General features: G+C 45.6%; 1 protein-coding gene across 2 annotated transcripts; it reads right to left on the minus strand.

Moving 5' to 3' along the window:
* Nucleotides 1–11,509: 11,509 nt before the first annotated feature.
* LOC137439409 (adenosine receptor A2b-like) lies at nucleotides 11,510–31,227 on the minus strand. Of its 2 annotated transcripts, XR_010986921.2 has the most exons (3): nucleotides 30,148–31,227; nucleotides 13,973–14,855; nucleotides 13,557–13,868 (listed from the first exon to the last, which is right to left on the minus strand). XR_010986921.2 is itself a non-coding variant. In XM_068135137.2 (2 exons), exons 1-2 carry the CDS (start codon nucleotides 30,513–30,515, stop codon nucleotides 14,138–14,140), a joined length of 1,086 nt encoding a protein of 361 aa, XP_067991238.1. In that variant the 5' UTR covers nucleotides 30,516–31,227; the 3' UTR covers nucleotides 11,510–14,137. The 2 variants fall into 2 exon arrangements, 1 of the variants encoding a protein (XP_067991238.1); XM_068135137.2 differs by having other exon boundaries at nucleotides 11,510–14,855.
* Nucleotides 31,228–72,089: the final 40,862 nt, after the last annotated feature.

Below are 72,089 nucleotides of genomic sequence, written 5' to 3' on the forward strand. Positions count from 1 at the left end.
TTGAAACTTGCCAGGTATATTGCTGGGGACCCGAGGATGTGCCTTTTCAAGGTTTTAAATTAATCGGACAAGTAGTTACCGAGCTATGGCGATTTCTTTACCAAACTCCGCAAGCCGTTCGCTTTGGACCAAACCATTGCATGTAAATAGAGGGGGGGGATTGTCACCGTACTCGCAAGCCGTTCGCTTTGGACCAAACCATTCCATGTAAATAGAGGGGGGGGGGGGGGGGATTGTCACCGTACTCGCAAGCCGTTCGCTTTGGACCAAACCATTTCATGTAAATAGAGGGGGGGGATTGTCACCGTACTCGCAAGCCGTTTGCTTTGGACCAAACCATTTCATGTAAATAGAGGGGGGGGATATAATTTTAGATATATATATAGTACGGGCATGCCCTAGTATCTTACAAACAGACGATCAGCCATTCCTTATCAACTGTTTCGTTGGAGTGCTTGCTTGAGTGCTTACGCCACTTGGTGAGCACTCTGCAAGCTGCTTCATAATGGCTGCCTTCTCCTCTGATCTCCCAAGGTTAATCGCCATGAAACTTCATAGATCACATTTTTTTTACCACTATACACCTTAATAGATCATTTTTAGAAACAGTAATTTTCTCAAAATTCATAACTTACAAACACACGAGCCTCCACCTGTCGCAGGGAAAGGACGGGAGTCCGGAGGGGGTGGTAGGATGGGAGGAGGCAGGGGAAGGGATGGGAGGAGGGCGAGGGAGAGGAAGGAGTGGGAGGAAGGTGTGGAGGGGAAGGTGTGGTGTGGGAGTGGAGGAAGGATGGGAAGGGGTGGTGTGGGAGAGGAGGAAGGAGGAGAAGGGGTGGTGTGGTAGTCTGGATGTAGGGGAAGGTGTGGGAGTCCGGAGGGATTGGGGTGGGTGGTGGAGGTAGGGAGTGGGATGGGAGGAGGTAAAGGGTGTGGTGGGAGTCTGGAAGGGGTGTGGGTGGGGTAGAAGGCTGGAGGGAGGGAGTGGGATGGGAGGAAGGAGGGGAAAGGGTAAGGTGAGAGTAGGGAGAGAACGGATGGAAGTAGGGAGGGAATGGGTGGGATGAGGGAGGGTAACGGGTGGGATGAGGGAGGGTAACGGGTGGGGTTGCAGTCCGGAGAGAGGGAGAGGGAGTGGGATGGGAAGGAGTGGGAGTAGGGAGGAGAAGGGGTGGGGTGGGATGAGGCAGGGAAAGGGGTGAGAGGGGGGACCTGGCATTGCCGTTGCTAGTAAGATATTGTTACGTTTGTGGGGGTAGGTAATGAAATACCTTAGTCCAGGTAGAATTGTATAGAGTAGTGTGTTCCGAATGTCGCGAAGAAGAAGAAACCTTCCTGTAATTAAGTCAGGCCTGGATGTCTGCGTAAGCATTATGTATCTCCATGGCGAGGAGTGGAGCTAAGCTAATTAGTGAGGGTATAAGGGTAGATTCCCTGTGTGTAGTCCCCTCTATTTTTTCCCTTTGTTCCTTATGACACTTACAAAACCAACCATGCGATCAGCACCTACATTAAATAACAATCGCCGACGATGCCCAGACACCACTAACACCACATAGTCAAATCTTCTCGATGGGTGCCAAGGATGGTCGTGAGGCCATGCCCCGAAGAACGATTGAGAAAAGAACAATGGGGTGAGCAGTGGCGCTCGTTGATTGGTGAGAGTGTGACATCAGAAAGAACATTCTAGTGCCAGGAGTAAAAGGGCGAAGCGCCACCATTTTCTCTCTTTCTGTGCTGGCTTTCATGAGGAGCGGTCACAGTTATACTCTCTCTCTCTCTCTCTCTCTCTCTCTCTCTCTCTCTCTCTCTCTCTCTCTCTCTCGCCCTCGCCCCCTGCCGGCTGTTACGATTTGGGTGTGGCGTCATGGCGGCTGTGTGCGCTGAGCTGTGAGTACTGTGCTGTGTTGGCATCTTTCCTATCCCCATTTCACTCCCTTTGTGTCTTGTACGTGTTTGTGGAGTTTTCCCCGTGTTTTCCTCTCTTTGTCGAGACAAGAGAGAGAGAGAGCAGCTATTTGGAGGCATTGGCGGTAGGCCTTTCCCTGTTCTGGGCGTTGGTTATCGCGATAAAATTTTGGTTTCGTTTTTTTCTCTTTGTCGTTAATCCGGCATCTTGCCGGAGTATTGACGTTTCCACTTTAAATCATATTTATTTTCTTTCGTTTGGTTTAATTATTACTCCCTTTTCCTTTTTTCTTTTTAATCTCCTCAACCCGAGTTGTTCGGGTAAAACGGAGTTCCTTTGTTTTAGTCATGGCGACGACTCGTTTGCGGCAAGACGCTGCGTCTGAACCGTTAACCCGCAAACATGCTCTGGTTTGTGTCGCTCCTGAAGGGATTCCGACCGAAGAGATCGTCTTGGTGGTTGGAGAGGTTATCGGAATCGAACATGTACGTGCTGCATCACGTATGAACCAGAAGGTTGTGGTCTTCGTTGCGGATGAGCATCTAGTTCACGATGTCGTGAGTTCTGGGTTAACCACAGAGAGTGGTCACTTTGTTATGGCCTCCCCGATGGATGTCCCGGCAATGAAAATAATCGTTTCAAATTGTCCTCCCTTCGTGTCCAATGAAAAACTCGTGTCTGTTTTGTCTCGATATGGTACAATCGTTTCGAGAATCTCGATGATCCCCCTCGGGTGCCGCCATGAAAAAGCGAAGCACGTGATGAGCTTTCGACGGCAGCTTCACATGGTTCTTCCAGACCGTGGGGATGATACGGGTTTAAAGATTTCATTCAAGATTAAAATTGATGACCGTGATTATCAAATATACGCTTCATCAGCGACCTTGACATGTTTTCTCTGTGGGGCGTTTGGGCATTTAACGAGATTTTGTCCGAAAGCTGCTTGTTCAAAGTGTGGGGAATCAGGCCACGTTGATCAAGATTGTAAAACGGCTAACAACCCACTACCTCGTGTGGTGGAGGAGGTGACACCCAGTGTCTCAAATGTTTCCGCTGACACTGTGTCCTTACAGAGTGAGGAGGGTTTTGTGACTGTGGCAAAAAAACGTAGAGCCTCCGCTCCTCGTGGCCCCACTGGTGCCCCCAAAGTAGTTGTACTGGATACGAGTGGTGCAGTAGCTGAGGAACCTCAAGGTAGTGAGAAAAAAGATAGATTACCTTCGAATGATGGAATTTTAATCCAAAGTGCACAAGGTGGTACGGTTCCATCAAATAGTTGTACAAATGAAGGGTCTATTATTATTGATGAGATGTTGGTTGAATGTCAGGAGATATCACCATCATCATCATCACCACCACTCCCTGAGCCTCAACAAAATAGTGCGTTGATCCTTCCCAATGTTCCCACTGCAACAAATGATCAGAATACAGTTTGTGTGGCCCCGACGGAGGTGCCCGTCGTAGTTGTACAAGATGGTGGTGCAACAGCCCCATCTCATGTCGAAGTAGACCTCCCCAGCCCCCCCCCCCCCCCAGACCCACGACCAGTCTATAAACGAGTTGGTAAAGGTACAAACTGAAATTTACGAACCTGGTGGAATGCTATCTTAGCTGGGCGGCTTAGCTAAAAAATTCGGATGGATTGTGCCTTTTCCCTTAAAGGCATGAAACTTGGCACATGGCTAGAATACCCGAAAAGAAAGATTTTTAGTCTAGGGGGCATCCCCAATTTCACCCCATATGGCGGCCATCTTGAAATCCAAGATGGCCGTCATACAAGACCTATTTTGATGAATATCTCCATAATTAGAACAGATATCAAAATGGTATCAAGGGAGATGGAGGAGCTGTGGGTCTGCTGGACAATGCCCATGCTCTGCAAAGATGGATGGTTGCAGGTCCAGAGGTCTCAAGGGTGATTGATGAGTTTGAGACTGCACAGGAGCAACATGAAAGCAAAGCGCCATCACTGCATCATGATCAGAATAAAAGCACCCAGATGACCTTTGACAAACATGTCAGATCACTTGTATCAGTTATCGAGGAGCTAGGTAATCCATTTCTTGAAGAAACCGCTGACCTTTTGGTCCTTGACACAAAGGATATAGCAAGTGCATCAGTCGTACAAAGTGTGAAAGACGTGCAGAAAGTGGGAAAGGAGGCTCTGGAGTCATTTGTGCAAGAGAGGCTGATTGAACGCTCAAAGCCTTTGAATGATGTCGTCCCGTGCAAAACGTTACCTCTGTTTGGCAGCTCATCAGTAACAGACCAGCTGACAGATAAACACAAGGTAGCCTCATTGAAGAGTGATGTTCAACTGTTTTCTCGCCTCTATATTGCCTGTCAAACCCGCGAGGGAAACCTGGATGAATTTTTCCGTCATGAAAATCAATCTTTCCCTCCATCTCTGTCCAAGGATGGGAAGCTTCGACCTGGTACAAAGAGCGACCTTTTGGACTGCTTAGAGGAACTTTCACCATCAAGCACACAGATGCCAGAGGTGACGTGTCATACTTGACGGGGCAGTAATTGTTCAAAAGCTAAAGCCCGATGTTGGCACAGTCAAAACATTTGGCGAATATGCTGAAAAGGTCTTCATCCCATTTGTTTTCTCACAGTACAAATCTGCAACCCGACTTGATCTGGTGTGGGACCGTTACCTACCCGACAGCCTTAAGAGCATGACCCGTGAAAAGCGTGGCAAGGGGGTTCGCCGACGAGTAGATACCTCAGTTGCAATTCCTGGACAGTGGCAGAACTTTCTTCGAGTTGATGAAAACAAGCGTGAACTCTTCATCTTCCTTTCCAATGAAACAATTAAATCATTTGAAGACCAGCGCAAGGAGCTAGTTGTCACACTTGATACAGAGGTTTTTACTGCTCCACCACGCATTGATCTAGAATCACTCTCCCCGTGCACTCAGGAAGAGGCAGATGGTCGGATGTTCCTACATGCTGCTGATGCAACACAGAGAGGGCATAGTAAGGTCCTCATACAAACTGTGGACACAGATGTTGTCGTGCTTGCAGTTACAGCATCCCAGAAGCTTTCAGTGATGATATGGTTACAATTTGGGACAGGCAAGAACATGCGATTTATCTCTGCACATGATATAGCCACAGCTCTTGGCCCTGAGAAATCTAAAGCCCTCCCCATGTTTCATGCACTAACAGGGTGTGACACTTCTTCAGCGTTTAATGGGCGTGGAAAGGTAACTGCATGGAATGTGTGGGAATCATTCCCTGAGCTCACAGAGGTACTAGCAGAAATTTGCCACCAGAGCACAGAGATAACTGAAACCTGCATGAACGTCATTGAGAGATTTGTTATTCTGTTGTATGATCGCACAAGTACTGCTACTGACATTAACATTGTACGAAAGAAACTGTTTGCAAAGAAGGGCAGACCAGTGGAATCAATTCCACCGACACATGATGCCCTTGTGCAGCACGTAAAGCGGGCAGTATACCAAGGCGCACTATGCTGGGGACAAGCATTGCATGCTAAGCCTGATCTACCAAGCCCCACTGAATGGGGTTGGCAAAAAACGTCTGCTGGCCAGTTCAAACCAATATGGACAACACTTCCAGAGGCCGCAAAGATCTGCAATGAACTTGTTAAGTGTGGGTGCAAAAAAGGATGTACTGGTCGTTGCCGGTGTAAGAAAGCTGCACTTCCCTGTACTCCTCTCTGCGCATGTGATGGAGAATGCAGCAAAGACTAGAAAACCACAAGATGGCACAGTTACAGTCTGCGATGTCATAGACACTTTTAATCACTGAAGAATGCCAACCTGTTAAGAGTATTTATATGCATTCCCAGTATGCATGATACTATGCAAAATTAATATTTTCATATGACTGCTTAATATTTTATGTTACCATTGGATTCCTAGACCCTAAAAATGTAGGTGTAGGCACTGCAACCATTTAGATATCTGTTCTAATTATGGAGATATTCATCAAAACAGGTCTTGTATGACGGCCATCTTGAATTTCAAGATGGCCGCCATATGGGGTGAAATTGGAGATGCCCCCTGGACTAAAAATCTTTCTTTTGGGGTATTCTAGCCATGTGCCAAGTTTCATGCTTTTAAGGGAAAAGGCACAATTCATCAGTTAAGCAGCCCCACTATCTGGGCTGTCTGCTTCAGATGATGACATGGAGGTGATTGAGCCGTCACAGTCGTCATCTGAGCAGTTACAAATACCCCCCGAGGTTATTGTGACATTTCTAAACGAGACATTTAGGCAGCGAAATGTCATGATTCAAAAACATTTTCCTGACCTGCTTTCCTTCATGCAGACTGCAAAGTGTATAGTTAGAAATTCTAAAGATTTTGAAGTAACAAAGGCACAAATTCATCGACTGAGGAAATTCATTACAAAAGCAAGGCTGGAACTGTCTCAACAGCAGCTAAACCCCCCCTTGATAAGGCATGAAAAGGAAGGAAGTGCTGTTTGGCACCTTAAACATGAATGGCGGTGGTGCTAACCATTTACGTCAGCTCGAAGTTAAAAACTTATTGTTTCAGAAACATATCGATATATGTTTATTGCAGGAAACACACATAACAGAGACTTCACAGCCTGACTGGCTTCGCCTTAATACTGGGCAGTGCTTCTTTAGCAATCTGTCCTCTGTTTCTGCGGGAATTGCTTTCTTGCTTCGTCCGGGGTTTGTTCCTGACTCTTGTAATTTTAATGAAATAGTTATAGGACACTTAGCATCCTTAGAGATGGTCTATCAAGGGTTTCACCTCACCCTACTCAATGTATATGCTCCTAGTAGCAGCTTAGCTCGTAAAGATTTTTTCACAGGTCTGGCCAATTACCTTCACACAGCAGCCTTTGATCATTGTATCTGTATAGGAGGAGATTTCAATGGCACCTTTGAACCGAGTTTAGATATAAATACACCAGAACCACATCCAGAATCTCATAAAGATTTATTGAATTGTTTTTCATCACTTGGTCTACTTGACGCATGGCGCACACAGCACCCTACAACATCTCGGTACACCTGGTGCCGTTGTGCTAGTGGGTTAATAACACTTGCAAGGCTTGATAGATGGTATATTAATTCCACTTTTAGAAACATACTCGTGTGTTGTAATCATTTCCCTTCTACTTTCTCTGATCATCACCTGGTTGTACTTGGTCTATCCTTTTCTCAGTCAATTCGTAAAAGTGCGTGTTGGACTTTCAATACCAGCCTGTTGGAGGATTGCTGTTTTAAGGATGCTTTTCGTACTTTTTGGGAAACACTCATCCAAAGAAAACCTTGTTACTCTTCTGTTCAGTTATGGTGGGATAACGTGAAAGCCCAGATTCGCATCTTTTGACAATATTTTAAGTCCTTTTCCACAAGCAAGAGTAAGATTGCTGTTTCTCTCTTAGAAACTGAAATTTTGCACTTAGAGGAAGACTTGGCTAAGTCTCAAAATGGCAGGAAACTTCAGTTGTTATTGGAGAAAAAAGCTTATTTAAGAGAACTGATTCATGAAAAAGTAATGGGGATGTCAGTTAGACTCAGAATCCAAAATGTGAAGTTCTCTGACACCCCAAACAAAAGTTTTTTCCAGTTAGAAGGGGTTAAGAAGTCCCAAAGGCAAATGTTTTCCTTGTTAGATGCTAAGGGGAATATTACACAAAATGAAAGTGATGTTAAGATGCTTGTGAAAAGGTTTTTTTCTGGCTTATTTGCGGAGAAAGCTGTGTGTAAAGATATGGTTGATGATATGACGAATTACCTGCCTTCGTTGAGTTGTGACCAGTGTCAAGGTCTTGAAGAGCCGTTTACTTTGGAGGAGCTAAGCACAGCTCTGCGTAGCTTTGAACACGGAAAAGCCCCTGGGATCGACGGCCTTCCAGTGGAATTTTTTGCAGCGTTTTGGGACATTTTAGGTCCAGAAGTACTGCTGGTGCTACAAGAAAGCCTACACTCTGGCATACTACCCCTCAGCTGTAGAAGAGCAGTTGTATGCCTTCTCCCAAAAGGTGGTGATCTCCATCGGATAGAGAACTGGCGCCCCATCTCATTACTGTGTTCTGACTACAAACTTTTTTCCAAATTGTTGGCCAATCGGCTAAAGGTTCTCATTGGCACTATTGTCCATCCTGATCAGAGTTACAGCATTCCAGGAAGATCAATCTCTGATAATGTCTTTTTAATTACAGACTTGATTGACTGTGGCCTTAAGGAGGAAGAGGGGCTTGGGTTGATTTTCCTAGACATTGAAAAGGCTTTTGATAGCAATGACCACACTTACATGTTCCATGTTCTGCAAAAGTTTGGTTTTGGTGAAAAGTTTATAGGCTTTGTGAAATTGTTATACCACAACATATTTAGTTTGTGCAAAGTAAATAATCGTCTTTGTTCACCCATTCTGGTTCAGAGGGGTGTTCGGCAAGGCTGTTCTTTGTCAGGGTTGCTGTTTAGCCTTTCTCTTGAGCCACTACTCATAAGTCTGAGAGCCTCTCTTTCCGGCTTTGTGCCTTCTGCAGAAGTGAACCACATCATGGTATCAGCACATGCTGATGATGTCTGTGTAATCATTAAGAATGATAAGGACCTAACCATTCTTGTTGAGTCCTTACACAGGTTTTACCTTGCTTCACGTTTGCGGTGCAATTGGCAAAAGAGCAAAGCCCTGTGGGTCTCCTCAGCTCACGGTACATCCGGTAGGCTTCCCGTCACCCCCCCCCCCCTCAGTCTCTTCCAAAAGACATAAGTTGGACAAGAGAAGGGGTTAAATACCTAGGTGTTTATCTTGGACCCAATCAGTACTCCCATATTAACTGGGAAGGAGTGGTAGAACAGGCAACCAAGCAGCTCAACAAATGGAAAAGGTTCCTTCCACAAATGTCCTTTCGAGACCGAATACTGATTATTAACACCCTGGTCGCCTCTGCCCTGTGGCATAAATGTATTCGTTTGCAGCCACCAGAGGGCTTGCTTAAAGCTATTCAACAGGCACTGGTAAATTTCTTTTGGGGAGGTTACCACTGGTTGCGGATGGACGTACTTTGCCGCCCCGTGTCTCTTGGTGGCCAAGGGCTCATTGACCTAAAGTGTCGGCTGATGGCGTTTCGGCTGAAGTCAATACAACGTCTGCTCAATGCTGAAAAACTGCCCTGGCGCCCTGTGGCACAACGAATACTGAGGCAAGCTGGAATGCTCAGCTACGGCCTTGAGACTTTTTTGATCGAATCCCAAAAAGTTGATGTGTCCCACCTTCCTCTGTTCTACAAGAGCTTGTTGAATGCTTGGCAAGTCGTAGTGGTAAGCCGACAAAAGGAGTCCTATGAGGTTAAAATGTTTGCCGGAGAACCTCTATTCCTCAACCCACTCTTTCCCCAGGTTCCCAAGAGCCGTTGTTTTGCCCAAAACTTCATTTCAGGTGGCATCAGAATTGTCTGGCATCTTTGTGACTCAGCAAATTGTGGTTGGAGATCTGCCAAGGAATTCACTGAGATTACTGGTACCAGACCAATGAGAGCTGCAGGTCAGGTACTTGTAGAAGTCATTCGTACATCCTTTAGACTTGGGTTGCAGTGGAGTACTGGGGTTAAATGGGCATCCCATAATCCTTTGCTTCCTAACTTACTTGTTGCTTTCACGGGTTCTACTTTTTCCCCAGTCAGTACTGGCTCTTGTTTATTTAGTAGTCTTGAGAGTAAATCTATTTACCAGTTCTGTCTTTCTTTGATTAATGTAAACACCTCTGCAGCAGGAGTTATGAGATGGAAAGCTCTTTTACCTAATGGCCCCCCTTCTGAACCTGAATGGAAATCAATGTATGGTACACCCGTATCAAAAAGGTCGGGTGATTTACAATGGAGACTGGCTCACGGGGTATTGCCAACAAACACTTTTCTAAACCATTTGGATGCCATGGTATCGGTGATCTGTCCCTTTTGTAATAATATTGAAGATTTGTTTCATGGGTATGTTGATTGCATATGATTGTGTCCTCTTTTTCTTTTACTGAACAATGTGTTTGGTCAAGTTAATGTTCCTTTTTCTCTCCGGTTGTTTATTTTTGGCCTTGGGGTCACTTCAGCAAAGGAAAAATTGTTAATGTTTCTGAATTATTTATTGTCAGAGGCTAAACTGGCCATTTATTTGTCGCGAAAAGCGAAAATTAAGGGCAAGCCACCCGAGCAATGTAATGTGATCCTGCACTTCCAATCCCTGGTCACAACGCGGTTAAAACTGGAATTTAAGTATTATGAAATGCAAACATTAAGTAGAAATGCAAACATTAAGGATTTTGTTGAGACATGGTGTGTGGGAAAAATATGCGGGGTAAATGAAAATGTATTAGAGATTTACATGTCGGTATTTCTTTGTCCTTGCAATCTCTTGTACATTGATTGTTTCTCCTTTTATTTGACTTTCTATGACTGGTTGTATTCTCTTGAAAACTGTTTTTTGGTTTATTCTTGTTGACGCTTGTTTTTGTAGTTTTATAATAAAAGGACTTAAAAGTCAAAATAAAAAGTCTCTCTCTCTCTCTCTCTCTCTCTCTCTCTCTCTCTCTCTCTTTCGCTCTCTCTCCTCTCTCCTCTCTCTCCTCTCTCCCCTCTCTCCCCTCTCTCTCCTCTCTCTCCTCTCTCTCCTCTCTCTCCTCTCTCTCTCTCTCTCTCTCCATGACAAGCAGTCGATTTGCATTACCTGGGGCTCTTTTGTTTGGGGCTTGGCGGTCGCGTTCGCGTGCTCTCCCGGCGCGGGGCTTCAAGCGAGCAGGCGGATATCTTCCGCTCATTGGTGCTGGCTTTGTGATGGCTGCACTTTGTACTGGGTGAGAAACAGCGGAGCTTTGTGGAGCATGGAACGGCGGAGGAGAGATTTTTGGCTGCCTCGTGCGGGCAGCTGGCTGCGGCACGAGTTCACACCATTGTGCGTTTCCCATGCATGGACTCGGGGACCCGTTCGACGACCGCCAGGGTTCAATGGCTGCTCGAGGAGACCAGAGCTGAGTATCAGCTAACACTACACACCACATTTTTACTTTCATTTATTTCTCCCTGTGTCTGCATATGAGTCTGTATGGAGAGGCCTCAATATAGGATTTATTTTACCTCAGCATTCTTTTTATCGTGTTGCATTTATTTTTATTAAACCTATTACTTGTTACATTTTCAATTCCTTGTATTGTACGTTTATTTGTCTGTGAGAATCGGATAACCCCCGTCGCGGCTGTCCATACAGGTACGGACCTTGCGGTCCTCCATTACCCCCCGCACATGTCAATACCTCCATAGTTGGGTAAACACCTCGGAGTTAAAGCTCGGTCGGCCATCCGTTGCCCTGCGGTGTTCACTACAGGGTAGACACGCGACAATATATTACTGAGATCACCATTCGTGTGTGTGTGTGTGTATGTGTGTGTGTCGGAAACCTCCGGCAATCGATCAGGCAGCTCTTCATTAGCCACTTCTTCAGCCCTGCTCCCTCCACCTCAAGACCATCAGCAACCTCTCCTGTCGCCCTCTCAGTGTTCTCACCAACACCCTTAACTGCGCCCTCTCCTGCCTCTCCCTCAGTGCACGACGTTGAAGCACCATCATTTGGGTCATCCACAGAGTTGGAGGAATTCATGGGATTTTAATTCATCACCATCATCATCATCACCACCATCATCACAATCATCATCATCATTTGAAAGTTGCATGTGTTTGTAAAATTAAAAATTTTTACGGTACATGATGGTGTTGTGTTTTTTCTACATTCACGGTACGGTATGGTTAAGCACTTTTAATAAACTGTAAACGCACATTCCTTCAATAAATTGGAAATTGTGCCTGGTGTTGTCGTTTTTTTAAAATTTGCATGCATTTTAAATGAAAATCTCAACATGTGCATTTGCGGTCAAAAACATTTTAAACTTTCAAAATTTTCCTCCATGAATTAGGAACCGCCAGGAACCTATAATGTATCTATCCCCCTTTTCCCCCATTGAAACAATGCCGCAGCATACATTCGTGGGATTTTCATCGACCTTTGTTGATTTTAATCGACCTTCGCGGATTATCGTAGACTTTCATCGACATTCGTGGATTATCGTGGACATTCGCGGGACTTTCATCGACATTCGCGGATTATTGTGGATATTCGCGGGATTTGCCTCGCCATTTATGGGACTTTCATCGACCTTTGCGGATTATCGTCGACATTCTCTGGATTTGGCTCACCATTCGCGGATTTTGCCTCGCCAATTCACGGTTTGGTCCTCTCTATTCACTGATTTTCGTGATTCAGGAACCTATCCCCCTTTTTCCATTTAAACAATGCCCCACTATTTGCAGGTTTTGCTATTCGCAGATTTTCCAGGAACGTATCCCCCACGAATAGTGGAGTCCCACAGTACTTCTAAAAAATGTAATATGTTATTTACTAACTGGTATCCCCACCCAGATCATACTATCCTATTGAACTAAAGTATCAAACAAGCCCCGCTGCGCCATTGTTAGACTTTCTGTCTTATTAAGTTACACCTGCATGGCTGGCGAGGCACGGAGAAGGAGCAACTCGTGAGACAGTCAAGACACGGCTGAAGGAACAATTTGAAAACTACTTTCCTGACATCGACACTTTTCAAGGATAAATGGGGCAAGTGCACAAAAGTCAAGGAATATTCTTTAAACACAAAAATACTCTCTGCATGCAGATCTTGGACTATCATAAGTATCTGGTTCATAAAACTTTCTGAATGACCCTCATAATCCCTTGGTCCTAAACCATTTCCATTACGTAGTAGTGACAAACCGATGATGAACTTAACAGTAGGATGAAAAATAGGGGCAATACCCTTGGGCGCTCACCTGGTAGAATACAGCAGTAGACGACACCGACTAAATGCAGTAACGGTATTTTAAATAGTATCACGGTATTTTAAACCAATTTCAATGGTTGCTAGGAGACAGGGCGGAATGTAGAATCACACAAACGTAATCATAACACTTTAAACAAACAAACAAAAAATACCTATTTTGAGGGGCAACAACATTACATTGAAATCGTATGTGTCGTTTCGGACAACAGAGCAAATACTTACTTTGGAGTGCTCAAAAGCCCCATAGACTTCCTTAGACCTCGATTTTTTTTAATGCCGTGAACAAACTTTGGTACATAATGGGTGAAGGTTGTGGTTAAGTTTCATTAAAATTGTATGTGTAGTTTCTGATAAGAAAGAAAATACCTATTTTGGGGGTACAACCCCCTTACAACACAACAGCAAGTATTGCGTTTGAGCCACCGTAAACCCCCATAGGGCCCGATTTTTCCAATGCCGTGAACAAACTTTGGTACAATGTGGGTGATGAAGGTTGTGGTCGGCTTTCATCAAAATAGTGTGTGTAGTTTCAGAGGAAAAAGCAAAGACCTATTTTGGGAGGTCAAACCTGGATCCATTTTGACTCCCGGAGATCCCCTTAGACCCGGATTTTTAAAAATGCTTTGAACAAACTTGAGTTGCCACATGACAGATATGATTTGTGCAAAGTTCGGTCACAATCCCATCAGCAGTTTCGGAGAAGAAATTGCAAGTGTTTTCGAACTGACGGCTGGACGAAGTGCCATCCCATAACCGGAACCGCGTTCCAGGTGAGCTAAAAATGAACGAAAGCATTTAAAGCATGTTGCTCAATAAAGTAGCAGCTTTCTTTGTTTCAAAAAACCTATTTATTCACAGGCATTTGGGTTTATACAATTCACCATTGTAGGTTCAACCATCTTTTCAGCAAGGATGGCAATGGGCCCTGCAATTGCGCACGATTCATAACAATCAGAATAAGACATCCAAAGTCTGTTAAAGGTCCACGTGGGAGATGCCAGGCCCACGGTAATTGTCCAAAAGGCTTACACTGCTCACAAGTGTCTTGGGAACCTGTATACATATATGCCTCAACTTGTAAACGTGCCATCCAGTACGCCACCTGCCCTCCACCTTTCCTGTTTTGGAAGGATATTTGTGTGATTGAGCAGTCGGATGACATCACAACATGGTCACTCATTTCATCACAGCATAATCAACACAAACAAGGCCGAACACTCACATCATGCTCTAGACATAGAAGTTACCGCACTCCGCTCGTGTCATTGCCGTGCTCATCGTCACAACGCTGCCAACATCGCCCAACCCATGGGGTGGCACTCGAAGAATGCGACAGCATGCAAAGGTCACTGCGACTTCACCCAAAGGATAAGCGTGACCACCTCCATTACAAGGTGGACCCGTTGTCCGGATATGCGCTCACGACCGCAAGCACTGCGTTTGTGCCATCCTGCGGAGGTCTTCGCTCGCCCGCTTGCAGCACCAGCTGCTGCTTTAGGATCCGCCGGAACGTGTGCCGGAACTCCCGAAGGCGGTACGCGTAGACGATTGGGTTCATGGCTGAGTTGGCATGTGACAGCAAGATGCTCGAGTACATGAGCAATTTTGAGCGAGAACAGCTTTGGCAGTAATAGCCAATGCAGTTGGCAATGTGCAGGGGCAACCACGATATGGTGAAGATGATGACGATGATGGACAGGGACCTGGCAGCGTGCATTTCTTTCTGCCAGAATGTTCGAGAGCGTTCCACACTGGGTATTCCGGTGCCCTTGTGCTTGATAGCGCGCAGCTGCCGTCTTGCTATCATAAATATCTTCAGGTATATCACCATCATCACAACAAGTGGCCCCAGGACGCACCCAAAGAAATTGAAAGAGACCATGTAGTGCAGGGTGATGACCTTCTCAAAGCCACACTCGATGGTGCTGCAGTGGCAGTCGATGACGCACAGTTTGCTGCCATTTTGGAATCCTTTGGAGCAATTTTCCTGCAATTCATTCAAGTTGTTCCAGCCCAGCATCGGAAGGAGGCCGATAGCGAACGATAATATCCAGCAAACTGCCACAATTCCCTTGGCACGATTCTCTGTAACCAACTCGTTGTACCTGGAGGCATCGGAGCAGTGGAAGATGGAAGGAGGAGCGAGAGTGGGGGCAGGTGGGTCATGGTGGATAAGGTTGAGATAAATGGATTTGGAAGAATAAGAGGAAATGAGAAAGACCAAGAAGAGGGATAACAAAGTCAGATCTCAATGTGCTGGTTCATATATTATTTGACACTTTTGCCTCCCTGCTCCCCCATCCCGAACCCTCCATCCTCTCCATGCACTTTCACACTCAGGTCAGAGACATATTTAACTTAAGAGTTCTCTGCATTACCTGAAAGCACCTGTGCATCTCCATCGCCACATTGAGAAATTGGCTAAAACTTGTTCGGGCCTCGGGGTCATCCTGGAATTTCAATGTTGCTGTATTTATTGGAGTAATAATCATTTTGATTGTAATTACAATTCATGAGCATTTATAAATAATCGACTTTCCAATATGGTGCTCCAAAGTATATAATATATAATATATATATATATATATATATACAGGGTGATTGAAAAGTAACTCCCTATTTTAAAATATTTAGAAATTATTTATTTATTGTAATATATTTCTCAAATTTTCAGTGTTTGTTCCTTAATGTATGAGAATTTAATCTGTGTTGGTTTTTTTCAGATTATGTTTTGTTTGAAATTCGGAAGCCCTACAAACATGGCTGGACGTCTTACCCTGCAGGAGCGTGCCTAGCTAGCGGCACGTTACGAAGTTTGGAAATCCGTTGTTCAAGTGCAAAGATGGTGGAGGACCATTAAAGGAGCACATGCTAAAGTTGAGGCAAAGACGATCAAGAATTGTCATGCAAAACTCATGGCTATAGGATCTGTATCTGATACTCGAAGAAGCGGTCGCCCTTCCAAGTCCAGTGACCCGGAGACAGTGCAAGCAGTTCAAGAAATGTTTACACATAGCCCAAGAAAGTCAATTCGACAAGCAGCAAGGGAAAGTGGGCTCTCCTTTCACACAGTACGAACTGTGCTCAAAAAGGAGCTTAAATGGCATGCTTGGAAGCCATACTACTGTCAAGCACTCTCTGCTGAAGACTGCGACATTCGCATGGAGTTTGGGGAGGTGATGCTGGCTTGGTATGAAGATTGGTCTGATCTCTTTTAAAATATCCTCTGGTCTGATGAAGCGGTATTTCACATCGGTGGGTTTGTGAACCGTCACAACTGCTATTACTGGGCAGGAGAAGATCCTCGTGTTATTTCTGAAAAAACGCAATATCGGTCCAAGGTAACGGTGTGGTGTGGAATGACCACACCGTGTTTGTAGGGCTTCCGAATTTCAAACAAAACATAATCTGAAAAAAATCCAACAAAGATTACATTCTCATACATGAAGGAACAAACACTAAAACTTTGAGAAACATATTGTAACGATTTTGAGAAGTGTAACGGGTTTTGAGAAGTGTAACGGGTTTTGAGAAGTGTAACGGGTTTTGAGGAGTGTAACAATTTTGGAGGAAGGGTAACGGATGTGAAGAGTATGGTTTTGGTATGGTAGCATCCTGGTAATGTAAATAATGGTCGCAGCCGTCCTCCTAATTAATTGCATGGAATATACACGCAGGTCACGATATATCTTTTAAATAGTGTATTTCCTTATTCCATGTAGGCTAAGTATGTGTTTTCCCACTAGATTGACTTTGCATTGTATCAAACAAAATAAGCATAGGCCCTTCCAGTTTCCCCAAAACCTCCCTTCCAATTGCCTTCTGCATTTTGGCTGGTTTTCTTCAAACCACCATTGGCCACGAGGTAAGGTTGGGGAAGAAAGGCGTGTCTCCACCTCGTCGTAAGAGGGAAGGAGTGAACCAGCCCTAACAGCCAATCAACACCCGCGGTGAGTGACCCGGTAGGCGGGCCCTCGGAGTCGGCGGCTTGATTTCGCTGGAGGTGATAAAAGCGACTGCAGGGGACTGCTTTACCGGTTGACTGGAGAGGAGTCCAGATGAGAGATGAGAGAGAAGTCCAGATGAGATGAGCTGGAGAGGAGCAACGAGGCTGCACCAAAGAGAGGCGGTGAGATGCGAAACGCTCCAAGCCAAAGAGGAGAGGTACTCGGCAAGGAGACCAGCTTTGGAGAGACGCGCTGAAAGGAGGGAGACGGCCCCGCCCCAAGAAGAGGAGCAGGTGTGCCGAACCAGCGCGTGGCGTCTCCCGCAGTGGATACGCGACGGAGGGTTTCCCGCCAAAACCGCGAGGAATTGCGACCGGCGGCCTCCCGACCTTGCCTCCATCTCAAGCCTTACCTGCCTGAACCACCCCTGTGTAAGTGTGAACGTCCTGTCCTGCTCGTTGTCTTGGGGCTAAGTAAAAACGAATAGTGTAAGTTAAGGATTCGCTGTGTCACTGTTTCTTCCATCCTTTGCTTGTGTGTGTATAATAAATCTGTTCTTCCTCCGTATTCTTCTTCTTCTTTTTCATTCTCTTGCGATCGCTTTAGAGATTTCCCGATTGAATATCCGTGGGGCGATCTGGTCAACGTCGGGTGAAATCGGGTTTTAATCGGGGAGTAACTGTTCGGACGCGGTTAAATACACCACCGCTCGGTCAATATAACATCTAAAAGCCGCGTCTGTAACAATTGGTGTCAGGAGTGGGATTCGGACCTGGGACTAAATTTGTTAGGCCCAAATTTTGGAACACCAATTGTGTTATTACCGTAACAATTGGTGTCTGGGAGTGGAATTCGGGTCCCGAACCAAATTTTTAAAAACATCTAGAAAAAAAAATTTTTGGTCAAAATTACGAGCTGCCGAAATTTATTTTGTTTTATAAAGCAAAACCCGAATTTTGAGATCGCGCCATGGACAATCAAGGCGATCGGATGTCGGTGGGAGAGATAGACAGGGTGGAATCGACCCAGGACCTCGGGGAAATGTATGTGGAGGAAAGGGAGGAGGAGAAAAATGGCAATGTGGTTGCGGAGGTTTCAGACGCACAAAATGGCGCCCTCGCGCACGTGGTTGAGGAGGCCACGGTCGCGGAACCAATGAGCGCGACCCAAATGCAAGCCTTCATGACCCAATTCATGGTGGAAATGCAGAAAAAAAACGACAGTATGGAACAAATGGAAAGCAGAATTATGGGGCAAATGGGGGTAATGAGGGACGAAGCGAGGGGTACCGGTGGGAAGTTAGACAATAATTTTGAGGGATTAGACAAGAAATTTGAGGGATTAGACAAGAAATTTGAGGGGTTAGACAATGGGATAGAAGGGGTGAAAAATGGGTTAATGGGGTTAGAAAATAGGATGGAGGACAAATTGCGGGAAATAGGGGAACAATCCGCCCGGGAAATCGAACAGATGGGGAACCAGATGGAGGAAATACGACGAGGGGTGAGTGAGGAGGTCTCGGGGCTACGCGAGGAGGTAAAGCGAGGCGAAAAGCGTATAGAGAAAGAGGTGAGAAATAATACGGCTAAGTTACAAGGGGGAATAGAAGATCTGACGGAGGAGGTGGAACAGCTGACAGAGGGACAAACGAAATTAGTGGAGCAGGTTCAAAGGAACACTGCAGTACTCGGAGGGTTAAAGGCGACACAAAAAGAAATTAAAAACGAATTAATAGCGACGCAGAGGCAATGTCAGATGGTACGGGAGGAACTGACAATGAGGGTGGAGGAGGTGACAGAGATAATGGAGACAAAGGACCGGCAGGTGAGAACGCACATCGAAACGGTTAAGGTAGCCTTAGAGGACGAACTTGAGGAGACGCACCGAGAAATAAAAGAGGTTAAACAAAAAGTAGAGGAAGTGGAAGAAGGGGTGAGTGAAATTAAGAAGAGACGGAGGGAAACTAAGAGGGAGATAAAGGAGGAAGTCATGGAATATGTACAAGGTCTGTGTTCAAATCATGATGCGGTGCTCACTAACCAAATAAAAAGTTTGCAGGTGGCAGAGGAGGTGCGACGAGGTACGGAGGTGAGTGGCAATGTACATGATGTGAGGGGAGATTCAGTCGGCTTGGGGATTGGTTTGGATCCGGGTGTTCGTGAAAGGCCGTTGGTGAGGTGTGTGACAGGACAGGTGTGCGAAAAAAGGGGTGTGCGAGAATGTCCGACCATGGGGTGTGTGAGGAAAAAGTGCACGCCGAGGAGTGAGTGTGCCGTCAAGAGTGAATTGGTCAAAGCGCGTGTGCGAGGGAGCACAGGGAAGCGCGGTGTGGTGAGTGTTACGGAGGAAGTAACGAAAAAGTGTGCGCGGGAGGACGCGCGAGAAAGGTGTGTAACGGACGGGTGCATGGGGAAAGCGCATGCTGTCAAGAGTAAGGGAGAATGCATGCCTGTGGTGAGTGTTACGGAGGAAGTAACGAAGAAGTGTGCGCGGGAGGAGGCGCGAGAAAGGTGTGTAACGGACGGGTGCATGGGGAAAGCGCATGCTGTCAAGAGTAAGGGTGAGTGCGCGACTGAGAGTGGAGGTGAGAGTAGTGAGAGTGAAACGGAGCGTGAGCTGGTTGTGATAGGTGAGCGAGGATGTACACCTGGGATGGAAGGATGCACACCTGGAATGGTAGAGCGTGAGTGGGAATGCACGCTGGAATTGGTAGTGAGACACGTGGTTGGGTGTGCGGGTGAGAGCACACCTGTGATTGTCACAAAGGAGGTGACCGAGGAGGGGGCGCGAAGCGGTGTATTGGTGAGGTGTGCGAGCAACGAATGTGTGCCAAAGTGTTCGGTGGTCAGGTGTGTGACCAAGTCGGTGAGCGGAGTGAGTGTACCGAGGTGTGAAAGAAAAGGTACGAGGAGAATGGGAACGGCTGCATGTATGAGCAAGAAAGAGGTAGCGTATGCATGTAAGCCTGCAGGTGAAGCGTCGACGGTAACCGGGTTAAAGGTTAGGTCGACTTTTAGCCGGATCGGGCCCTCGGTGCGTGCCGGGCTTCGCGTGCCGCGAGAACCAGCGGAGATCCGAGCCACGGCGGGTTCGAAAGGACCGCCGTGCGCGATCCACGCTGGGCCTCGCGTGGAGCGGCCGCGTCCGGGCTCCACAAGGCGGAGCGGGCAGCTCGATAGGAAGGGTCGTCATGGCGACCACTTTCTATTGAGACGTGCCGGCAGGTCGAGATCGGGACATTGGATGGCTCCACGCCGAGGTGATGCGTGGGATCTCGGCCCGGGTAAGCCCCCGCCCCGACCCCGAATGCGGGACGCATCCAGCCGCCAGCACAAAAGAATCCGCGTTCAGTGCTCGGCTGTACGAAGCCGGGCTGTAGATGTGAATTGGCGCACCGAGAGGATGTAATAAGTAGACGGGTGATGGTGATAGTGATAGTGATTTAAAACGAAATTTAGAAAAGTGAATAGAATTGGCAGTAAATGGAAAATTTTTGAATTGTTGGATTTGGACGAGCGAAATTGGTAGTGAGAGACCCCCGATGTGGTGGGATGGCAAATCCACCATCCCTCACAGGTGGGGGCAAATGCGCAATAGTTTATGGGGTGGCTATGACAACCGAGCCAGAGAGGGCTTGGATAATTGTAGGGATCTAGCGAAGATGACATTAGGTAACGTTAAGGTTAGTTAGTGACTGATACCTGTAGTGGGGACGCAGGTAGATTAGTGTGGATTATAATGACGTGGGAGCGCAATAGTTTAAAGGGACGACTGAGAAGCGCAAGTTGCAGAGGGGAGGAGTTAGCTGAGATGATGCCGTGTGTGGGAGTGATTGAACAGGTGTGATTGCACAGGTGTGCAACTGAACAGGTGGATGGAGCAGTGTATGAGTGAGTGATGGTGATTGTGTATTGTGATGACCAAGTGGTCCAGGAAGAAAGGAGGGTGCAGGTGGCACCAGGTGAGATTGCACAGGTGTGCAACGACAGGTGAATGGAGGGCAGGTGTATGGAATAAATGGTATGGAGTATTGGAATGGATGGTCGTGGAGTGAGTATGGTGGAAATTGTGGAGTGGAGTGGATGGTGCGAAGGTGTGAATGGGGGAAGAGTGGACCCCCATCACGGATACCCGGGGCGGGTAGTGTAAGTGTTAGGTAGAGGGTATAGGTAAATTGTAGTTGGATATTGGCATCTGTGGTGCGGGTGACAGAATGGTATGTGGATGGGTGCGTTGGTGTTGTGGAAATGGCTGGGCGTGTAGCCTGTTAGTGTGTGTAGTTGGTTTGGGCACTCCACCACTGTAAGGATGTCGGCCAGGTGAGGCCGCAGGTGGGCTCTGGGAGCCGGTAGTAGTTGTGTGGATGGGGCCCGAGGATCCGGAGGACGGACCCGGGTAGCCCAGTGCCAAAGGGCACCAAGGGGTGACAGAGCCAGGAGAGGGGCTGCCCCCAGTTAGATAGGTTAGGGTGAGGAGCTAGGTAAGCTCGGGTGGCAACTACAGTGGTGGAGGTGTGCAGGTGGGTAGACCTGTTGGGAGAGGTACACGTCGCAGCCCAGAAATTGTGCTAGAGCACCGGGAGATGAATCGGGGGAGTGAGACCCCAAAAATTGAGGAGCACCACAGTTTGGCCAATGGGAATTGGTTATTAGAACCCATAGTGTAAGTTGGCCAATGAATTGGCAGGGAAAGACCCCGGGTAGTGTAAAGTGTGTTAAAATCATTTAGAGGATAGTTAGGATGAAGGATCTCCTCACACCATCTGCATCCACTCACCTGAGGTGACAGGTACTCCACACCATGCCATGTTTTGATTATTTTTTATGATGCAAATGTTTGGATTGTGAGACGCATCATGACGTGGGTGTGACATTGTGCGTAATTCCATCTCTCCCTCCTTATGAGGATTGATGATGAATTGGTGATGGCAAATTTTGAAGTAACGGGATTGTGGAGACGAATTTGGTATAAGGGAAATATGGGGAAGACGTGACAGTAGTGCCGAATTTGTAAATGTGTAGATTTTTGTACATATGGGGTGGGAACAAGGGTAGGGTAGGTGACAGGGGGGTGACGTACGGTAGGGACGAGCTTTCTCACTTCGGCCTCCGTACGCATTTCACCTTGCATTGCCTTATTGACGTGTACCCTTGTGACCTTACCCCTCGCTCAATTGTCTTTCTTTTGTCTCCCACATGACCTGTGCGCCATTGGGTGCCGAGGGGAGCGTGCGTGAGGTGGCCATTGTGCGCCCGAGATTCCCAGAACCAGCACGCATTGCGTTGATGTACCACTTTATGGACCGCTGTTCGGTGGCCAAGTACCACTTGATGGACCCCAGGTTCTGGGGCAGAGCACCTCTGTTGGAGACCGGCCATAGTGGCCAGGGAATCTTGCTTGCGGACCTCGGTAAGGTGGCACCTATGCCAAACAGGTGGACCACCCTTAGTTGGCCCCTGAGGCCCTAAATAATAATAAAAAACGAACACAAGTTGTGCTTTTTATTATGTCCAAATAGGCCGCATGAAGCCTGAAGACGTCGGGAAGAACATCGGCCCAGCAGAGAAAGAGAAGACCACCACCAGTTGTTTTGTTGCGTTTATTATGAACCATGGTAACCGCACCGGATGGTGTTTTTGGGTGCTTTGTGGTGTTTGGGTGCTTTTGGGTGCTTTGGTGGTATTGGTACTGGTGCATCGATGCAATGCGTGCTGTCTCCTCCCTCCCAACAGGAATTTCTTTCTCTTGTTCCCTAAAAAGAAAAAAAAAAAAAACACACAGGTCCTGGGTTGCGTTGTAAATAAGAAATCACGTCATTGTAAATAATGCTCCCCACCGTAAATGTATAGTTTCAGAATAATTCCGTAATTCGGTTAGCTGTGGGCTTGAGTCTGTTAGACAGGATGCAATGCAATAGGGGGACATACTTATTTGTGTTTTAAAATTGTCACACTCAGGGTCAGGTTAATTGTAGAGGGAATTACACCTACATGTCACACTCAGTTAAGTCTAGTAGGCCCGAGGACGTGCCTGAAGAAAGGAGGGTGCAGTGTAACGATTTTGAGAAGTGTAACGGGTTTTGAGAAGTGTAACGGGTTTTGAGAAGTGTAACGGGTTTTGAGGAGTGTAACAATTTTGGAGGAAGGGTAACGGATGTGAAGAGTATGGTTTTGGTATGGTAGCATCCTGGTAATGTAAATAATGGTCGCAGCCGTCCTCCTAATTAATTGCATGGAATATACACGCAGGTCACGATATATCTTTTAAATAGTGTATTTCCTTATTCCATGTAGGCTAAGTATGTGTTTTCCCACTAGATTGACTTTGCATTGTATCAAACAAAATAAGCATAGGCCCTTCCAGTTTCCCCAAAACCTCCCTTCCAATTGCCTTCTGCATTTTGGCTGGTTTTCTTCAAACCACCATTGGCCACGAGGTAAGGTTGGGGAAGAAAGGCGTGTCTCCACCTCGTCGTAAGAGGGAAGGAGTGAACCAGCCCTAACAGCCAATCAACACCCGCGGTGAGTGACCCGGTAGGCGGGCCCTCGGAGTCGGCGGCTTGATTTCGCTGGAGGTGATAAAAGCGACTGCAGGGGACTGCTTTACCGGTTGACTGGAGAGGAGTCCAGATGAGAGATGAGAGAGAAGTCCAGATGAGATGAGCTGGAGAGGAGCAACGAGGCTGCACCAAAGAGAGGCGGTGAGATGCGAAACGCTCCAAGCCAAAGAGGAGAGGTACTCGGCAAGGAGACCAGCTTTGGAGAGACGCGCTGAAAGGAGGGAGACGGCCCCGCCCCAAGAAGAGGAGCAGGTGTGCCGAACCAGCGCGTGGCGTCTCCCGCAGTGGATACGCGACGGAGGGTTTCCCGCCAAAACCGCGAGGAATTGCGACCGGCGGCCTCCCGACCTTGCCTCCATCTCAAGCCTTACCTGCCTGAACCACCCCTGTGTAAGTGTGAACGTCCTGTCCTGCTCGTTGTCTTGGGGCTAAGTAAAAACGAATAGTGTAAGTTAAGGATTCGCTGTGTCACTGTTTCTTCCATCCTTTGCTTGTGTGTGTATAATAAATCTGTTCTTCCTCCGTATTCTTCTTCTTCTTTTTCATTCTCTTGCGATCGCTTTAGAGATTTCCCGATTGAATATCCGTGGGGCGATCTGGTCAACGTCGGGTGAAATCGGGTTTTAATCGGGGAGTAACTGTTCGGACGCGGTTAAATACACCACCGCTCGGTCAATATAACATCTAAAAGCCGCGTCTGTAACAATATTACAATAAATAAATAATTTCTAAATATTTTAAAATAGGTAGTTACTTTACAATCACCCTGGTGCTCCAAAGTATATATATATATATGTGGAAAGTAATGTCGTTTTTCAAGCTGTGTTCACGATATATATATATATATATATATATATATATATATATATATGGATTTTATGTACATATACACATGGCTGGTCTCCCCAGCCTGGCGTTAAATGGCGTCTACTTCAGTAGAATGTCTCTTTCGCTTTCATAAAAAAGTAATATACGGTATATATATATATATATATATTTATTTATATATGGAGTCTATGTACATATACAGTGTCGATAAAAAGTCTACACCCCCTTTCAAAATTTTCACCTTTTGTTACCTTATAGCCAGGAATTTAATTCGACTTTTTCCACCTTTATTTACACATCGTAACCCACAACTTCCAAACGAAAAACAAATTCTACAAATTTCAGAAAATTTAATTGTAGTGATTTCGATCATTTCAGAATAAAACTAGAACGGCACTCGATGGAGAGCATACCTCCACCTGGCTGAACAGTTTATGTTTTGTATCCCACTGATAGGTTGCATCTGGATTCGGACCACAACTTTTTGAGATATCCTGCTATGCTTCGTTTTTGGCGCTATCTCCCAATGGTGAAGAATCCCTTGTAAAGTTAAATAACTCTCGTATCTGAATCCATATTCAGATCTTCACCAAAATCGAATCGATTCGTCCCCGTCACACACACAATATCTCCCCCAAGTTTTGTTCAAATCCGTCCATAACTTTTTGAGATGTATTTTTCACAGACAGACAAAGAAACAGACAGGGGTGAAAACATAACCTCCATCCACCTTTGGTGGCGGATGTAATTAACTGTTCCTATAGGTTTCCTCTGCTGGGACGTGCATTTCACAGCAAACACTCAACCGTGAGCACCAATGAGCTTTCAAAAGACCCTCGGGATAAGGTTGTGGAAATGTACAGATCAGGAGATTGGTATAAAATATTTGAATGGCTTTGAATATCCTTTGGAGCATAGTCAAGACAATCATTAAGAAGTGGAAGGCGTATCGTATCACCAAGACCCTGCCTAGATCTTGCCGTCCCTCCAAATTGGAGGATAAAGCAAGGAGGAGACTAATCAGAAAGGCCACCAAGAGGCCAATGGCAACTTTGAAAGAGCTACAGGCCTTTATGTCAAAGACTGGTCACTGTGTGAATGTGACAACAATATCCCAAGCATTCCGCAAGTCTCGCCTGTATGGTAGGGTGGCAAGAAGGAAGCCATTACTCAAAAAAGCCCACCTTGAATACCGTTTCAGGTATGCATAAAAACACTCTGAAGCCATGTGCCAAAAATGTTTTGTGGTCTGACGAAACCAAGATGGAACTTTTTGGCATAAATACAAAACGTTACATTTGGCGCAAGCGCAACACAACGTATTACCCAATGAACACCATCCCTACTATGAAGCATGGTGGTGGCAGCATCATGTTATGGGGATGTTTCTCATCAGCAGGGACTGGGGCACTTGTCAAGATAGAAGGGAAAACGGATGGAGCAAAATACAGAAAAATCCTAGAGGAAAACCTGCTGCCCTCTGTAAAAAAAGCTGAGATTGCGACAGAAGTTCACCTTTCAGCATAACAACGACCCGAAGCACACACCCAATGTTACACTGGAGTGGCTACGGAACAAAAAGATAAATGTCCTTGAGAGTCCCAATCAGAGCCCCGATCTAAATCCAATTGAAAATCTGTTGCAAGACTTGAAGATTGCTGTCCGTCCATCAACGCTCCCCACGCAACTTGACTGAGTTTGAACAGATTTGTACAGAATAAATGAGCAAATATTGCCCAATCAAGGTGTGCAAAGTTAGTAGAGACCCAACAGACTCACTGGTGTAATTGCTGTCAAGGTGCTTCCACCAAGTATTAACAGGTGTGGACACTTATCCAACCAAGAAATGCTAGTTTTGCATTTTTAATTCATTTTCTGAAATTGTAGAATTTGTTTTCCACTTGGAGGTTGTGGGTTACGGTGTAAATAAAGGTGGGAAAAGTCTGATTTAATGCATTTTAATTCCAGGCTATCACGCAAAAAGGTGAAAATTCTGAAAGGGGTGTAGACTTTCAATAGGCCCTGTATATATTTTGTAACACACACATATTATATATATATATATATATATATATATATATATATATATATATATATATATATATATATACATATATAAATATATATATATGTGTATGTGTATGTGTGTGTGTGTGTGTGTGTGTGTGTGTGTGTGTGTGTGTGTGTGTGTGTGTGTGTGTGTGTGTGTGTGTGTGTGTATAATTATATACAGCAGAATTATCTAGAACTATACAAGGAAACATTCACCTTCCATGTCTTCTATCCTTTATCTCAACTTTATCTATTTATTTACTCTATAAATTTCCTCTTTTCCTCTATAAATGAGAAAATATGCAGAAATAAGTTTTCTCCTCCATATCATTTCTCTCTTCCACCTGTATTTTGTCCTCTGAATGTTGGAAAGAAAGAAATCTGACCTACCTTTCTGTCCTCAATTTGCTCGTTGATCGTCTTTAAGAGCGCTTCCCCCTTCCCCATCCCGTCCCCCATTTCTGTCCTTTCACTCCTCCGACTACTTTTCCTTTCACTGCATTTTGCCCTCATTTAAAACTTTTTCCATGCTTTTTAAGTTTTTGTTTGTAATTTAACTCGATTGCGTTTTCACCTTTTTCTCTTTTTTTTTGGATGTCCTCATTTAGTCACACAGGTTGGTGCAGAGGAGTCGTGCACGCTTAACTTCAACCTTGATGGTCTGGGTTCGATTCCCAACCCGAGCATAAACCGTCAAATTTATGCTCCGCGTCACAAAACGCGGCGTCCCTCGGATGGACGTTAAGCTGGCCGTCCTATGTGCTATCGTACGTTGGTGGACGTTAAAGCTCCTATGGTGTATTTCAAGAAGATTGGACGATGGTCACCAGCACCCTGAACAAATTACAAATTCCTGCCCAAATCACCTTCAGCTGCAGTCACGTCGGTCCTTGCCAGCCGGTTCGTGAAAGACTTGGGCCAACAACGTGAAAGACTAGGGCCCCTGGTCGATCCCACAAGATGGTTTAATTGTGGCCGTTAAATGACGTAGTAGTAGTAGTAGTAGTAGTAGTCGTAGTAGTACTAGTGGTAATAGTTGTCGTAGTCGTCCCTTTGTCTTCAATTTGTCCCCTTGTCTCGACAACCTGCCTTTTCTTCGCCCTACCTGTAGCTTCCAATCTATTTTCTGTAATTCTTCCCTTGTATTTTACCTTTTTCTTTTATTTATCGTTTTAGAATTTTATTTATGTTATTCTGTCCTCCTTTTGTCTTTATACTTCCATTGCCTTTCCGTTCCCATTCCTATCTCCTTCTCTTTCCTTTCCTTCCACAGCTTTCCTGTGCGTTGCTTTTGGGAATGATTCTGTGCCAGCAACTACTTATTAAAGGTTTTGCTGTTTGGTGGTTCTGGCCAAACAAAACAACCTTACGAGGTAAAGCTTCATTCACGAATGAGGACCTTATAAAAGATAGGGTCACCGCATGATGACAGTCACCTGAGTTTATTTATCAACTCGAATGGGAAGAGCACACCACTGTGACAATCAACATTTATTATATGTTTGGCTACTTTGAACTTCATGCACTAAATTAATATCCTCCCACACCCGACCCAACCACACCCATCCACATCCACACACACAACCACGATCGCCTCCCATAATGAAAACCCCATGCTCAGATAAATCCTACAGTTTGTCAAAACAAGTGTAAAGATGTGCTAAGCACCGTAGGAAGCAAAAACCACAGTGGAAGCAAAAAACAACGTGTGAAGCAATCACCACCATGGAAAGCAATAACCACCGTGGGAAGCAAAAACCACTGTGAAAGCAAAAACCAACGTGGGAAGCAATAACCACACTGGGAAGCAAAAATCACTATGGGAAGCAATAACCACCATGGGAAGCAAAAACCATCGTGGGAAGCACTAACCACCCTGGGAAGCAAAAACCACAGTGGGATGCAATAACTACCGTGGGATGCAATAACCACCGTGGGATGCAATTACCACCGTGAGAAGCAAAAACCTCCGTGGGATGCAAAAACACCGTGAGAAGCAAAAACCACCGTAGAATGCAAAAACCACTGCGGGAAGCAAAACCCACCGTGGGAAGCAAAAACCACTGTGGGAAGCAATAACCACTGTGGGAAGCAAAAACCACCGTGGGAAGCAATAACCACTGTGGGAGGCAAAAACCACCGTGGGATGCAAAAACCACCGTGGGATGCAAAAACCACCGTGAGAAGCAAAAACCACAGTGGGATGCAATAACTACCGTGGGATGCAATAACCACCGTGGGATGCAATTACCACCGTGAGAAGCAAAAACCTCCGTGGGATGCAAAAACCACCGTGAGAAGCAATAACCACTGTGGGAAGCAAAAACCACCGTGGGAAGCAATAACCACTGTGGGAAGCAAAAACCACCGTGGGATGCAAAAACCACCGTGGGATGCAAAAACCACCGTGAGAAGCAAAAACCACCGTGGGAAGCAAAACCACTGCGGGAAGCAAAAACCACTGCGGAAAGCAAAAACCACTGTGGGAAGCAAAAACCACCGTGGGAAGCAAAAACCACTGCGTGAAGCAAAAACCACAGTGGGATGCCATAACCACCATGGGAAGCAAAAACCACTGCAGGAAGCAATAGCCACAGTGGGAAGCAAAATACCCCGTGGCAAGCAATAACCACCGTGGGAAGGAATAATCACCGTGGGAAGCAAAAACCTCCGTGGGAAGCAAAAATCACTGCAGGAAGCAAAAAGCACTGGGGTAAAGCAAAAACCACTGTGGAAAGCAAAAATCACTGCGGGAAACAAAAACCACTGCAGGAAGCAAAAACCACCGTGGGAAGCAAAAACCCTCCGTGGGAAGCAAAAACCACCGTGGGAAGCAATAAGCACCGTGGGATGCAATAACCACCGTGGGATGCAAGAACCACCGTGGGATCCAAAAACCTCCATGGGAAGCAAAAATCACCATGGGAAGCAATAACTACCGTGGAATGGAATAACCACCGTGGGAAGCAAAAACCACCATGGGATGCAATAACCACCGTCGGAAGCAAAAACCACTGCAGGAAGCAAAAAGCACTGCGGGAAGCAAAAAAACACTGTGGGAAGCAAAAATCACTGCGGGAAGCAAAAAAACACTGCGGGAAGCAAAAACCACCGTGGGAAGCAAAAACCTCCGTGGGAAGCACAAACCACCGTGGGATGCAATAACCACTGTGGGATGCAAAAACCGCCGTGGGATCCAAAAACCACCGTGGGAAGCAAAAACCACTGTGGGATGCAATAACCACAGTGGGAAGCAAAAACCGCCGTGGGATCCAAAAACCCCCGTGGGATCCAAAAATCACTGCGGGAAGCAAAAAAACACTGCGGGAAGCAAAAACCACCGTGGGAAGCAAAAACCTCCGTGGGAAGCACAAACCACCGTGGGAAGCAATACGCACCGTGGGATGCAATAACCACCGTGGGATGCAAAACCGCCGTGGGATACAAAAACCACCGTGGGAAGCAAGAACCACTGTAGGATGCAATAACCACAGTGGGAAGCAAAAACCACTGCAAGAAGCAAAAAACCACTGCTAGAAGCAAAAAACGTAAGTGGGAAGCAATAACCACCATGGAAAGCAATAACCACCGTGGGAAGCAATAACCACTGTGGGAAGCAAAAAACACCGTGGGAAGAAAAATCCACCGTGGGAAGCAATAACCACAGTGGGAAGCAAAAACCACCGTGGGAAGCAAAAACCACCGTGGGAAGCAAAGTAAGGCAGACGTTTCAGAAGTTATCTCTTCGTTTGAGCAAGGAGAGGCGGTTGTGAAAGAGGGTTAACGGTTAACATAAGAAAGGTCGGTGTTAGCAAAGTTCTCACGACGGTTAGAGAGTCCGTTGGTGATGGCGACCCTCGGGTCCATCAAAGGGATGGTTTGAACGGACGCATGACGGTAAACATGTCACACTCGGGTAACACCGCTCGGTGTAGACACACATGGGAGCGTCGACAAACGCCTTGTATTGCAGAACACGGTCCACGGAAAATGCGACATTCAGGGTCTTACCGGAGGTGGATGCTCACGGCCAGGTACCGATCTATGGCGACAGCGAGCATGCTGAAGATGGAGCTCTGAGTGAGCACGAGCACGAAGCACGCGAGGAACAAACACCCGTAGAAGTTAGTGCTCAGACGGACACTCAGGACGATGGCGAAGGGTATTCCGAGGACCCCGACTGCGATGTCCGCCACGGCGAGCGACACCAGCAGGTAGTTGGTCACGTTGTGCAGGTTGCTGTTGACGAGGACGGCCCAACACACGAGCACGTTTCCCGCGATCGCCAAAAGGGCTATGACGACCTCGACCGTCAGGTAGAGCAGATCGTGACGATCCAGGTGACCGTGCGCTACCTGGTCGACGCTCGTGTTCGGCATGTCGCCCCTAGCGAGGGGTCGCCCGGAGCGAGTCGTGGCTCACGGTGCTCCCGTCCGAAGGAACAGGAAATATGGCCCAAGGCATCACAACCACAAACCACAAACCACAAAGCGCAAAGCTCAAGCTCCCTCGGTGAGGCTCCGTGCAACGGACAAAAAGTTGCTGCTGCTGCTGCTGCTGTTGTTGTTATTGTTGTTGTTACAGCATCTTGGCAGCGATGTCACATCTCTCCCCGATGGACGCAACGCACCTGACGTAATCGGGGGAGGCTGCAGGTAGCCGAGGGTCCGCAGCACCTGAGACTAACGAGTTGAAGTCCTCGAGACGGCGATGACGACCTCCCTCGCGCGCAACAAATCCTTCATTGTTTGGAAGACGAACATGACAACGAGAACAACAACGATTCCGACATTGTACAAATACACCAACAACAACAACAACAACAACTCCCTTAATCTTGCTCTGGAGCCCGAAGAGAAGTTTTATCGCCAGGTGGTGAATCGCAGGTGAAATACCTGTTAGATTACCGGCGATGATCAATGAGAAAAGCAGGTGCTCATAGACCCTGCACCTGCACTGGGTGTTCGCGGCGCTTTCTTTTGCTCAACACTTTGCGACCAACAAGCGCCAGAGGGAGAGAAACGTCGGAGGAAACGACGGGGCTGGGAGTACGTGGAGCACGTGCAGCGGATCATGAACTGAACCCCGAGTGGGGCGGAGGAGGAGGGAGGAGGAGGAAGGAGGGAGGGAGGGCGGAGGAGAGCGAGCTGGTGGCTGAACGGCCCCTCCCCCTTTCCCATTTAGATGGACATTTGGGGAGAGGAGGTCGCGGAGCGCTCGTTGGGGGCTGACCGATACCCCCTCCCCCTTCTCCATCTATATAGACAGATGTGCAGACTTTCATGGTGGCCGAGGGCCCTGGGCGGACGCGTGGTTACCTGCGAGTTACCTGATGTGTTTAGTTACGATGGTTTTGAATACACAATCAATTTGTTCCGTTCAATTTGTTCCGTTTTTAAAATGACGTCCTCACGTGACCCTTGGTTACAGACTACTTACATCACGTGACCCTTGGTTACAGACTACTTACATCACGTGACCCTTGGTTACAGACTACTTACATCACGTGACCCTTGGTTACAGACTACTTACATCACGTGACCCTTGGTTACAGACTACTTACATCACGTGACCCTTGGTTACAGACTACTTACATCATGTGACACTTGGTTACAGACTACTTACATCACGTGACCCTTGGTTACAGACTACTTACATCACGTGACACTTGGTTACAGACTACTTACATCACGTGACCTTTGGTTACAGACTACTTACATCACGTGACACTTGGTTACAGACTACTTACATCACGTGACCTTTGGTTACAGATTACTTACATCACGTGACACTTGGTTACAGACTACTTACATCACGTGACACTTGGTTACAGACTACTTACATCACGTGACACTTGGTTACAGACTACTTACATCACGTGACCCTTGGTTACAGACTACTTACATCACGTGACCCTTGGTTACACGCTACTTACATCACGTGACCCTTGGTTACAGCCTACTTACATCACGTGACCCTTGGTTACAGACTACTTACATCACGTGACCCTTGGTTACAGACTACTTACATCACGTGACCTTTGGTTACAGACTACTTACATCACGTGACCCTTGGTTACAGACTACTTACATCACGTGACCCTTGGTTACACGCTACTTACATCACGTGACCCTTGGTTACAGCCTACTTACATCACGTGACCCTTGGTTACAGACTACTTACATCACGTGACCCTTGGTTACAGACTACTTACATCACGTGACCCTTGGTTACAGACTACTTACATCACGTGACCCTTGGTTACAGACTACTTACATCACGTGACCCATGGTTACAGCCTACTTACATCACGTGACCCTTGGTTACAGACTACTTATATCACGTGACCTTTGGTTACAGAATACTTACATCACGTGACCCTTGGTTACAGACTACTTACATCACATGACACTTGGTTACAGACTACTTACATCACGTGACCTTTGGTTACAGACTACTTACATCACGTGACCCTTGGTTATAGACTATTTACATCACGTGACCCTTGGTTACAGACTACTTACATCACGTGACCCTTGGTTACAGACTACTTACATCACGTGACCTTTGGTTACAGACTACTTACATCACGTGACCCTTGGTTACAGACTACTTACATCACATGACACTTGGTTACAGACGACTTACATCACGTGACCTTTGGTTACAGACTACTTACATCACGTGAAACTTGGTTACACACTATTTACATCACGTGACCCTAGGTTACACACTATTTAAATCACTTGACCCTTGGTTACAGACTACTTACATCACGTGACACTTTGTTACACACTACTTACATCACGTGACCCTTGGTTGCAGACTACTTACATGACGTGACACGTGGTTACACACTACTTACATCACGTGACCCTTGGTTACAGACTACTTACATCTTTATTTTCCTACTCATTTTTGTTTTGCATTCCTTTTATTACCTCCGCAACTAAAGGTCGATGTAGGTTGTTTTCACCCCTGTTCGTGTGTCTGTCTCTGTCTGTGAACAGGATATCTGAAAGTTGTGAGCAAATTCGAACAAAACTCGGTGGACTGGTTGGGTGTGATGACAAAGACGAATCGATTAGATTTTGTTTCAGGTCCGAATCCAGATCCGACTTGTCACTATCAGTGTCACACAAAACGTAAACTGTTCAGCCATGTGGAGGTGTGTTGTCTTCTCCCTACCGAGTGTCGCTCTAATTACTCCCGCCGGGGAGTAATGCATTCGATCGTGTCCGTCCGTGTGTGTGTGTGTTCGTGTGTTTGTGAACAAGATATCTGGAAAAGTTCTGAACGGATTTGGATGAAAGTTGGTGGGATGATTGCCCTTGGGATAAGGAAGAATTGATTAGTTTTTGGTGAAGCTCAGGATATTATTCCGGATCCAGGAATTTTTTGAATGATTTTTTTTTACCATTGGAAGATAGGGCTCATTTTTTTTTAACATTATCTTCTATATATTCTATATTTAACATTGTGATATGAAAATAGTTTTCATATTTGTTGTAAATGTAGTTTAAACTCGTGGTTATGTGTTAGAGCGGTGTATTTCTTAGCAGCATCGTCTTCAATGTTCATTTTTTTTTTTCTAATAAAGACATTCTGTCATTATAAATCCACCAAAGTGTGTATTAGGTTTCCCCGTTTCATAAAATGTATCGTTTGATACGTATAATGCTTTAACACTGTTTTTGTTTTTGTTTTTTTAACCTCAGAAGAGATATCAACATTTACCTCAGCATATGTCAATCGCGGTGTCAATATTTGATGAACTTATAAAGACATAGGTGAGTTATAAGTGTGACAAGCATGTGCACGGGATTCTTCCCAGAAGAATGAGTGTTCGCATTAGCTTGTACGACTTAAAATGAGCGAGTTTTGTATTCACGTTTGGGCCAGTTTTACATGTTGTATCCCTAAGGAATGAAACGAACGTTTTCCTGGCTTACAATTTTATTTGAAGTCCCACATGCCTCAAAATACACTCACTTATATAGAATTGAACGCTGAATCCGAAAATGTAAGTGAAATTGCCTTGTTTTTTTTTTTAACATTATCTTCTATATATTATATATATATATATATATATATCTGTGCAGTGTCTGTCTTGTGTTGTCACTGAACTACTCCCTCAAACTTTTGTGAAATCGTACTATTCCAACTTGACCCACGGCGGGAGTATGCGCCCTACTGAGTGGCGTTCTAGTTGTCCGTGTAATGAAACGGATCCCGTGTACAGCCATGTTTCTGATCTAACAGTCTGAGTGAAGGCAAACAATGACAATCTGTATAAGCTGCCAACACACCGATAACCTGCTTAAACATGGCGGGGGAAGGGGTGGGGGTTACCATCCACCGTGCTTAATATCCATGGGCAGGACAGCGAAACATGTCCAGTAGTTAAATATACAGTAGTTGGGAATGGACCCTACACCTGCCTGAAAGGTGAGTATCTCCTACCCATCTAATCCTATCACCTTATATCGCATCATTTAAAGTTGCGCCTTTTGATTGGCTGCTCATAGTCATAGGAGCGAGTACGATTGGTGTAAGTCGTTCACGAACCTGGTGGCAAGGGCTAATGTTCAATTGAATCTGCGCCTGGGTTTGGTCAGGTGTGCTGGTGATCATTTATAATGTTACCCAGTCTACGTTAACGCCCACCAAGTAAAGGTAACACACGTGTGCCCGGATTAACTACCGACTGCAGACACGAGTACGATGGTCATCACCTTGCTACCCACAAACCACCATTCTGACGTTTTCGAATTGTGCTGAGAAATGGCAGCCCGACTAGAATTCGGCTCAGGTAAGTGCACCACGTCTCGTTACCCTGCACCACCTGTAGATCCTCCTGCCAACCCCGAAATATACTGTATTCAGTATTCCCAAATATAAGGAACTTTTACACGAGAGGTCATTAAAAGGCCCATCAAAGTCTGCGTTATGGTTGCCAACATATGGTTGTTTGTGGGTGCTCTCGTGCTCTATCATTTTTTAAATGCTGAGCGTCAAGTCTGCTCGGCAGGGATTCGAACTACCGACCTCCGAGTCACGAGACTGTTACGTTAACACTTTAAAAACGAGAACGGAACTTCGTAGAGAGCACACCTCCACCTGGTGAACAGTTTACGTTTTGTATCCCACTGACAAACAGACAGGGGTAAAAACATAACCCCTCCTCCCTTCCCTTATCACCCCTTCCCCCACCCCTCTCACCTCTCACCCCCCACCCTTCCCCCCTCCCCTTCCCCTCCCTCCCAACCCTCCGTCTCCTCTCACCCCTCCCCCCTTCTCACACCTCTCCCCTCCCCATCCACTCTCACCCCTTAACAATGGATGGAGGTCCTCAATGACAAACAGGAAATTAGAGCTGTCTCCCTTGACATATCACGTGCCTTCGATACGGTCTGGCACCCCGCTCTGCTCACCAAACTCTCCTCTTTTGGTATCCATGGAAATCTCCACGCATGGCTGGCAGACTTCCTCTCTGGTCGGAGTCAACGTGTGGCCTTGAATGGGTTTCTCTCATCTCCTCTTCCTGTTCAGGCTGGAGTTCCCCAAGGCAGTGTTCTGGGCCCTGTGCTTTTTCTGGTCTTCATCAATGATCTCTCTGACTCTCTTGAAAATCCTATCTCTTTGCTGATGACTCTACTCTCTGTCGCTCCATTTTCATCCCTCAGATCGGCAGTCTGCAGCCTCCTCACTCTCTGCAGACCTGGACAAAATCACAGACTGGGCAAACAAGTGGAACATGTCTTTCAATCCTGACAAATCTCACACTCTTACGATGTCTCTCCGAAAAGACCGACTGGACAACCCTCCCATCCACTTTCTGAATAATCCTCTCCAAGAAGTTCTGTCACTCAAGCTTTTGGGTCTCACTATCTGCCATGTTCTTTCCTGGGAAAACCACATTTCCAAGATGGCCTCCAAAGCCAGTCGCCGACTGGGCATCCTCCATCGTGCGAAGTCCTTCCTTCCTTGGCACACCTGAGCTCCTCACCACATACAAGGCTTTCATCCGCAGCTCAATGGAATACAGCTCTCCCCTCTGGGCTGGTGCTCCTGCCTCACACCTAGCTCGTCTTCACGCTGTTGAAACCAAAGCATTGAGAATTATTGGAATCTCCCGCGATGAAGCTAACTCCAAGGGCCTCTCACTCACTCACCGCAGGCAGGTTGGTGGTCTTTCCGTCTTCTACCGACTCCTCTCTGGCCTTGCCCCCTCCAGCTCTCTCTGGGCTCTGTCCCGCAAATATTCCTACAGGTCGCACAAGATCTGCCTGCAACCCTCTTATGGTTAAACTGCCAAAATCAAGACTCTCTGCTCACCTTCACTCCTTCATTCCTCTTTTCTCCCGCCTCTGGAACAAACTCCCTCACTCTCTTCAATCCCACTCCACCCTCCAGGTCTTTAAAACAGCTGTTCACCACCATCTCTTATCTTCCCCCATCCAAAACCTTGATCTTTTCTACCCCCGCTAATTTCACCCCAATTCCACTTTTTTGAAATACCAACTTTTGTCCTGGAAGTCCTTGGTGTCCTTGTGTTTTATACTTCTCCCACCCCCCCCCCCCTTCCCACGCCTCCTCTCCCCAAGCCCTCTCCCTTCCACACATCTCCCTGCTCTCAAATGTTGTGTTTATGTGCTTCCCCTTCTCTCCCCATCTTGTCTTCCGCTCCCTCTTTTTATATATTTTATTTGTCTGGTTGATTTGTTTGTGAAGTGAATGTTAGCTCTTTCACGAGCCTCGATTCAGTATACAAAAAAAATTAAAATAAAAAATAAAACCCTTCCCACCGCTCCTCTCACTCCTCCTCACCCCCCACCCTCCCCTCTCACCCCCCACACTCCCCTCTCACCCCCACCCTCCCCTCTCACCCCCCACCCTCCTCTCTCACCCCCACCCTCCCCCCCCACTTTTCGCCCCTCCCCTCTCACTTTTCGCCCCTCCCCTCTCTCCTCTCACCCATCCCTTCTCCCCTCTCCCAATGGCGTCGCCCTGGACCTGACCCCGTGGATCCTGGACGCCGCTTACAGAATATTCTAATTTCTAACTCCTTCGAGCAGGTTTAGGTTGACTGCGGTTACTATGACAAATGGTCAGCAATAATATCCACGATTAACCACACCCATATCGCCATATGGATGTGATTGGACCTCGGCCAATTGTGTCAACGCGGCCCCGCCCCACCGGGCCACCAGCCTGATTGACGGGCGTTGTCCACCCACCCTTCTTTAGCTCTTGTTACCAGACTGTACGCCGTACGCTACGAACGCAGGTATACCTACCTTATGGAGTCATTCCAAGTCGTGAAAAATTGGAGTAGTCGTGGAGGTTCCCACTGTAAAATGCAGAAGATTCGTGTTTAATCAAAGTAATGAGCTTAAACCAATTTTGAGTGCGGCATGCTAAAAATAAGATGGGCAAACAGGTTGTTTTGGGTCTGTCCATGAGCTGCCTGATCATTGTTGGATGTGATTGTGTGGACTCTGACGTCCACAAACCATTGGTGGGACGTATTTTCTAGATTTATATATTCGTACTTTCTAGGTTTATAAATTCTTTATTACTAGATTTACATATTATTTATTACTAGGTTTATATATTCGTACATTCTCGGTTTATATTTTCTTTATTACTAGGTTTATATATTCGTACATTCTAGGTTTATATATTCGTACATTCTAGGCTTATATATTGGTACATTCTAGGTTTATATATTCGTACATTCTCGGTTTATATTTTCTTTATTACTAGGTTTATATACTCGTACATTCTAGGCTTATATATTGGTACATTCTAGGTTTATATATTGGTACATTCTTGGTTTTATATTCATACATTCTTGGTTTTATATTCTTTATTACTAGGTTTATAAATTCTTTATTACTAGGTTTATATATTCGTACATTCTTAGTTTCTAGGTTTATATATTCGTACATTCTCGGTTTATATTTTCTTTATTACTAGGTTTATATATTCGTACATTCTAGGTTTATATATTCGTACATTCTAGGTTTATATATTCGTACATTCTAGGCTTATATATTGGTACATTCTAGGTTTATATATTCGTACATTCTCGGTTTATATTTTCTTTATTACTAGGTTTATATATTCGTACATTCTAGGTTTATATATTCGTACATTCTAGGCTTATATATTGGTACATTCTAGGTTTATATATTCGTACATTCTCGGTTTATATTTTCTTTATTACTAGGTTTATATACTCGTACATTCTAGGCTTATATATTGGTACATTCTAGGTTTATATATTGGTACATTCTTGGTTTTATATTCATACATTCTTGGTTTTATATTCTTTATTACTAGGTTTATAAATTCTTTATTACTAGGTTTATATATTCGTACATTCTTAGTTTCTAGGTTTATATATTCGTACATTCTCGGTTTATATTTTCTTTATTACTAGGTTTATATATTCGTACATTCTAGGTTTATATATTGGTACATTCTAGGTTTATATATTCATACATTCTTGGTTTTATATTCTTTATTACTAGGTTTATAAATTATTTATTACTAGGTTTATATATTCGTACATTCTTAGTTTCTAGGTTTATATATTCGTACATTCTTGGTTTTATATTCTTTATTACTAGGTTTATAAATTCTTTATTACTAGGTTTATATATTCGTACATTCTTGGTTTTATATTCTTTATTACTAGGTTTATAAATTCTTTATTACTAGGTTTATATATTCATACATTCTTAGTTTCTCGGTTTATAGATTCGTACATTCTTAGTTTCTAGGTTTATATATTCGTACATTCTTAGTTTCTCGGTTTATAGATTCGGACCTTCTTAGTTTCGAGGTTTATATATTCGTACATTCTTGGTTTTATATTCTTTATTACTAGGTTTATAAATTCTTTATTACTAGGTTTATATATTCATACATTCTTAGTTTCTCGGTTTATAGATTCGTACATTCTTAGTTTCTAGGTTTATATATTCGTACATTCTTAGTTTCTAGGTTTATATATTCGTACATTCTTAGTTTCTAGGTTTATATATTCGTACATTCTTGGTTTTATATTCTTTATTACTAGGTTTATAAATTCTTTATTACTAGGTTTATATATTCATACATTCTTAGTTTCTCGGTTTATAGATTCGTACATTCTTAGTTTCTAGGTTTATATATTCGTACATTCTTAGTTTCTTGGTTTATAGATTCGGACCTTCTTAGTTTCTAGGTTTATATATTCGGACCTTCTTAGTTTCTAGGTTTATATATTCTTTATTACTAGGTTTATATATTCGTACATTCTTAGTTTCTAGGTTTATATATTCGTACATTCTCGGTTTATATTTTCTTTATTACTAGGTTTATATATTCGTACATTCTAGGTTTATATATTCGTACATTCTAGGTTTATATATTCGTACATTCTAGGCTTATATATTGGTACATTCTAGGTTTATATATTCGTACATTCTCGGTTTATATTTTCTTTATTACTAGGTTTATATATTCGTACATTCTAGGTTTATATATTCGTACATTCTAGGCTTATATATTGGTACATTCTAGGTTTATATATTCGTACATTCTCGGTTTATATTTTCTTTATTACTAGGTTTATATACTCGTACATTCTAGGCTTATATATTGGTACATTCTAGGTTTATATATTGGTACATTCTTGGTTTTATATTCATACATTCTTGGTTTTATATTCTTTATTACTAGGTTTATAAATTCTTTATTACTAGGTTTATATATTCGTACATTCTTAGTTTCTAGGTTTATATATTCGTACATTCTCGGTTTATATTTTCTTTATTACTAGGTTTATATATTCGTACATTCTAGGTTTATATATTGGTACATTCTAGGTTTATATATTCATACATTCTTGGTTTTATATTCTTTATTACTAGGTTTATAAATTATTTATTACTAGGTTTATATATTCGTACATTCTTAGTTTCTAGGTTTATATATTCGTACATTCTTGGTTTTATATTCTTTATTACTAGGTTTATAAATTCTTTATTACTAGGTTTATATATTCGTACATTCTTGGTTTTATATTCTTTATTACTAGGTTTATAAATTCTTTATTACTAGGTTTATATATTCATACATTCTTAGTTTCTCGGTTTATAGATTCGTACATTCTTAGTTTCTAGGTTTATATATTCGTACATTCTTAGTTTCTCGGTTTATAGATTCGGACCTTCTTAGTTTCGAGGTTTATATATTCGTACATTCTTGGTTTTATATTCTTTATTACTAGGTTTATAAATTCTTTATTACTAGGTTTATATATTCATACATTCTTCGTTTCTCGGTTTATAGATTCGTACATTCTTAGTTTCTAGGTTTATATATTCGTACATTCTTAGTTTCTAGGTTTATATATTCGTACATTCTTAGTTTCTAGGTTTATATATTCGTACATTCTTGGTTTTATATTCTTTATTACTAGGTTTATAAATTCTTTATTACTAGGTTTATATATTCATACATTCTTAGTTTCTCGGTTTATAGATTCGTACATTCTTAGTTTCTAGGTTTATATATTCGTACATTCTTAGTTTCTCGGTTTATAGATTCGGACCTTCTTAGTTTCTAGGTTTATATATTCGGACCTTCTTAGTTTCTAGGTTTATATATTCTTTATTACTAGGTTTATATATTCGTACATTCTTAGTTTCTCGGTTTATAGATTCGGACCTTCTTAGTTTCTAGGTTTCTATATTCGGACCTTCTTAGTTTCTAGGTTTCTATATTCGGACCTTCTTAGTTTCTATGTTTCTATATTCGGACCTTCTTAGTTTCTAGGTTTATATATTCGGACCTTCTTAGTTTCTAGGTTTATATATTCGGACCTTCTTAGTTTCTAGGTTTCTATTTTCGGACCTTCTTAGTTTCTAGGTTTATATACTCGGACCTTCTTAGTTTCTAGGTTTCTATATTCGGACCTTCTTAGTTTCTAGGTTTCTATATTCGGACCTTCTTAGTTTCTAGGTTTCTATATTCGGACCTTCTTAGTTTCTAGGTTTCTATATTCGGACCTTCTTAGTTTCTAGGTTTATATATTTGGACCTTCTTAGTTTCTAGGTTTCTATATTCGGACCTTCTTAGTTTCTAGGTTTCTATATTCGTACATTCTTGGTTTTATATTCTTTATTACTAGGTTTATAAATTCTTTATTACGAGGTTTATATATTCGTACATTCTTAGTTTCTCGGTTTATAGATTCGGACCTTCTTAGTTTCTAGGTTTCTATATTCGGACCTTCTTAGTTTCTAGGTTTCTATATTCGGACCTTCTTAGTTTCTAGGTTTATATATTCGGACCTTCTTAGTTTCTAGGTTTCTATATTCGGACCTTCTTAGTTTCTAGGTTTATATATTCGGACCTTCTTAGTTTCTAGGTTTCTATATTCGGACCTTCTTAGTTTCTAGGTTTATATATTCGGACCTTCTTAGTTTCTAGGTTTCTATTTTCGGACCTTCTTAGTTTCTAGGTTTATATATTCGGACCTTCTTAGTTTCTAGGTTTCTATATTCGGACCTTCTTAGTTTCTAGGTTTCTATATTCGGACCTTCTTAGTTTCTAGGTTTCTATATTCGGACCTTCTTAGTTTCTAGGTTTCTATATTCGGACCTTCTTAGTTTCTAGGTTTATATATTCGGACCTTCTTAGTTTCTAGGTTTCTATATTCGGACCTTCTTAGTTTCTAGGTTTATATATTCGGACCTTCTTAGTTTCTAGGTTTCTATATTCGGACCTTCTTAGTTTCTAGGTTTATATATTCGGACCTTCTTAGTTTCTAGGTTTCTATTTTTGGACCTTCTTAGTTTCTAGGTTTATATATTCGGACCTTCTTAGTTTCTAGGTTTCTATATTCGGACCTTCTTAGTTTCTAGGTTTCTATATTCGGACCTTCTTAGTTTCTAGGTTTCTATATTCGGACCTTCTTAGTTTCTAGGTTTCTATATTCGGACCTTCTTAGTTTCTAGGTTTCTATATTCGGACCTTCTTAGTTTCTAGGTTTCTATATTCGGACCTTCTTAGTTTCTAGGTTTATAAATTCAGACTTTCTTAGTTTCTAGGTTTCTATATTCGGACCTTCTTCGTTTCTAGGTTTATATATTCGGACCTTCTGAGTTTCTAGGTTTATAAATTCAGACTTTCTTAGTTTATCGGTTTATATATTCGGTCTTAATTCGTTTCTAGGTTTATAAATTCCGACTTTCTTAGTTTCTAGGTTTATATATTCTTTATTACTTGGTTTATATATTCATACATTCTTAGTTTCTAGGTTTATATATTAGGACCTGCTTAGTTTCTAGGTTTATATATTCGGACCTTCTTAGTATCTAGGTAAATATATTCGGACCTTCTTAGTTTATAGGTTTATAAATTTGTACTTTCTAGATTTATATAAATGTGTGCGTATTGATTGTCACATATTTGTTCACTTTGTCTATCTGTCAATAGAAGTCAGTCTATAATCGAGGAACTCCTTAATTTCTATTTATATTTTGGACACTGTAGAGTGTAGAACACGAATCGGAACATGAATCACACAAACCTGCAGTTTATCAGTACTTTGGCTCTGAATTTAGCAAATCTTACGGAATCTCGTCCTGATCGTGCATCAGCACAGCGTAAGGTAATTGTTCGAATCTGTTTTCCAGTCAAACAAATTTTTGAAAATCATACCAAGCAGGAAACTTACTGTTAAAATCATACCAAGCAGGAAACTTAAGGACGTCATAAAGAACACAAACGACAGGCGCAAATAACTAATGTAACGTGTCAAATAAGGTGGTGTAATAGAAAGTGCATCAATGACAGTAAACTTCCAGAATTAGAAAATAATAATTTTGACAACCTATAAAGCCTTTATAAAACCTATAAAACCTATACAACTTATAAAGGCTAACCCCCGCTCTAGCAGGGAAAATAGCCTTAAAATGCATGCTGTTGTTGTTGTTGTATAAAACCTTTATTTTAATTTAATTGAATTATATACGTGAACACTAGCACAAAAATAATGACCTTCTTGTCATTTCCAAAAACCTCTAGTTTAGCAATACTTGGACAAAATATTACGCCATTTTACGTCATCTCAACCAATAAAACGTGGTTCTTGCGCTCTCAGCATTGGGGAATATCGAGATTAAGGAAAAAATGGCAGCTCATATGAAATATAGATCGCCTCGGAAACGCAAAGAGTTTAAAACCCTTCCCATGTCCTTTTTCTCAAGACTGTATGGGGGTAAAGTGTTCTGGATGAACTATCTACAGGTAGTAGACAAAAAATGGATTCACCTGGGTAAATGAGGGACACCAAGCTATGCTTCCACACATGTGTGGCCCATGAGCTAATTAAGCAAATAACATACCAGCATGCTTAGGGTCATGTATAATATACTGCACATGTCTGGTTGCCTATAACCTATAATTACGGCTAGCTGCAAGAGGAGGGCCCCAATGCCCCCATCCCAGAGCACGTGTGGTCGCTCAATTGGTTGATGAGTATGACACTGATGTGGCAGGGCCTTCTTAGTCACCAGATCTGCACCCAATCGGGCATTTGTGGGATAATCTGAAACGACGCCTGAGACAGCGTTTTCCACCTCCATCAAACGGATGTGAGTTGATCTGACTTTCTCATGGAAGAATGGTGCCACACCTCACCTGCAGAATTCCAGACGCTGACGATGCTACGGCGCATACAGGCCGCACTGGCCACACGTGGTGGCCCAACACCCTATTAAGTGACTTTATATTGGTGTTTGCATTTTTTCGTCGACTACCTTTAGTTCAAGAAGTGTTTTTCTATGCACTCATGAACTGCTGGATAGAATAAGTTGAATACTGCTGGTTGTACTTGGTGGGGGGGAGAGGGTGGGGGAAGGTGGTTGCACTGGTAGTGGGGACGTTTTAATGGGTGCAAAAAAAACCCCATAGTCCCGGGAGTTCAGGGTGCGGGAATGACCCCAAATGTCTGTGTAAACGTGTATCGATCGCATAGGACCTCCTGGTGAAAGCTGGAATTTGCGACCAATTGAATGTGGACATGATGTGTGTTTTTGAACATCTTTTGATACTTTAAGATTATAGCTCCATTAAGGTGTCAGAGGATTTTATTCACAAGCCACTGCTGGACCTGAGGCAATGATTCACCTCTCATGGTGTTGGAGTTGATGATGCTAACTCTCGCATCAGTTGATGATGTTGATGATGATAACTAATCTCACGAGATCACGGCGAGGTCACGTCTTTTCGAAGCTGTTCCATGTGCTCATGCTTTCGAAGCTAAGTAATCTTTCACAATTGTGTTTTTCTCGAGACTGTATCTATCTTTCGGTGTGTGTACCTATAGCGTATCTTTAGGAAAATTTTCGGTGCTAATTTTTCGTACATGTATACACAATCGTCGGTTAATGCGTATCGAGTATTCTGAGGCCTAGTACTCGTAGGCTTAGGCTACCGTACCGTCTCCGACCTTGTGGTTTTGTTTTTCTCTCAGCGGTTCGTCGAATGCGCTGCATTTATTTTCGTTCTCTGTTTCGTCCCAGTCGTTCACCCCATACCTCCTTGTTTAATATCTCTACTCAAAAAAAAAAAAAAACCCCAAAAAAATATTTCCTTCTCAGGTCTTATTCGTTTTTTTGTTGTTCTTACTTGTTCGTTCGTTCTTCGTTCACGTTGTTCGCGATCACGTGGTTAGAAATGTATAATCTCTCCCCTGAACAACTATTTTCTCTCATATATTATAACTCATATATATATCATATACTCATATATATATATATTATAACATATATCAAATGTCTCATATATTTCTCTCATATTTCATTCTTCTTCTCCTACAAAAGGATGCTTTCGTCTTGCTCACCAAATCTATTCATTCCAAAATATATATATAATACCATCTCTTACAGTTCCTCTTTTCTGCATTCCCTAAACTCTCCAGAACTCCACCCCTCCTTCAGCTTCCTCAAACGTATTTTTGACTCAAAGGTCTCAAACTCATTTTGCAAAAAATGTTTGTTTCCCATGAATCGTACACTTTTCAAAATCCAATCTGACCCCTCCCCTCCAAATCCTCCCCATCACCCATCCCCTTCAAATCTCCCCCCTTGCCCCTTCCCTCCCCTCCCTCCTAAACTCCCCCCACACCCCTCCCCTCCGAGACTCTCCCTCGCTCCTCCCCTCCTAGACTCTCCTCTCACCCCTCCTCCTCAAAGCATCCTCCCTGCTTCTTCCCCCTTCCAACTTTCACCTTCATCTCCCCCAACCTTCTGCCTCGCTCTTCCCCCTCCTCAAATAACACCTCACTGTGCCTCACCCAATCTCCATCAAACCTTTTGTCTGCCCCATTCTTCCCTTTCTCCAAGCTATTCTGAAATCTCTGAAATCTCTGAAATCTCTGACACACCTTCTCTCCCTAACAGCTCTCCCTACCTCTTCCTCCTTTTCCACATCTTACCCTACCCCTCCCCCCCCCCCTGTTCTGTACCCGATGCTCCCCATTCCTCTTCATTAACGGTATGGACCTCAAACATCCGGGGCCTTCGCTCAAACTTGACTGATCTCTCCATACAGTTTGCTTCTGACAAACCAGATGTGATCTGCTTAACAGAAACTTTCCTCCTTCATGATGTCTCTGATTCCTTAGTATCTCTCCCGGGTTACTCCCTCCTCCGGTATGATAGACCTGAGCCTAGTCCTGGAGGTGGGGTTGTTATCTTTATCAAAAACTCTCTTCCTCACTCGCCCTGCACTGCACTCTCTCCACCTCACCCCCAGGAATACCTCTGGCTACGGCTTCCCCTTCGCTCCCACCTCTTGTTCATATGTGTGTTGTACCGTCCACCAAACAGTGATGACTCCATCTACATCTCGCTGTCTGATAATATGGACCAACTTCTATCTACTCATCCCAACTCTCTCTTCCTCATATGTGGTGATTTCAATTGTCACCATGCCAGTTGGCTGGGTGTGGGTACCGCTCTCACCAGCCATGGCTCCTCAGCAAAGGACTTCTGCGACTCACTGGGACTGACACAATCTGTCAATTTCCCGACCCGGATCTCAGTCAACGGAGCATCTTCTCTTCTGGACTTGGTTATGACTAACTTCCCTGAAAATGTCTGCTGCTCTTCTTCTGCTCCAATCGGCTCATCTGATCATGTGCTTGTCAAAGTGGACATCTCTCTGACCATTCTCAGAGAGCCTCCTCAGCGTCGACGAGTCTAGCATTTCACTCAGGCCAACTGGCACGGTCTTCAAGCAGCCATCAATCATCTGGACTGGTCTCCCATCTCTACCGCCTCTGACATCAACTCATCCTGGGAATTCTTTCAAAGTAAATTGCTCTCTCTCATGCACAGATTTATCCCATCTCGTCTTCAGTTGTCATACCCTTCCTCCCATCCACGGTACACGGAATCTTGTGGTGAGGCTGTTGCCCTGAAACAACTTGCTTTCGTCTCCTGGAAAGCAAATCCAAAGGAAGGAAATCTCATTTCCTTTCACAAAGCCCGAAACAAGTGTGTGTCCACCCTCAGGAGAGCCAGGAAACAATATCTCACCATTCTCAAGACCGAACTCTCTTATCTGTCTCCCTCTCCCAAATCCTGGTGGCGTCTGGTCAAATCTGTTTCTGGTGTCTGTTCCCCCTCCATCCCCTCCCTCACCTCAAACGGCTTAACGGCTGACTACACACATGAAAAAGCTGAATGCCTCAACTCTGTGTTTGCCTGTAAATCTTGTGTCCCAAACCCATCCCTCTCTGTACCCACCGTACCCAGTCGTACCCAGCTGCTCCTGGACTCTGTGTCCTTTCCTCCTGACAAGGTGGAAAAGTTTCTGTCAACCCTCGACTCTGATTCTGCAACTGGTCCTGACGGCATCAGCCCACGGGTCCTAAAATCATGTTCTTCCGCTCTTTCACTCCCTCTTTCTGTTCTCTTCACCCTCTCTATTGCTCAAGGTCATCTGCCATCTGCTTGGAAATCAGCCAACATCACCGCTTCGCACAAAAAAGGTGCAAAAACAGATCCTAGCAACTACAGACCAATCAGCCTTCTCCCAATTATCAGCAAAGTCATGGAATCCATCATTGCTTTAGATATGAAATCTTTCCTCTTCTCCAATGGCTTGATCTCTGATCATCAATTTGGTTTCAGACCTGGTCACTCTACTCTGGACATGCTGCTTCTGCTTTCTCAACAATGGATGGAGGTCCTCAACGCCAAACAGGAAATTAGAGCTGTCTCCCTTGACATTTCACGTGCCTTCGATACGGTCTGGCACCCTGCTCTGCTCACCAAACTCTCCTCCTTTGGTATCCATGGAAATCTCCACGCATGGCTGGCGGACTTCCTCTCTGGTCGTAGTCAACGTGTGGCCCTGAATGGGTTTCTCTCATCTCCTCTTCCTGTTCAGGCTGGAGTTCCCCAAGGTAGTGTTCTGGGCCCTGTGCTTTTTCTGGTCTTCATCAATGATCTCTCTGACCCTCTTGAAAATCCTCTCTATCTCTTTGCTGACGACTCTACTCTCTGTCGCTCCATTCCTCATCCCTCAGATCGGCAGTCTGCAGCCTCCTCACTCTCTGCAGACCTGGACAAAATCACAGACTGGGCAAAGAAATGGAACATGTCTTTCAATCCTGATAAATCTCACACTCTTACGATGTCTCTCCGAAAAGACCGACTGGACAACCCTCCCATCCACTTTCTGAATAATCCTCTCCAAGAAGTTCTGTCACTCAAGCTTTTGGGTCTCACTATTTGCCATGATCTTTCCTGGGAAAACCACATTTCAAATCTGGCCTCCAAAGCCAGTCGCCGACTGGGCATCCTCCGTCGTGCGAAGTCCTTCCTTGGCACACCTGAGCTCCTCACCACATACAAGGCTTTCATCCGCAGCTCTATGGAATACTGCTCTCCCCTCTGGTCTGGTGCTCCTGCCTCACACCTAGCTCGTCTTCACGCTGTTGAAACCAAAGCGTTCAGAATCATTGGAATCTCCCGTGATGAAGCTAACTCCAAGGGCCTCTCACTCACTCACCGCAGGCAGGTTGGTGGTCTTTCCGTCTTCTACCGACTCCTCTCTGGCCTTGCCCCCCCAGCTCTCTCTGGGCTCTGTCCCCCAAATATTCCTACAGGTCGCACAAGATCTGCCTGCAACCCTCTTATGGTTAAACTGCCAAAATCAAGACTTTCTGCTCATCTTCACTCCTTCATTCCTCTTTTCTCCCGCCTCTGGAACAAACTCCCTCACTCTCTTCAATCCCACTCCACCCTCCAGGTCTTTAAAACAGCTGTTCACCACCATCTCTTATCCTCCCCCATCCAAAACCTTGATCTTTTCTACCCCCGCTAATTTCGGTCCCCTTGTGTTTTATACCTCTCCCCCCCTCCCCCTTCCCACGCCTCCTCCCCCAAGCCCTCTCCCTCCCACACTTCTCCCTGCTCTCAAATGTTGTGGTTGTGTGCTTCCCCTTCTCTCCCCATCTTGTCTTCCGCTCCCTCTTTTTGTATATTTTGTTTGTCTGGTTGATTTGTTTGTGAAATAAATGTTAGCTCTTCCACGAGCCTCGATTCAGTATCCAAAAAAAAAAACAAAAAAAAAACTGATGATGATGGATGACCAGGGCCTAGCGGATGTTGTGACATGAGAGTCGGAAGTGTAAATGGTGGATGTTGTGACATGAGAGTCGGAAGTGTAAATCGTGGATGTTGTGACATGAGAGTCGGAAGTGTAAATGGTGGATGTTGTGACATGAGAGTCGGAAGTGTAAATGGCGGATGTTGTGACATGAGACTTGGAAGTGTAAGAGGATCCCTCGGTATTGTTGTTTGCCGTTGATAATATTGTGCATGGGTTGGGCTGGAGCTTTTTTTGGGACACCGTCTCTCATTTTTTTTATTGCTGCAGTGAATGCTGTTGATAATGCAGAGAAAATGTTACGGCCACAAGTTCAACAAGACAAGTCAAATGTTGACTCTATGCTTGCTTAGTCCTGGAATGGGTGTGGATCTTTTCAAACGCCTTGCTCCAAAAGATAGTGCAGAGTATTCCATAAAACCCAGACCATGAGCTCTCCCGGATCAACGAGACTGGAACTACACTATTTTGCCTTTGACCTTATGTCATTGGGTCCCAAAACTGATACAACTGCCACCACTGCACCAAAAATCGCAACTGATGAATTCCATGAAAATCGTCACCCACGTGTGATTCCGTCACATTACCTGGTCTGCCTCACTGAGAGTAGTACTCGTCTGTAGCCATGTGACAGTTCTGGTTCAATACATATAATTGAATTCTCTCTGCTCTTCTTAGCATTCAAGATAATTACCTTATATGTTCAAAATTAGAGTGCACATGGTGATTCCGTCACGATGGAATTCATGAACTGATAAGGAACCAAGGTGCCTGGAATGCTAAGTAGGATGGAGGGACAGAAATTCTTAATCTTCATACCAGAAATAGTTTAATCTAACTTTACAATCGCATTCGGCACGTATTGACTCAGCCCGAGTGGTGTATAAATACCACGGTGAAGTGGAATTGTTGAATACACAAGTGAAAACGACACCCACAGAAAAATAAATTAAACAACACGATAAACGCTGAAACCAAAAGATAGCATGTTTGTAAATGTCGAGTTGTGGTTCGCTGTGCAGAAAGTTGACAAGCTGAAAACCTCCAATCATTTGTGCTCCAATCCATGGGAGATTCTGTGCGTATGTGGCTCAAATTGGACACCCTGCTATTTGTGTGGTCAACACAACTGGTCTAGCCAGGAAGAACGGCATCAGACTACCAAGAACAGAGTTGTTCATTTCTCTGATTAAAATATGAGCGTGCAGATAACCTCCTTTCCTTTCTTTTTCCAATGACCAATTCTGACTCCAAGTTTTCCTGCTCCGTTCTCAGTTGGTTTGACAGTTTCACAAAAGTTTATCTTTGTCGACGGCCTGTCTGGGGAACCCTCCAATCTACAGTGCCTTCAGAAAGTATTCACACCCTTTGACCTTTATCACATTTTGTTATGTTACAGCCTGAATTTAAAATGGATAAAATTGAGATTTTTTGTCACTGATCTACACATAATACCCCATAACGTCAAAGTGTAATATTTCTTATAGATTTTTTTTACAAAATAATTTTAAATGAAAATCTGAAACGTCTCGAGTCAATAAGTATTCAACCCCTTTGCTATGACACTCTAAATTGAGCTCAGGTGCATCCAATTGCCTTTGATCATCCGTGAGATGTCCCTACAACTAGAATGGAGTCCACCTGTGACCAATTCAATTGATTGGACATGATTTCTAAGGAAACACCTTTCTATTTATTGTTCCACAGTTGACGGCGCATGTCAGAGCAGAAACTCTTCCATGAAGTCCAAGGAACTGTCTATATAATTCTGAGATATAATTGTTAAGAGGCATAGATCTGGGGAAGAGTATAAAACAATTTCTAGAGTGTTGAAAGTTCCCAAGAGCCCAGTGAGCAGCTCCATCATTAGGAAATGGAAATAATATGGAACCACCCAGACTCTTCCTAGACCTGGCCGTTTGACCAAACTGAGCAACCCGGTAAGAAGGACCTTGGTGAGGGAGGTGACCAAGAACCCAATGACGTCTCTGCAACCCTTCACAAATCTAGGCTTTATGAGGGAGTGGCCAGACGGACGTCATTCCTAAGAAAAAGGCACATGTCAGCACATCTGGACTTTGCAAAGAAACACATGAAAGATTCAGAGTATGAGGCAAAATATTCTGTGGGCTGATGAGATGGAAATTGAACGCTTTGGCCTGAATGCAAAGCGCTACGTCTGGTGGAAACTGAGCACAGCTCATCACCATCTAACGCCATCCCTACCGTGAATAATAGTGGTTGCCAGCATCATCCTATGGGGATGCTTTTCAGCAGCAGGGCCTGTGAGACTTGTAATGATAGAAGGAAAAATGAATGGAGCCAAATGCAGGCAAATCCTTGAGGAGAATCTGCTTCAAAGTGCAAAAGACCTTTGACTGCAGCAAAGATTTACTTTCCAACAGGACAATGACCTCAAGCGTACAGCCAAAGAAACACCGGAGTGGCTTCAGAACAAGAACGTGAAAGTCCTTGAGTGGCCCAGGCAAAGCCCAGACTTGAATCCCATTGAGAATCTGTGGAAAGACTTGAATATTGCTGTTCACTGACGCTTCCCATCCAACTTGACAGAGCTTGAGCAAATCTGCAAGGAAGAATGGGAGAAACTCCCCAAATCCAAATGTGCAAAGCTGATCCAGACATACCCAAGAAGACTCGAAGCTGCAATCACTGTCAATGGCGCTTCTACGTAGTGTCGACTCAGGGATTTAATATTTACGTAAATTCGATTTTTCTGTGTTTCATTATTAATTATTTTGTAAAAACTTCTTTTTTAAATTCCACTTTGACATCATTGGGTATTATGTGTAGATCACTGACAAAAATCTCAACTCAATCCATTTTAATTTCAGGCTGTTATACAACAAAATGTGAAAAAAGTTAAGGGATGTGAATACTTTCTGAAGGCACTGTACTTCCTCAACAATCCTCTTGAATAAGTTCAGTTACTCAAGCATTTGGGTCCCATTATCAGCCATGATGTTTCTTGGGCAAGCCACACACCTAAGTTGGCTCCAAAGCCAGTCAGCAACTGGGCATCCTCCGTCGTGCAAAGTCCTTCCTTGGCCCAACTGAGCTCAACCACCTACAAAGCCTTAATCCGCAGCTTGACACTCCCTCTAGCTGGCAAACCCGCCTCACACCTTGCTCAGCTTGCCGCTGTAGAAACCAAGGCCTTCAAGATCATTGGAATCTCCAGCGTTGAAGCTGAGTATATGGGCCTATCATTTTCCCATCACAGACAGGTCGGTGGCTTCTCTGTCTTCTACCGCCGCCTCCTTTCTGGTCTTGCACCCTCAACTCTTTATTTCCATGCTCTGGTTCCACCAGGTTTCTTTCTGCAGGGTACACGTGGACTGCCTGTTTACCCCTTCTTGGGAACCTCCCAAAATCTAGACTCACTGCTCACCTCCACTCATTTGTTCCTCCTTTTTCCTACCTGTGGAACTAACTTCCACATTCTCTTCAATCTCATTATTCCCTCCAGGTTTTCAATATGGCTGTTCAACACCATCTCAGATCATCCCCAATACAAAAACATGATCTTTTCTACTCCTGCTAACACCAATTCACCAAACCTACTTCCTTCCAAAATTAGTTTTTCCTTGCTGATCGTTATCTCTGCCACTGAAGGTGGACAGAAGTTATGTTTTCGCCCCTGTCTGCTTGTCTATGAGCAGCATATCTCAAAAGGTTGTGGATGGATTCGGAAAAAAATTGGTGGGCAGATTGTGTATATGACAAGGACGAAATGATTAGATTTTGTTGAAGATCTGGTTCCAGAACCGGATACGAGAATATTTGTACATTTTCTTCTGTATCCATTTATTCATAATCCTATAACTCCCTCTCCTCCTCCCACCCCACTATTTCTACAGTTGTGTCCTGATCTATGTTCTCCCTTCTACACAACCCTCAAATCTGTGTGAGAAAACAAAAATGTATTTTAAAAATGAAAAAAAAAGGTTCCCATCTTTGGTCCATTGGTCCATTCCCCTCCTCAACCTTCCCACAGCCCTGTATACTTAACATCCATCATTGTATTAGCTCAAGGTTTGTCCTTGGATGATAATTATTGTCTAAACATTGTACAAGTTAAACTCCACCCAGACTGAGCAACACCTGAATATGGTCTGTGAATAATCAGTACATCCTGTATCGAATGAGCTCACCAACGGTTCACAGCATCTCTGAGGACATGTCCCCATTCACCCTCCCTTTTCCTCCCTTTTTCCACTACAACATGGAGTCAGTGCGGACGAGTACCGATTACAATTTAATCCAGTTGGCTGAACAAGTCGCAGATAGAAAACCAGTCCAACACACAAGGATATTATTTTGTATACGTATAGTCGAGGCTCATGGAAGAGCCAGAAGAGACTTGGTATACATACCTCCTTTCCTGTACAAATTGTAATATATTATACATCACTATTTTACCTAAAACCATACAAATATTTACCCAATGCACTGAAACTTCCAGAACAGAAGTTCACAGAACCCCCTCGAGACACCCAAGGTACCTTGCAGAACAACATGTCCATGCGGTTCAACGTGTCCATATGGTTTAGTGTGTCCATGCGGTTTAGTGTGTCCATGCGGTTTAGCAGATCCATGTGATTGAGCGTGTCCATGCAGTTGAACGTGTCCATATGGTTTAGCGTGTCCATGTGGTTTAGTGTGTCCATGTGGTTTAGTGTGTCCATGCGGTTTAGCGTGTCCATGCGGTTTAGCGTGTCCATGCGGTTTAGTGTGTCCATGCGGTTTAGCGTGTCCATGTGGTTTAGTGTGTCCATGCGGTTTAGCGTGTCCATGCGGTTTAGCGTGTCCATGCGGTTTAGCGTGTCCATGTGGTTTAGTGTGTCCATGCGGTTTCGTGTGTCCATGCGGTTTCGTGTGTCCATGCGGTTTAGCGTGTCCATGCGGTTTCGTGTGTCCATGCAGTTTAGTGTGTCCATGCGGTTTAGCTTGTCCATGCAGTTTAGTGTGTCCATGCGGTTTAGTGTGTCAATGCGTTTTAGTGTGTCCATGCAGTTGAACGTGTCCATGCAGTTGAATGTGTTCATGCAGTTGAACGTGTCCATGCGGTTTAGTGTGTCCATGCGGTTTAGTGTGTCCATGCGGTTTAGTGTGTCCATGCGGTTTAGTGTATCCATGCGTTTTAGTGTGTCCATGCAGTTGAACGTGTCCATATGCTTTAGTGTGTCCATGCGGTTTAGCGTGTCCATGTGTTGAACGTTTCCATGCAGTTTAGTGTGTCCATGCGGTTTAGTGTGTCCATGCGGTTTAGTGTGTCCATGCAGTTTAGCGTGTCCATGCGGTTGAGCATGTCCATGCGGTTTAGCGCATCCATGCGGTTTAGCATGTCCATGCGATTTAGTGTGTCCATGTGTTGAACGTTTCCATATGGTTCAGCGTGTCCATGCAGTTTAGTGTGTCCATGCGGTTGAGCGTGTCCATGCGGTTTAGCGTGTCCATGCGATTTAGCGTGTCCATGCGATTTAGCGTGTCCATGCGGTTTAGCGTGTCCATGCGGTTTAGTGTGTCCATGCGGTTTAGCGTGTCCATGTGTCGAACGTGCCCGTGTGGTTAAGCACATGGATCGAGCATGGTGAGTCTTTCATATAAAGGTTGGGAGTGATTGTATGGAACATGTTTGTTGTGAGGGAGTGAAGGGGTGATTGTGGTCAATTGGCGACATTTTGTAATTACATTTAGATTACTTCTGAGAAACTTTTTATATATTTTATATAAAATGAATCCTTGTTGTTGGCACATTGTGACGTCACAACAGGTACTGCACGCACTCCGAATGCCCTGTTGGTGACACATGTAAAGTTGGGATTTACAGACAGCAGTTTGGGCCCAATCAGTTTTAAACCCTTGGACTTTCCTCGAGCAATGAAGTTTCTGTGGGAAATCGTACTCACTGTCCCAAATAAAACTTCAGCAACTGTTAAAGTTTTTACATTGACAATGACAACACTCCATTTAAAAAAAAAGTGATAATAAAGCGAGTTCAAGGAAATGGCCCTGATTCCGCAGAGTTTACCCGACTGTCAGACTTGAACGCCAAAGCCCGGAGGATGTGCATCGCTGGTGAGGAGAAGGGAGGGAGAGGAAAACAGTGGGAGATTCATCAGGGGAAACCGTCGTGAATGTGTGATGAAGGGGTAACAATGGCGATCTTCCTGCCACCATGCGATCGACGTCACGTCTCGAAATACGTGTAGATGGAAGTCACGTAGTGCTTGACGTCGTGCCAGTCAGGACATTCGTGTTGGAGAAGCTCTTCAATGTTCTGCAAGAGAAGGGAATGAGAAAGTGATGAAAGGACTAAGAACATGTTCAAACACATAACAAGTCCTTCAACAGGACAGTCTCCATTGGGGTGAGTTTATAGTAAGTTACAGAATGTTCATCTGAACATAATCTCTCTCTTGCGGTGGAGTTTCTCCATTTCCTACAAAGTTTAACATGACCAGTAATGTGCCATGGCGGATTATAATGGGGGCACATGGGCAATTTGCTCCCGGTCCCAGATCTTGACCGGCCCAATAAACATGAATGAATAAAATGTTTTTATAGAGTTTCTCTTTTTACAAACGAAAATCGCTGTCTGGAGATCGGACATGTTCCAAACTTGGTCATGTGTTCTGTTCTGTATCGTAAAATAACTATAATCAGGGTTCACAGAAGTTGGATGCAGGTACTGATGCGCGGTAAGAAAACAAACTACACAGGTAATTTAAAGATGCTAAGAAATGTCAAAAGCGGAACGACCACAACAGAGGCTTTTGATGGAAGGTTTTCTCAGGTGGTATAGGTAAGATTATTCTGTGATAATTCTGATATGCAATACTGTTATACTGTGATTTCAACATTTAAGTGTACAAAATTAAGTTTTTATAAATTAGTTTTACATTATACTTTATAACTATTATATTATAACTTCTAAGTAACAAGATTAAGAAGGTAGATCTAAGGAAACACACATGAGCGAAGAGGAAGAAGAGGATGTTTTCTCAGCGATTACACAGGTAAGATTCTTCCGTGATAATCTATCTATAATTCCAGCAATCTCTGTGTGTATGTTTGTATGTTTGTATGTTTGTATGTTTGTATGTTTGTATGTTTGTATGTATGTTTGTCTGTGACCGCTGTTTCTCGACAACTACCGGTCCGATATACTTGAAACTTGCCCGGTATATTGCTGGGGACCCGAGGATGTGCCTTTTCAAGGTTTTAAATTAATCGCAGAAGTAGTTACCGAGCTATGTCCAAAAAACGATTCAACCAATCAGAGAGCAGCGAGCTATCACGTGTGCCGAACGTGGCGAACAGACTCGGCCTCGGATGGCACATTTGAGAGCGTATTCATTTATTTCCCGTTGGCAAACTATGTTGCCGTTAAACTATGTTTTAAAACTAATTAAAACTAATTTGCGATTCATCGTAACTGCGATTCGTAACTGCCGTTCGCTTTGGCTTTGCGAATGGACCAAACCATTTCATGTAAATAGAGGGGGGGGGATTGTCACCGTACTCGCAAGCCGTTCGCTTTGGACCAAACCATTTCATGTAAATAGAGGGGGGGGATATAATTTTAGATATAGATATAGTACGGGCATGCCCTAGTCTATCTATAATTCCAGTAATCTCTGTGTGTGTGTGTGTGTGTGTGTGTGTGTGTGTGTGTGTGTATGTATGTGTGTATGTCTGTGTGTTTGTCTGTGACCGCTGTTTCTCGACGACCACGGGTCCGATATACTTGAAACTTGCCAGGTATATTGCTGGGGACCTGAGGATGTGCCTTTTCAAGGTTTCATATTAATCGGACAAGTAGTTACCGAGCTATGTCCAAAAAACGATTCAACCAATCAGAGAGCAGCGAGCTATCACGTGTGCCGAACGTGGCGAACAGACTCTGCCTCGGACGGCACATTTGAGAGCGTATTCATTTATTTCACGTTGGCAAACTATGTTGGCGTTAAACTATGTTTTAAAACTAATTAAAACTAATTTGCGATTCATCGTAACTGCGATATGCGACCTTCCGGAGCTCCTGTGAGAGCGTGCGCCATTACGGATAGTAATTCAATTAAAAACATAAAAACATTGTCCCAATTCAGTCAGAGCGAAGGGCGTTGTTTTAAGCGAAGAGCGTTTTATTTTTCCCCTAAAATTCAGTCGCCGGACGGTGAAAGTTTTTTTTTTGGGGCAGCTACTGGCAGCCACGTACGGCCAATCACAGGACACGTTGTTGTGTCGACGTGCCGTGTTGTTTTCCCTCGCGGTTTGGAATGTTTTTCCTTTTCATTTTTTTTCCTCTTCTCTTTCTACTTTTCCTTGCGATTAAATTGCAAAAAGCCAAAATGCGTTGGCGCTAATTGAATATCTTGATTGAATTGGCGCTAATTGAATAATTGAACTTCCGGACAGTGAAGACTTCACTTCCGGCCTTACGAAAGTGCCGACTTACTGTCTCGATTGTATCTTCCCACTGTCTTATTGTTAGATCTATCTATTCTATCTATCTATAATTCCAGTAATCTCTGTGTGTGTGTCTGTGTGTGTGTCTGTATGCGACCGCTGTTTCTCGACAACCACGGGTCCGATATACTTGAAACTTGCCAGGTATATTGCTGGGGACCCGAGGATGTGCCTTTTCAAGGTTTCATATTAATCGGAGAAGTAGTTACCGAGCTATGGCGATTTCTTTACCAAACTCCGCAAGCCGTTCGCTTTGGACCAAACCATTTCATGTAAATAGAGGGGGGGGGGGGGGATTGTCACCGTACTCGCAAGCCGTTCGCTTTGGACCAAACCATTCCATGTAAATAGAGGGGGGGGATTGTCACCGTACTCGCAAGCCGTTCGCTTTGGACCAAACCATTTCATGTAAATAGAGGGGGGGGATATAATTTTAGATATATATATAGTACGGGCATGCCCTAGTCTATCTATAATTCCAGTAATCTCTGTATGTCTGTATGTCTGTGACCGCTGTTTCTCAACAACCACGGGTCCGATATAATTTAAACTTGCCAGGTATATTGCTGGGGACCCGAGGATGTGCCTTTTCAAGGTTTCATATTAATCGGAGAAGTAGTTACCGAGCTATGTCCAAAAAACGATTCAACCAATCAGAGAGCAGCGAGCTATCACGTGTGCCGAACGTGGCGAACAGACTCTGCCTCTGACGGCACATTTGAGAGCGTATTCATTTATTTCACGTTGGCAAACTATGTTGGCGTTAAACTATGTTTTAAAACTAATTAAAACTAATTTGCGATTCTTTCGCTTTCCTGCGTGTTTGTGCACGCTATGGCGATTTCTTTACCAAACTCCGCAAGCCGTTCGCTTTGGACCAAACCATTTCATGTAAATAGAGGGGGGGGGGATTGTCACCGTACTCGCAAGCCGTTCGCTTTGGACCAAACCATTTCATGTAAATAGAGGGGGGGGATTGTCACCGTACTCGCAAGCCGTTCGCTTTGGACCAAACCATTTCATGTAAATAGAGGGGGGGGATTGTCACCGTACTCGCAAGCCGTTCACTTTGGCTTTGCGAATGGACCAAACCATTTCATGTAAATAGAGGGGGGGGGATATAATTTTAGATATATATATAGTACGGGCATGCCCTAGTCTATCTATAATTCCAGTAATCTCTGTATGTCTGTATGTCTGTGACCGCTGTTTCTCGACAACCACGGGTCCGATATACTTTAAACTTGCCAGGTATATTGCTGGGGACCCGAGGATGTGCCTTTTCAAGGTTTCATATTAATCGGACAAGTAGTTAGCGAGCTATGTCCAAAAAACGATTCAACCAATCAGAGAGCAGCGAGCTATCACGTGTGCCGAACGTGGCGAACAGACTCTGCCTCGGACGGCACATTTGAGAGCGTATTCATTTATTTCACGTTGGCAAACTATGTTGGCGTTAAACTATGTTTTAAAACTAATTAAAACTAATTTGCGATTCTTTCGCTTTCCTGCGCGTTTGTGCACGCTATGGCGATTTCTTTACCAAACTCCGCAAGCCGTTCGCTTTGGACCAAACCATTTCATGTAAATAGAGGGGGGGGGGGGGGATTGTCACCGTACTCGCAAGCCGTTCGCTTTGGACCAAACCATTTCATGTAAATAGAGGGGGGGGATTGTCACCGTACTCGCAAGCCGTTCGCTTTGGACCAAACCATTTCATGTAAATAGAGGGGGGGGGGATATAATTTTAGATATATATATAGTACGGGCATGCCCTAGTCTATCTATAATTCCAGTAATCTCTGTATGTCTGTATGTCTGTGACCGCTGTTTCTCGACAACCACGGGTCCGATATACTTTAAACTTGCCAGGTATATTGCTGGGGACCCGAGGATGTGCCTTTTCAAGGTTTCATATTAATCGGAGAAGTAGTTACCGAGCTATGTCCAAAAAACGATTCAACCAATCAGAGAGCAGCGAGCTATCACGTGTGCCGAACGTGGCGAACAGACTCTGCCTCGGACGGCACATTTGAGAGCGTATTCATTTATTTCACGTTGGCAAACTATGTTGCCGTTAAACTATGTTTTAAAACTAATTAAAACTAATTTGCGATTCTTTCGCTTTCCTGCGCGTTTGTGCACGCTATGGCGATTTCTTTACCAAACTCCGCAAGCCGTTCGCGTTGGACCAAACCATTTCATGTAAATAGAGGGGGGGGGATTGTCACCGTACTCGCAAGCCGTTCGCTTTGGACCAAACCATTTCATGTAAATAGAGGGGGGGGATTGTCACCGTACTCGCAAGCCGTTCGCTTTGGACCAAACCATTTCATGTAAATAGAGGGGGGGGATTGTCACCGTACTCGCAAGCCGTTCGCTTTGGACCAAACCATTTCATGTAAATAGAGGGGGGGGGGATATAATTTTAGATATATATATAGTACGGGCATGCCCTAGTGTTGATAATTGATACACTGTGATTGCAAAATTAAAGTGTACAATATAAAATATATAAATTATGACATTAAAGCGCGGTGTTACGCGCGCTGTTTGTAAACAAGGAGGAAGCGGACAACGCGGTAATTTGTAAGAGTCTTTATTCAAGAGCTCACTGTAACACACTGAGCTGCTCAGAGCTGCGCGCCCCGTGTATATCGTGAGGCCACGCCTCTCTCCCGGGCGTGGCCCACCCCCACTTGGTGTGCGGGGTGATGTCACCACGTCAGTGCTTTCGTGTCCGCCACACGCGCCCCCCCCAGAATCCCTGCGCACCTGAAGGGTCAGTTTGCGGGGCAAATGAATGACCCGGCCGAAGCGCCCCCTGGCGTCTGGGATGCAGGGATGCCATCTGGGAGCCTCCGGCTGCCCCTGGGATGGGTGCAGGACCGGGGGGCGGCGTGGCGGCGGGGCTGGGCGGTGCCGGGGGTCCGCCCGCAGGGGGGCGGCCCCGACGCTGGGGTCGGGCCACCGGCGGTGGATGGTCCACGTCGAGGTGGGCCGGCTTGAGGCGGTCCACAGAAACGCAGTCAGGAGTACCACCGATGTCCAGGGTGAAGTGTTTCACCCCGGTCTCCAGCACGCGGAAAGGCCCGTCGTACGGGGGCCGCAGTGGTGTCTGATGGGCATCGTGGCGGACGAAGACGTACTCCGCCGTGCGAAGCTCCGGGGCGACGTGCGTCGGTGGGTGCCCGTGGCGTGCCGTCGGCACCGGGGCGAACATCTGGGCGGTCTCCTGCAGAGCGGAGCGCTGCTGTGCATGGTGCCGTGGAGTCGGGGAGGAACTCGCCCGGCACCCGCAGCGGTTGCCCGAAGACCAACTCCACCGCGGATGCGCGCAGGTCCTCCTTGGGCGCCGTCCGGAGGCCCAGCAGGACCCAGGGGAGCCTGTCGACCCAGCCGCCGTCACAGAGGGTGGCCCGCAGCGCGGCCTTCAATGAGCGGTGAAATCACTCACACAGGCCGTTAGCCTGGGGGTGGTAGGCCGTGGTTCGGTGCAGCCGGACCCCGAGCCCCTGCACGACCGCCCCCCAGAGCTCCGAGGTGAACTGGGGAACCGCAGTCGGACGAGATGTCTGAGGGGGCACCGAACCGGGCGACCCAGGTGGCGATGAAAGCCTGCGCGACGTCCGCCGCCGTCGTCGACGCCAAGGGCACGGCCTCCGGCCACCGGGTGGTGCGGTCCAGCATGGTGAGGACGTCGGTGAAACCCCGCGAGGGGGGCAGAGGTCCCACCAGGTCCACGTGGACGTGGTCAAACCGGCGTTCCGGCACCGTAAATGGGGCCAACGGGGCCTGGGTGTGCCGGTGCACCTTGGCACGCTGTCACGCGAGGCACGTCCTGGCCCAGCCCCGGACGGCCTTCCGGAGGCCATGCCAGACGAATTTGTCGGCGATCAACCTTTGGGAGGCCCTCGCGCCCGGGTGGGACAGGCCGTGGATGGCGTCAAACACCTGGCGCTGCCAGCCCACGGGCACGATGGGGCGAGGCCGCCCGAGGGAGACGTCGCACAAGAGGGCCGCGCCCGCGCTGTCGAACGGCACCTCGGTGACGCGGAGGCCCGTGATGGCGGTCCGCAAGGCCTGGACGTCGGGGTCAGCGGCCTGGTCAGCTTCCATCCGGGGCATAGTCGATGCTGAGGTGGACTGCGTGGGCGACGGCCCGGGAAAGGCAATCCGCCACCGGGTTGTCCTTCCCCGTGACGTGCCGGATGTCCGTCGTGTACTCGGACACGGCCGAGAGGTGACGCTGCTGCCGGGCCGACCATGGCTCGGTGACCTTGCCCATCGTGAAGACCAGCGGCTTGTGGTCGACGAAGGCCATGAATGCACGGCCCTCAAGCAGATGGCGGAAGTGCCTGACCGCCAAGTGAAGCCCGAGCAACTCGCGGTCGAAGGTACTGTAATGGCGTTCGGGCGGGCGAAGCTGCCGGCTAAAGAACGCCAGCGGTTGCCAAGCTCCACGCACCCATTGCTCGTGCACCGCGCCCACCGCGTAGTCCGAGGCTTCGGTGGTGAGGGCGATCGGCGCATCGGGCGCCGGGTGCGCGAGCATGGTGGCGTTAGCCAAGGCGAGCTTCGCACCCGTGAACGCCGCGTCCATCTGCTCGGTCCAGGTGACGTCGCCTTTGCCCGGCTTACCTCGGAGAGCTTCGTGCAGGGGGCGCAGGAGCTGGGCGATACGGGGCAGGAACCGATGGTAAAAGTTCACCATGCCCAGGAACTCCTGCAGCCCCCTGATCGTGCGGGGGCGCGGAAACCCCTTCACCGCCTCCACCTTGGCCGGCAGGGGGATGGCTCCGTGCCTGGTGATGCGGTGCCACAGAGAATCGAGTTCGGCGACGCCGAACCGGCACTTTGCGGGGTTCACAATCAGGCCATGCTGGCCCAGGCGTTCGAAGAGCGTGCGGAGGTGGTGTAGGTGCTCTTCGCGGGACGCGCTGACGACGAGGATATCGTCCAGGTAGACGTATACAAAATCCAAGTCGCGCAGGACGCCGTCCATCAGCCGCTGGAACGCCTGAGCCGCATTCTTCAGACCGAAGGGCATCCGCAGGAATTCGAAGAGTCCGAACGGCGTGATGACCGCCGTCTTCGGGACGTCCTCCGGCCTGACGGGGACCTGATGGTAACCGCGTATGAGGTCCACCTTCGAGAAGAAGGACATGCCCGCCAAACGGGCGGAAAAGTCCTGAATGTGGGGGACGGGGTAGCGGTCGGGGGTGGTGGCGTCATTGAGACGGCGATAGTCCCCGCACGGTCGCCATCCCCCGCCGGGCTTCGGCACGATGTGCAGCGGCGACGCCCAAGCACTCTCCGATCGCCGAACGATACCGAGTCGCTCCAGTGTAGCGAACGCCGCTTTTACTACCGCCAGCTTCGTCGGCTCGAGGCGGCATGCCTGGGCGTAGACCAGTGGCCTGACGGTGGGGATGTGATGGGCCACCCCGTGCTTGACGGCCCCCGCCGAGAAGGTGGGCCGCGTGAGGGCCGGGAAGCCGGCGAGGAGGCGGGTGAATTCGTCGGCACGTCGGCGGTGACGAACGACCATCGGAAAACCTGCCCTCCGAACCGCAGAGAGAGGCAGCGTTTTCCGTACGTATGGATGGGCGTCCCGTTTGCGGCAAGCAGCACGGGGCCCCCGCCTGCGGCGTGCTTGTCCGACGTACCGGCAGGAACGACACTCACCTGCGCTCCTGTGTCGCACAGGTAACGTCGCCCGGATAAGGTGTCCGTGATGAACAGCAGGCTGTTCGAACGCCCGGCGCTCATTGCCACTATCGAGCGCCGGCCCGGGCGTTTCCCGACCTGTCGAAGGAGCATGGCAGATGACACTGTCGAGCCTCGTGGCCGAACCTGGCGTTGGACCGGCACCAGGTGGTGGAGCTGGAGGAGCATGGCTGGCTCCGCCAGGCCGGTGGAGCCGGCGGTTTTCCCCGCGGTGGCAGTTTTCGCCGTGGCGGTGGGCGGGGCGTGGCGGCGGCCATGAGGTGCGTATCAGCATGCTGTGTATGCTGTGGAAGCTGATGCTGTGGATCAGCATCGGCCTCGGGATCCACGAGGTGGGCCGCACCGACGCTCGCCCGCGTGTCCGAAGCCGCGAAGTACCTGTCCGCCTCGGCGGCCAATGCTCGGGGTTCCGTTAGCACGGTCCCGGCCAATGCGAGGCGTACCTGCGCTGGAAGTTGGCGACGGAAAAGCGCCCGGAATAGAGAACCAGGGGCTTCGTCGCCCAACAGTGACAGCATATGGTCCATTCGGACCGACGGGCGCGTGTCGCCGAGCTTGGGGAGATCCAGGAGGCGGTCGGCCCGTGCGTCCTCCGTGAGGCCGAACGTGGCTAGGAGCAGCCGCTTGAGTGCCTCGTACTTGTGGCCGTCCGGTGGGTGGCGAAGGATGGACACAACTCGAGCGGCCGTGCCGGGCCTGAGGGAGGCGACGACGTGGCAGTAGCGCGTGTCGGCGTTGGTGAGGCGCCAAAGCTGAAACTGGGCTTCGGCTTGGACGAACCAAACTTCGGCCTGGGCCTCCCAAAATTCGGGAAGTTTAACCGACATCGCGTTGTTGGCCATGGCAATGGCGTCGTGTTTGGAAGGATCGCTACGGCAGATCCAACGTCGAGGGTCACCAGTAAAGTGCGGTGTTACGCGCGCTGTTTGTAAACAAGGAGGAAGCGGACAACGCGGTAATTTGTAAGAGTCTTTATTCAAGAGCTCACTGTAACACACTGAGCTGCTCAGGGCTGCGCGCCCCGTGTATATCGTGAGGCCATGCCTCTCTCCCGGGCGTGGCCCACCCCCACTTGGTGTGCGGGGTGATGTCACCACGTCAGTGCTTTCGTGTCCGCCACAACATTATAATTTACAAGTTACATTGCAAGTTTATAACTTATAAGATTAAGAAGGTATATCTGAGGAGAACGCACGAAAAAGGAGGAAGAAGAGGAGGTTCAGGAGCACCCGCAATGAATAAAGGGTGGCTTACTAGTGTCGTCTGGAGCGGACGTTCATTTGGTTTTGTTTTTTATTCCATTGCAGTGTTTGTTTCATTGTTAACTAGCAGAAGTACCCGGCGTTGCCGGGGGGATGAGGGGGGAGGGGAGGAGGGAAGGGGGAACGGCAGGTGGGGAGGGGAGGGGGGAGGAGGAAGGTTAAGTGTGTTGCCCATCGGGAAGAAGAAGAAGAAGCCGTACTACCAACTTCGTACACTACCGGAATTGTTTGATTTATTTGTATTCAAATGTCGGGTGATTGGTATTTATTTATGCGAATGTGTACTTGGATATAACTGCCATTCATTAAAAAAGGCTTCGACACTATCGAGCGATTTTTTTTATATTTTTTTTTTTATAACTCCAAAAAACGAACTTTTTTTTTTTCAAAAAAAATTTTTTTGCCTGAAAACACTCCCAGGCACTCACTGATGAACCTCTGAAAGTTTGATGAAGATCAGTTCAGCCATCTCTGAATAAAACACAGACACACACACAGACAACTCGCGTTTAAATATATAGATTATATACTGTTTCAGTATTATTCTTACTCTTTAGTTTTGTTTGAGAGTTTTCTGATGTTTTTATTTTTATAAGTCGCATGATTCATGGTTGTATTTATCCCTGGTGTTGGCTTAGCGGTTCGGGTGCCAGCTTAGGGTCCGAGGATCCTGGGTTCGAATCCCGGTCGATCGCTGAATTAATGCCAGGGAGGTTGACTCAGCCTGTCATCCTTCCGAGGTCGGCAAATTGAGTTACCAGCTTGCTGGGATGAATGATCCCGGTGTGTACATCGGTTTAGAATAGGTACACCATATCCCTGTGCATCGTAAGAGGCGACCAAGGGTTGGTGTCAGGATGGGCATCTGGCCATAAAAACATTGCCTCAAACAGGGAACCATGATTGTCATGAGGCCCGCAAGGCTAACCCCCGCTCTAGCGGGGAAAATTACCTTAAAAAGATCATTCATTCATTCATTCATGGTTGTATTTCAGTTTAATATTATTTATATGTGTGCAAGTAATCAATTATATGTGTGCAAGTAATCAATTAAATGAGGAAAATAAAAAAGGCCTTTTATTAATTCACCAAATGTCTGTCCGTCTGTCTGTCTGAAGGAACAGACATCCGACCAAGCAAACACATGCACCAAACACATGCACCAAACACATGCGCCAAACTAAGACATCCACCAAACTAAGACATCCGCCAAACAAACACATGCGCCAAACTAACACAACCACCAAACAAACACATGCGCCAAACAAACACATGCACCAAACTAAGACATCCGCCAAACTAACACATCAGCCAAACAAACACATGCGCCAAACTAAGACATCCGCCAAACGAACACATCCGCCAAGCAAACACATACGCCAAACTAAGACATCCGCCAAACAAACACATGCGCCAAACTAAGACATCCGACAAACTAACACATCCACCAAACAAACACATGCGCCAAACTAAGACATCCGCCAAACAAACACATGCGCCAAACTAAGACATCCGCCAAACTAACACATCCAACAAACAAACACATGCGCCAAACGAAGACATCTGCCAAACTAACACATCTGCCCAACAAACACATGCGCCAAACTAAGACATCCGCCAAACAAACACATCCGCCAAACAAACACATGCGCGAAACTAAGACATCCGCCAAACGAACACATCCGCCAAACAAACACGTGCGCCAAACTAAGACATCTGCCAAACTAACACATCCGCCAAACAAACACATGCGGCAAACTAAGACATCCGCCAAACAAGACATCTGCCAAACAAACACATGTGCCAAACTAAGACATCCGCCATACTAACACATCCGCCATACTAACACATCCGCCAAACTAAGACATCCGCCATACTAACACATCCGCCAAACAAACACATGCGCCAAACTAAGACGTCCGCCAAACGAACACATCCGCCAAACATACACATGCGCCAAACTAAGACATCCACCAAACTAAGACATCCGCCAAACTAACACATCTGCCAAACAAACACATGCGCCAAACTAAGACATCCGCCAAACAAACACATGCGCCAAACTAAGACATCCGCCAAACGAACACATCCGCCAAACAAACACATGCACCAAATAAGAAATCTGCCAAACTAACACATCCGCCAAACTAACACATCTGCCAAACTAAGACATCCGCCAAACAAACACATCCACCAAACAAACACATGCGCCAAAGTAAGACATCCGCCAAACTAACAACTAACAAACTAACAAGTTGGCAAACCCAACAGAGTTGACATTATTTGGGATGTGTATCGCCAAGGTAGTCTAAAGTATACAACAAGAGAGAAACAAGGAAAGGGCGTCAGAAGGCGTGTCACAAAAGCCAACTCAATCCCAGGAAACTGGCAGGAGTTTCTGAGAACAGATGACAACAAGACTGAGCTCTTTGATTTCTTGGCACATCAAGTGGTGGAAAATCTTTCGACAGAGAAGGAAGTGTTCTCAACATGCGGCGAGAATGTGCTTTGTTCTCGTGTTCATCAGGATGTCTCATCGTTGGCACCTTGTACTCACGAAGAGGCCGACCCCAGAATGTTTCTGCACGTCATGGATGCAGCAGAGAAAGGTTATCGCAGGCTGATGCTGCGTACAGTGGACACGGATGTCGTCATCCTGACTGTCTCGACTGTTGTGCAACTCGAGAACACGCAACTTTTGATAGCTACATAGAAGACACAAAGATGGTAGAGCAATCGGTTGCCCCAATATTCAAGTTGTCAGATCTTCTCATGTTATACACTGATCGACTGAGACACCTGGGGGTTGAGGTAACTGGCCGTATCCACTCTTCAGACTTAAAAGATCGAATACTTGCTAATGTCCCTGGAATCCGGGCCTACAAGCAAGCCTGAGACGTTCTACTCAGTTTTGATGATGATGTCGGATTTGCACTGATGAATTCGAGTGTGGATAACTGCGACAACGAAGCTATATGTTTAGCTAAGGCAGCACAACTCATTCGTCGAGATATGTTGGAAATGCAAGCAACATTTGATGGGTCCTTTAGCAAAGGCTGCCAAGAACAGGCTGTTCCCAAGTCACTGGTGGCACTAGTTAGCATGATAATGGACGGCCCAAACATTATGAATAAAGAAACTGAGAAGGTGAGACAAGCAACGCTCAGTATGGCACAATTGCTGCAGTACAACAGCTACGTGAAAAGACGCCGAGGTTCCACTGGTACTCATCACAATAAGAACAGAGAGACGCCACTGCCAATATACCTCGGTATGATGATTCATGCACACACATGAAAACGTGAACTTGTTGATACCTTGTTCCATCTCGGACTATCAATATCATATGACAGGGTTATGGATATATCCATGGATATGGCCAACGAAGCAGCCAGCCAATATGAAAATGATGGTGTTGTATGCCCCCTCATTCTTTGAGATAGTCTCTTCACGACTGCGGCGGTGGATAACATTGACCACAATCCCAGCTCGAACACTGCTCGTGATTCCTTTCATGGCACTGGCATATCGCTGTTCCAAAATCGTAAAAAAAGAGACTGATGGCACCAAGCGAGAAAGAGCTAACTTACAACCAGAGACAACAAACAAGAAGATACCACAACTTCCGGAAACCTACACGATCCTGACTCCAGTGGCAGTTAGAAAGAAAGATCCAGAAATCCCAGAGATGACAGGTCCACTCACAAGTAACACTGCTCCTCTGGAGGCTGCTCTTGAAGACGAGACGAAATGGCAGAAAAACACACAGCGACTCATAAATCAACAGGTCCAAAATATTGATGATCCGATTGCTTGGGCTGCATTCCACTCGAATAAAAACCAATCACGTAACTTCGATGTCACCATCACATCACTTCTGCCATTGTTCCCGGACGACTCAAAGTCAGTGGCCATGATTCGTCATTCGATGGATGCTATCAAACAAGCTGTCGAACATCTGAACCCTGGGCAGATTCCTGTGCTCACAGTAGATCAGCCTTTGTTCGCGATCGCAAAGCTCATCCAATGGAACTGGCCAGAAGTGTACGGCGAAGAGAACTTTGTCATCCTACTTGGAGGGTTGCATATAGAAATGACTGCTTTGACCACTCTCGGGGATTTGCTGGATGGCAGTGGCTGGACAAATGTTCTTACCCAAGCAGGTATTGCGACAGCAGGAACGGCTGACTCCTTTCTCAAAGGTGCCCATGTCAAGCGCACTAGACATGCACACCAAGTCACCTCCAGTGCATTATCAATTTTGCTCCACACAGCTTGTGATGTGTATAGCATGGAAACAAGTGCACCACTGTCGTTTGATGATTGGTGTGTGAAGCAAGCTGAGGTTTCTCCACAGTTTCACTACTGGTATATGGTCATGCACCTGGAATGTCTCCTCCTGGTCTATGTCCGGTCACTTCGTGATGGTAACTTTTCACTCTACGTTCCTGTGCTGAAGGCATTAGCTCCTTGGTTCTTTGCCTTGGACCACACTCACTATGCTCGATGGGTTCCCATGCACATACGTGATATGACAACACTACACCAACGACTTCCCCAAGTAGCAAAGGAGTTCGATCAAGGCAGCTTCATTGTTCATAAGACGACTCGCCCCTTCTCAGCCATGGCTATCGACCAGGCACATGAACAAAACAACAAAATCGTCAAGGGAGATGGTGGGGCAATCGGGTTGATGCAAAATCCTAGAGCTCTACTGAGGTGGATGGTAGCTGGACCAGAAATCACCAGGGCTATAGACAGTTTCGAAACAGTTTGCTTGGATAACAACACTGGGAAAGACCAAGTCAGGTATCATGAGCAGACACCATCCGCACAAGTCTCCTTTGCCAGCGAGATCAGGGCTCTTGTGCAAGTAATCAAAGACCTCGGTAATCGATTCATGGAAGACAGTGGCGACCTTCTGGTTCTAGATACCAGAGACATCCCAGATCAAGCTGTAGCTAAAACTTTTCGTGGGATAGAGAAGCTGGGTCAGGACCAATATGACAGCTATGTCACTCAGCGGTTAATTGAGCGAACAACACCTGTATCGGATACGATTCCCAAAAACAGATTGGCCTTGTTCAGCCGGCCACCCACAAGGACTCCATCCAAAGCGACACAGATGGTAGCATCGCTCAAGAGTGACTGTGCACTGTTCTCCAGGCTTTACATCGCATGCCAAACATGTGACGGTGATTTGGAAAGCGTTTTCAAGCATGAAAACCATGCATACCCGCCAGCCTTGTCTGAGTTGGGAAAACTACGGCTTGGTACCAAAGCGGATCTAACCGACTGTCTAGAGAAGCTTTGTACATCTGAAGGCGAGGTGCCAACAGTCGACGTCATCATACTGGATGGAGCTGCTATCGTCAATATGCTGAGGCCAGTGGGAGCGAAAACCTTCCAAGACTACACCACACTAGTGTTCCTGCCGTACATCAAGGCACAGTTGGCAAAATCCAACAGCGTTGACATTATTTGGGATGTGTATCACCAAGATAGTCTAAAGTATACAACAAGAGAGAAACGAGGAAAGGGCGTCAGAAGGCGTGTCACAACAGCCAACTCAATCCCAGGAAACTGGCAGGAGTTTCTGAGAATAGATGACAACAAGACTGAGCTCTTTGATTTCTTGGCACATCAAGTGGTGGAAAATCTTTCGACAGAGAAGGAAGTGTTCTCAACATGCGGCGAGAATGTGCTTTGTTCTCGTGTTCATCAGGATGTCTCATCGTTGGCAACTTGTACTCACGAAGAGGCCGACACCAGAATGTTTCTGCACGTCATGGATGCAGCAGAGAAAGGTTATCGCAGGCTGATGCTGTGTACAGTGGACACGGATGTCGTCATCCTGGTTGTCTCGACTATTGTGCAACTCGAGAACACGCAACTTTGGATAGCGTTTGGTACTGGCAAACACCTTCGATACATCCCAGCTCATCAAATCGCCACATCTTTGGGTGCAGAAAAGGCACGAGCTCTTCCACGCATTCACCGGTTGTGACACGGTCTCTTCCTTTGCTGGAAGGGGCAAGACAACTGCCTTTGACACATGGAAATCATTCAATACAGTTACTGCAGTATTTGCGAAACTTGTTGCAATGCCAGCAAGCTTCAATGATGATTGTATGGCAGTACTAGAATCGTACGTAGTGCTGCTATATGACAGAACGAGTTTTGAAGCTACTGCTGACTCAGCCAGGAGACATCTATTCACTACCAAAGCAAGATCCATCGATGCCATCCCACCAACTAGCGCAGCGCTTTTGCAGCACGCAAAACGTGCCATTTACCAGGGAGGACATGTTTGGGGGCAGGCACACATACGAGCTCCAGATGTTCCTTCGCCAGAGTCATGGGGATGGAAAAAGAATATTTCACGAGAATGGGAGCCATTGTGGACATTGTTGCCAGAAGCAGCAGTGTCCTGTTCAGAGTTGCTACGGTGTGGCTGTAAGAAGGGATGCAGGGGACTCTGCAAATGTGTCAAAGCTGATCTGAAGTGCACGTCACTCTACAACTGCGCTGGTAATTGTGATCATAATGATAGCCATTAAGTTGTGTTGTTTAGTTGTTCCGTTGCTAACTATTCTTGATTTGTGTGGACACGTAGATCTACACGTATGTAATTACCAAATGATTCGTAGTGTAGGTTTTGTCCAGTTATTGGTATCAGTTATAATTATATACAAAAATTACGTTCTTTTATACAGTAAATGTGTCAATAAGTGTGCCACTCAGTGCTAGATTTTTTCTTTGATATATATGTTCTATTCAACATTTTGTTTTGCTTATTTTGTTGATATGCTGTTTTGTTCCTCGTCTGGTCACATTTAAAAAAATATTGTTCATTTCTATGTTAGTGTTTTGAATAACGATATACATGTATGTGATAAGGTATACACACATGGTTATATATTATGGTGTCATATTCTTTGACAATAAAGTATGTGATTGTTTGTACATGTGTGTTAAATTATTTTCTAAACCTTGAAAAATTGCTGCATTTCCCATTTTTTCATGAACTCATTTACATATTTTGTCTGACATATTGATTTGTGTACATGTTATCATCAAAACGATGATTCCATTGAATTCACCATAGCTGAAAACATATAAATAGATACTATATTCGTCTTGTTATGTCATTTATTGGCGAAGATATTAGACTTCATAATTTCTCACAATTTGAATGGTGGGCATATTGGATTTTGCCATTTCTAGGCATCCAGGGAAATATTTGAGCTTGGCCCTATATCTAAAATCGTTTAGTATATAATAACCTTCACATTTGCTAATTTTGGTGCTTTTACCACCAAAGCCACAATCCTCCTATATTTGGCCACATATCCGCCTAACTATTAATCGGTTTACGCAATTGGACGCCTATCCACTCCCGGGATTGGATTCCCTGGTTCGGCAGGTGACCCAGTACTCGATCTACAGCACATTATATCTCCGCAGCGCGTATCATCAGATCCCCATCACAGAGGCCGATCGCATCTACACCGGGTTTGAATCCGGACAGAGGTTGTACCAGTTCACTCGATAACCTTTTGGGGTCACAAACGGGGTGGCATGTTTTCAAAGGGCTACAGATAACATAATCGCTAAGGAACACTTAACCGATGTCTTTGTTTACCTGGACAATCTAACAGTTTGTGGGTATGATCAGGCCCATCATGATGCTAATTTGCAGCGTTTCCTCCAGGTTGCGCGCACGTATCGGCTACTCTGAACAAGGCTAAATGTCGCTATTCCACCCGAACGATAGATCTC

Source organism: Myxine glutinosa, chromosome 14 (assembly GCF_964187855.1).
Source record: "Myxine glutinosa chromosome 14, kmMyxGlut1.1, whole genome shotgun sequence".
Taxonomy (NCBI): domain Eukaryota; kingdom Metazoa; phylum Chordata; class Myxini; order Myxiniformes; family Myxinidae; genus Myxine; species Myxine glutinosa.

Bases quoted from the DNA above. Each gene is read 5' to 3' on its own strand.
- LOC137439409 (XM_068135137.2), bottom strand. From the start codon at position 30,515: ATGCCGAACACGAGCGTCGACCAGGTAGCGCACGGTCACCTGGATCGT. The intron at 14,856-30,147 runs GTAAGACCCTGA...CGATGCCTCCAG, and splicing joins GCCGTGAGCATCCACCTCCG to GTACAACGAGTTGGTTACAG.